General features: G+C 43.6%; 3 protein-coding genes and 1 pseudogene across 3 annotated transcripts; all 4 read left to right on the forward strand.

The window, feature by feature from the left end:
- The first annotated feature begins 8,556 nt into the window (after positions 1-8,556).
- Positions 8,557-11,155, forward strand: LOC116974950 (annotated as a pseudogene).
- Positions 11,156-34,826: 23,671 nt separating this feature from the next.
- LOC116974959 (gamma-crystallin S-1-like) lies at positions 34,827-36,814 on the forward strand. Its single transcript, XM_033023580.1, has 3 exons — positions 34,827-34,861; positions 34,956-35,198; positions 36,473-36,814. The coding sequence occupies exons 1-3, from the start codon at positions 34,853-34,855 to the stop codon at positions 36,746-36,748; spliced, it is 528 nt and encodes a 175-aa protein (XP_032879471.1). The 5' UTR covers positions 34,827-34,852; the 3' UTR covers positions 36,749-36,814.
- An 11,752-nt stretch (positions 36,815-48,566) lies between these two features.
- Positions 48,567-50,549, forward strand: LOC116974966 (gamma-crystallin S-1-like). The gene is made up of 3 exons (XM_033023589.1): positions 48,567-48,593; positions 48,688-48,930; positions 50,208-50,549. Exons 1-3 carry the CDS (start codon positions 48,585-48,587, stop codon positions 50,481-50,483), a joined length of 528 nt encoding a protein of 175 aa, XP_032879480.1. The 5' UTR covers positions 48,567-48,584; the 3' UTR covers positions 50,484-50,549.
- Positions 50,550-65,081: 14,532 nt separating this feature from the next.
- Positions 65,082-67,059, forward strand: LOC116974965 (gamma-crystallin S-1-like). The gene is made up of 3 exons (XM_033023588.1): positions 65,082-65,108; positions 65,203-65,445; positions 66,718-67,059. The coding sequence occupies exons 1-3, from the start codon at positions 65,100-65,102 to the stop codon at positions 66,991-66,993; spliced, it is 528 nt and encodes a 175-aa protein (XP_032879479.1). The 5' UTR covers positions 65,082-65,099; the 3' UTR covers positions 66,994-67,059.
- Positions 67,060-72,089: the final 5,030 nt, after the last annotated feature.

The raw sequence follows: 72,089 nt of genomic DNA on the forward strand, positions 1-72,089 counted from the left end.
AATCAAACAGTGGTCACTGGTCCCAAAAGGCTGATCCACAAACACCTCATTCACTTGCCCCTCACCATTCAACCACTGTCACACATTTATTACTTAAAGTAAAAAAATCCTCAGAGCCACAGAAATCAAGCAAAGCCGAATGCTACTGCCAAACAAACACTATTCAGCCGGTTGTAAACTGGCTAACTTTTTAAAAGAAGAATTTTACTCACTTCCTTATTCCTTTAGATTCCTCTCTTCCGTGCCCTGCCCAGTTGCTCATCCAACTAAAGATATTCTTGGAAACAGTCTCCACTTAATGCAGTGGTTTCAGAGCTGTGGTAAGATGGGTTCAATCCTGACCTCTGGCGCTTTCTTTGGGGAGTTTCCATGATCTCCTTGTGTGCATGTGGGTTTCCACCATTGTAGGGGTTTCGTACTCCACTTCGGGCCCAACTGCTCTAGTTATTATCTCCCTTGTCGGAGGGTCAAACGGCCACCACTCCACTCGAGCGGTTTCCAAGAGAGAGAATACAACAAAAGGGATTCCCCTAGTTTCTAGACCTCGGAATTATGGTGGGATATGATAAAAGGTTGAATTGACCAGAGTGTGCTGATGAGAGAAAACAGAAACCAAGATGGACTCAAAGCAAGTCTAAAATTTACAGGCTTTATTAAACAATGAGAAATCGAATCTCAACAACACTATATAATACGTGGCTAAACTTATGCGTTAAACTAAGACTATGGAAGGAAAACTATCGGGCACGTCGTAAGAATTAATTTACACCATTTTACTTGCAAGTACACTCCCCCTTTCCCCTTCTTCTCACAACCTCTATCCCATTTCGGGAACTTCAACAGGTCACTGGGATACTTACAGCTAGGTTGATGCAGGCTCACGAGCCGTCCAGCAGAGCAGAAAGAGCGAGTTCTGGCTTGACTCCGGCTTTTTATACCTGAGTTTCCTTTGAAACCTCCAGGTGGTCCTCTGGATAAAAGGGTTCTTTTGATGATTCCCAGTTTCGATCTGGCATGAACAATAGGCTTCCGATGATAAGGAGTTTGCTGATGTCATGATCCCTCAGCCTGATCGTTATCCCATCGCCTGGATGGGCTCCCATTGTCCCGATGGATGGGTCATCCACGATGGTGATTGTGCTTGCTGCTGGCCTGTTTACCACCGTCTGCTGAGGCTCGGTACCTTCCTTTGTGTATCCAAGATAATCTCGTTATCTCCGTCTTAGCCTTTCCTGTCCACACCATTCGCATAGTTGTGTGATGCCCAAGTCCATAGGCCAGACAGGTTTGAAACTTGAAACTGATTCTTTCTTTGTGAATTGTTTTTTTTTCCGTTGCAGCCAGCAAGTCTGTCTTTTTTAAATGTCCATGTCCTTATCCGAGTTCTTCCATCATTTTGGAGGATTTGCCCCAATAACTTACATGCCCCTACGATACGTCCAGGCTTGCACGGACTGTATTGATTGACAAAGTTAGTGGGCAATCCTCCAGCCTCAAGAGCTGTAAACACTCCTGGTGAGAGGGTGAAATTATGTACCCCGAAAGCCCCCTTAATCGCTAAACTAGGCCCTCGAAGCACATTAAATTACACTATACACCTTTTACTTTACATCAATCCCACAAACCATACAGTACCCTCACGACCATTCCCTGAAAATGCAGGGATTACAACATATGTACAAAAACTATTGCACTAGAGTACAGACATTTTACAGTGATGGGGTGTCGTTACGGTGACGTCGGGCGGCTCAATTTACCAGCTGTTGTAATTTGGCCATCCTCCTCCGCCTTTTAAATTTGCAATTAATGCATAGCAAATACACCACAATTATCATCTGGCAGATGATCAGAACATGGGACACGATGCGGACCCATGCTGGAACTATGATCCAGGACTCCAGGTCCCACCAATTTGGAGACTTGATCTCTTCGATCTCCCTGGCGATATCCAGAGTCTTTTGTTCCAGGGAGAAGAAGTGTTTGTGCGACAACTCGACCGCCACCAGCAACTCTTTTAATTTTTCATTCACTGGGGGAATATCATATCCAAAATGGGCAACATAGTTAAATAAGTCAGTTACATTTTCTCGTACCGAGAGGTGAACCGAAGAAGGTTCCGGGATGGGTAATATTCGCTGCTGTGCCACATGGACTTCTGCCCTGGGTTTAAAGCAGAAGCTGCTGTGTGGTATCGGGCACCACAGCTGTGATCCGTGCTGATACCGCTGGGCACTTGTGGTGACACAGTACGTCCCACTGCCTATATACGCCACCTGTGGAGGGACATGGTCTGCCGCCATCGCCTCCATGGTACAGTTTATAGGCTGTGCCCCAACAGTCCTGAACCCACACTGAGGCCTAGCCTCAGCGCCCATGTGCTGGGGACACAGGATTACCTGTGCTCCCCGGCTCCGACAACCCAAAAGGTCAATGCCTGTCACAACTTGCTCCCTCACTATGACATAGGGCGGGACCTTCCCGTAGCGAATATGCACCCCCCCACGAACAACTCCCACGTTCTCCACGCGGTACAGAGGAGCTGGTCGTGCCGAGGTTCCCATCACCGGGATTCTTACGACCACTCCCGTTATGGTGTGATTGGACTTTCCGCAATCCACCGGTACCGGGTAGGCCTCGGAGGCCACACGAAGCTGACAAAGACTCAAAGTGCTGTTATAAGGGTGTAGCGCTGCTAGGTGCTGGTTGCTTATCCAGGAGGGGACCCGACCTTGCCTCAGGTCTTCCAGGTTGCTCCTCCCCTCCCCCAACAACCACGCACCATACAGCCCACACACCTCATTCTGTGCAGCCTGATCGGATGCATTCCGGTCCTCTTTAATCAAAGCGTTTATCGTTTTTGCATGTGTCTCCAATTGTGCTATGATTTCTTTTAGATGTAGAGTCATTGCCACCTCTTCGTGCAGTCCCGATCCTACCACCGCATTTTCCTCCCCCAGAACCTTTCGTAACTGGCCCTTCAACTGATTGATCTGCAGGGCCAGTTCTACGTTGTTCATGCTATTAATAATAGACGTCCCCGTGTTAAATGCTGTAAACCCGTCGTTAACCACCCCTCGTCTTTGCCTGCCGGACCCCATAGTGAAATCCCCTCCCCCGCGGTACATCTCTTCTATGTCTATGTCCCCAAAATCCAGGTTGTGTCATTTCTGGAACATGTCTTTTAGCAGGGCCTGATATAATAATTCCTTCTCGCAGGGGCACCATGCGGGTAACCGCACTTCAGTCAAATTTAATACTACTGAGGCCACAGCGTAATGCACTCCCTGGTACAGCACCTTTTTGGTTGGGACAAGTGCTAACCCATTCTCCGGCCCTTTGGTGGTGGTTGGACAGTTGTGAGGGTCGATCGGTTGGGCTGTGGGTAGGGGCTTCTTCACCTGAACCAGCAGTTTGGTGGCTTTCACCTTCATTCCAGTCCTGGGGGCTACACATGCCTGCCCACTGCGGTCCCAATCTATCCTGTTCCCGGGGTTCTGCCACCACTTGACGAAAATGATTGATGCCCCTACCGGACACACCTTGGCAGACCCCCATAGACATAAATAAAGCCCCTGGTCATAGGCCCACCATTTGTCCCAACATACAGTGATCCCTCCCGGTGACCCCGTGATGGTCCGGTAGGTATCATTGTCCAGTCTTTCCCAGTCCAAGGATCGATCCCTCATGTCCGAGCTCAGCTTCCTGAGCCACCACCATCTCCCCAAAGGAACGTCCCCCTTACAGGTTAAACACACCCGCCTGCCCTCAGTCACCCTAACCCGGTCGGTAGCCATCTGTATCTCGGCACAGGGTATGGATTCTTCCCCGTAGGCGAAGCTCCTGTGGCTGGAGAACCTGGTCGAGTTCGACCCCAGCCACCCAGGCCATCTCCCCTCATGGGAGTATCCGGCCTGGCTATCCGCTACCAGGTTTCCTTGCCCAGTAGACACGAGGGGTGCTCCGCCCCCTGAGCACCCATATACGATGGACTCCTCCATGTCCCCGCGACGCGCCACGCACATCCGGAGACACATCATTGCCATCATCCATACGGCGGGGCTACCCATCTGGAAAACAAAGCAACACACCTCCTTGGATCCACAAAGCTATCCGCCTAAAATGGCATTCGGGGCTTTGTCTTTGTCTGTTGTGGTCTACTTTTCCACAGCACATCCATTCGATCCCGTACTGTCTGTCCCTGTACTCCCCTGTAGCTATACAAAACCCTATATCTAATTACGCTAACTACATCTACTTACACACAAACCAATGCTATATACAACGCCACCCGTCTCCGGGTGGCCAACTCATAACTGGTCCCCGTCACGCTGGGGCCACCCCTCTGGTGGGCCCACCCGTGCAGGCCAGAACTCCTCCTGTTGAGGGACCTGACTGCCCCTCACCTCCCTTTGCACTACGGGGTTTCGAGATACCCCTACGTTCCCTGTGGAGACTGGGCTCCCTCCAGCTGCACTCCGTAGTGCCCTGTTTCGGCCACTCTCCTTCCCGGCCCTCCTGTGGCCGGTCCTAGCTCTAGGTTTAATCAGGGATGGGGACCACCTTACTGGGGGTTTAGTGACCCTGTTACTGCTACGTCTGACCGGGGGTTCCCACACCAGAGGTGATACCTCCATCTCCTCTGCTTCTGCTAGTTCTGCCTCTCTTAGGCAGTCTACGGTACCTGCCTGCGGAGGGCTGGAGTCAGCCTCCTTCTCCGCTGCTTCCAGTCATCGCCCTGGAACACAGCCGGCTACTTCAGGCTGACTACCTGTGGGCTCGCCTGGCTCCCCTACGGTTTCCACATCAACCCGGGTCTGTTCTTGATCCTGTTCCCTGACATGTACCCCTTTCTTACTTTTCCCTGCCCTTGTGGGGTCGAACAATTTACACTGGTTGATGTGGAACCATTTGACTCTACGGGGAAGCTGAATGGCATACACCATGGGACTGGCCTTGTCCACTATGTTGTATGGGCCAGCATACAAGGGTTAGAACACCCCTACCCTAGCATATCTCCTGACCATTACCTGGTCTCCCACTGCCCACTCGCAATGCCTGCGAGGCTCCAGCAGTAGCTTGTTTCTTTGGTGCTGGGCCCCCATGTTTCTGGCTGCCTGCCAGTGAACCTGCCTAAGTTGTTCAAATAGCCTCTTAGCGAACTTGCCCCGGTTCACTTCCCTGAGCTGTCACTCTGTTAGGGCTGGGACCATAACGTGCATGCGCGTTCTCATGACCCGGCCCGTCATAAGCTCATGGGGAGAGTACCCCGTACTCCTGGACTGGCTGGCCCGAATCCCCATAAGGACCAGGAGTAAAACCTCCACCCACCGGTTGGGTGAGTCCCCTGTTTCCTTCCTTATCCTTTCCTTTATTGTCCGGTTCAACCGCTCTACCGGACCCAAGGACTGGGGGTGGTAGGCCACATGCCACTTGGCCTTGATGCCCAGTATTCTAAGGGTGGACTGCATGACCTGTCCCGTGAAATGGCTCCCCTGATCTGACTCCACGAACTGTGGGAGTCCCCACCTCGTGAACACCTCCCTACCCAGGATTTTTGCCGTGCTGTTCTGCAAGGGAAGGCCTCTACCCATTTATCTCCCTTGAATAACATGCCTTCCTTTACTGACATGTCTTCACCCCCATACGGTCCCTCTATCTTCTCCTGCCTGCAAATGGCTGCTGAGGCAGCCTTTAAAATGTGGTCTTGTGCCTGGACCATGGTCAGGTCCGGGGCCAAAACCACTCCCGCACTCTCCTTTTCTCGAGGCTGCTCCCTGGCTGCAGCTACCTGTCCTTCCTCATAGGGGTCCCATGCTTTCCCACTCCTGGCTCCTTCTCTGGCCTAGCGATCCGCCCTCTGATTTCCCTCGCCCCATGGCCTATAGGGCACCCCACTAGATAGAGGGGATGTACGGGGATTGTCCATGTGGACAATGCTACTGGAAGCACCTGTGTCCAGCAGATAACTCCCGACCACATCCTGGACCTCCATCTTGACCCAGGGTCTCCCACATGGATCATTCGTTTTTCGCGTCCTCAATTTCTGTCCCTTTTCTCGTCCTCAATTTCCGTCCCTTTTCGCGTCCTGAAATTTCGTCATTTTTCGCGTCTTGAATTGTTGTCACTTGTAGTATCCTGAATTTTCGTCACTTATCAATTCCTGAATTTTCTGTCCCTTATTGCATCTGAAATTTCATCGCGTTTCGCATCTTGAAACTTCGTCGCTTTTCGCGTCCAGAATTTTAGTCGCCTTTAGCGTCCTGAATTTTCGTCCTTTTTCATGTCCTAAATTTGTGTCACTTTTCGCATCCTGAATTCTCGTCGCTTTTTGCATCTTAGAATTTCATCGCCTTTCTCGTCCTGAACTTTCGTCGCTTTTGGCATCATGAAATTTCATCCCTTTTCATTGTTTGAATTTTTGTCGCTTTTCGCATCCTGAATTTCCGTCACCTTTCACGTCCATGATTTTTCATCACTTTTCATGTCCTAAATTTCCGTCGCTTTACAAGTCCTGGATTTTCGTCGCCTTTCGCATCCTCAAATTTCGGTGGTTTTTCCGTCTTGAATTGTCGTTGGTTTTCGTGTACTGAAATTTCGTCACTTATCACGTCCTAAATTTTCTGTCCCATTTTGCGTCCTAAATTTTCGTCTTTTCGCATCTTGAATTTTCGTTCCTTTTCACGTTCTGAAGTGTTGTCGCTTTTCGCAACCTTAATTTTCATCACTTTTCGCGTCTTAATTTTCATCGGAGTTTGCGTCCAGAATTTTCGTCGCTTTTCAAGTCTTGAATTTCCCTTGCTTTTCGCGTTCTGAATTTTGGTCCCGTATTTCATCCTGAATTTGCGTCGCTCTTCCCGTCCTGAATTATTGTCGCTTTTCGGGTCCTGAAATGTTGTCGCTTTTCGCATCCTGAATTTTTGTCGCTTTATGTGTCTTGAAATTTAATCGCCTCTCGCGACCTGAATTTTCGTCATTTACGCATCCTGAAATTTTATTGCTTTTTGCGTTTGGATTTTCAGCGTTTTTCGCGTCCTGGATTGTGATCGCATTTCATGTCCTGAATTTTTGTTGATTTTTGCGTCCGGTATTGTCGTCAGTTTTCACGTCCTGAAATTTCGTCACATCGCTTCCTGAATTTTTGCGTCTGAATTTTTGTCGCTTTTTGTGTCTTGAAACTTCGTCGCTTTTTGCATCTAGAATTTGCGTCGGCTTTCGCGTCCTGAAATTTCGTCGATTTTTGCACCCGCAATTATCATCGCTTTTGCGTCTTGTATTTTCATCGCTTTTCGCGTCCTGAATTTTCGTCCCTTTTCGCCCTGAATTTCCGTCCCTTTTTGTGTCCTGAATTATCGTCCCTTTTCGCGTCCTCAATTTCCGTCCCTTTTCGCGTCCTGAAATTTAGTCATTTTTCGCCTTGAATTGTTGTCACTTGTAGCATCCTGAATTTTTGTCACATCGATTCCTGAATTTTCTGTCCCTTTTAGCATCTGAATTTTCATCGCGTTTCACATCTTGAATCTTCGTCGCTTTTCGCGTCCAGAATTTTCGTCGCCTTTAGCGTCCTGAATTTTCGTCCCTTTTCGCGTCCTAAATTTATGTCACTTTTCGTGTCCTAAATTTTCGTCGCTTTTTGCGTCCTGGATTGTCGTCGCCTTTCTTGTCCTGAACTCTCGTCGCTTTTGGCATCATGAAATTTCATCGCTTTTCATTGTTTGAATTTTTGTCGCTTTTCGCGTCCTGAATTTTCGTCGCCTTTCGAGTCCATGATTTTTCGTTGCTTTTCACGTCCTGAATTTCTGTCGCTTTACAGGTCCTGGATTTTCATCGCCTTTCGCGTCTTCAAATTTTAGTGGTTTTTCCGTCTTGAATTGTCGTTAAGTGTCCTGAAATTTCGTCACTTATCGTGTCCTCAATTTTCTGTCCCATTTTGCGTCCTAAATTTTTGTCTTTTCGCGTCTTGAATTTTCGTTGCTTTTCACGTCCTGAAATAATGTCGCTTTTCGCATCCTTCATTTTCGTCACTTTTCGTGTCTTAATTTTCGTCGCTTTTCACGTCTTGAATTTCCCTCGCTTTTCGCGTTCTGAATTTTCGTCCCTTATCGCTTTCCTGAATTTGCGTCGCTCTTCCCGTCCTGAATTATTGTCCTTTTCGTATCCTGAATTTACGTCACTTTTCGCGTCTTAATTTTCGTCGATTTTTGCGTCCGGAATTTTCGTCGCTTTTCACGTCTTGAATTTTCGTCGCTTTTCACGTTCTGAATTTTCATCCCGTATTGCATCCTGAATTTGCGTCGCTCTTCCCGTCCTGAATTATTGTCGCTTTTCGGGTCCGGAAATTTCGTCGCTTTTTGCGGCCTGGATTTTCAGCGCTTTTCGCACCCTGGATTGTCATCGCATTTCATGTCCTGAATTTTCGTCGGTTTTTGCACCGGAATTGTCGTCAGTTTTCACGTCCTGAAGTTTCGTCGATTTTTGCGTCCGGAATTGTCGCTACATTTCACGTCCTGGATTGTCGTCGCTGGTGAACGTTGAGACGTGGAGCCTGAAGCTGGTGCCATGACCCCTTTGAAGCCGGTGGTAGAAGTGGTGAACCTGGGGAGGATTTCTTACGGGAATGCACTGCAAGCTCAGCGGAGGTACATCCGGCGCCACATCGTCTCCCTGTCGCTGCTGAACCAGCGGTGAATGCGCTGCTCCTGTGGGAGCACCCTCCTGTCTACACTGTCGGCATAAGGATGGTGCAGTACCCGGAGCAGGAAGAGGAGAGGTTGAAGGGGCTGGGGGTCGAGTTCCACCGGGCGGACCGAGGAGGGCTGATCACCTTCCACGGCCCCGGGCAGCTGGTGTGCTACCCCATCCTCAACCTGGCCGACATCAGGAAGAGCGTGTGCTGGTACTTGGCGGAGCTGGAGGCCACCACCGTCCGGCTCTGCCGCACGTTCGGGATTCAAGCAGACACCTCGCCAAACACTGGCGTCTGGGTGGCAAGCAACAAAATCTGTACCATCGGTGAGTGCCACTTCAGTTCAGTCTCATTTAGTTTATTGTCACGTGTACCGAGGTACTGTGAAAAACTTTAAAATAGACACAAAATGCTGGAGTAACTCAGCGGGACACGCTAGAGGCAGGAATTATGTCCCGATGTTGGGGGAGTCCAGAACCAGGGGCCACAGTTTAAGAATAAGTGGTAAGCCATTTAGAACCGAGATTTCACACAGAGAGTTGTGAGTCTGTGGAATTCTCTGCCTCAGAGGGCGGTGGAGGCCGATTCTCTGGATACTTTCAAGAGAGAGCTCGATAGGGCTCTTAAAGATAGCGGAGTCAGGGGATATGGGGAGAAGGCAGGAACGGGGTACTGATTGGGATGATCAGCCATGATCACATTGAATGGTGGCTGGCTTGAAGGGCCGTATGGCCTTCTCTTGCACCCAATGTCTATTGTCTAGTGTTGAGACCCTTCTTCAGACTTTATCGTTATGTCCTGAAATGAAACAATTAAATTCTTATGCCCCCTGTCCCACTTAGGAAACCGGAACGGAAACCTCTGGTGACCCAAGGTTTCTGAGAGGTTCCCGGAAGTTCCCGGAGGGTTTGGTCACTAATAGTCGAAAGTGGTTTCCGCATAGTCGAGGCTTCTTCTATGTTCCTGCGATTATTTTCACAAAATCAAAACCGGCATCGACTTAAAATAGGTTGCCGTTTGGTCGAAGCCCGAGGAGTGGGGTTGCTTTTTACATACAGGCAGTCTAAGGCAATCTCCTTCGCTGACCGGCCATATTGATTGGCTCATTGCAGTTTTCAGCTTAGTTTACAGGACCTAGAAGATCCGCAGGAAGGTAAAATGCCTGCTAACTTTATTAAACTTCTTAAAACTGTCTCCACTACTTCTCCCCCCCCTTCTCTCCACCCCTTCTCTCTCCCCCTTCCCTCTCCCCTTCTCTGTCCCCTTCTCTTTCCCTCTCCCCTTCTTTCCCCTTCTTTTTCTCCTCCACTTCCCGTGCTCTGTGGCAGCCGTTTACCTCCCTCTTCATTGCGCAGACAGCGCTCCTCCACTGTCCCTGGCCCTCACCTTCGCGATGTGTTTGTGTGTGTGTGTGTGTGTGTGTGTGTGTGTGTGTGTGTGTGTGTGTGTGTGTGTGTGTGTGTGTGTGTGTGCGTGCGTGCGTGCGTGCGTGCGTGCGTGCGTGCGTGCGTGCGTGTGTGTGTGTGTGTGGTCGGTAGCAAAGATCCTGTAGGATCTTTGGTCAGTAGATGCAGCTCACGCTTCGGTCGAGGCTTTCCAGGCGATTGACCAAAACCTCTGGCGCCTCATGGAAACCTTGGGTGGGGCGCAACGTCACCAGTACTCTGCAAAATCAATAATAAACAACAGCTTATCCATAAAAAAGTTCAGTATATAAAATAAACGGACAAATAACCAAACAATAATAATGCAAAGTAATCTATAATGTCAAAAAGTCTATGTAGTTCGGAGCTTATTTGGAGGTCGTTTAATAGCCTGATTGTTGTAGGGAAGAAGCTGTCCCTGAAGATAGACACAAAATGCTGGAGTAACTCAGCGACATACAGTAGGCAGCATCTTTAGAGAGAAGGAATGGGTGACGTTTCTAACATTTCTAACGTCACCCATTCCTTCTCCCCACAGATGCTGCCTGTCCCACTGAGTTATTTCAACATTTTGTAGCTATTTTCCATTTAAACCAGCATCTGCTGTTCTTTCCTACACATTTAAGCTGCTCCTCAACCTGGATGTTATAGTGTTCAGGCTCTTAAACCTTCAGTGAACATTGTTCCAGCTGTTTTAATTGCTACATTGCCCACTCCACTGCCATTCCTCCCCTTATTGTGTCTGTCTGTCTGTCGCAACAGGAATCCACTGCGGCAGATAAATCACCTCTCACGGGTTAGCGCTGAACTGCAACACTGATCTGCACTGGTTCTCTCACATCACGCCCTGTGGCCTCAAGGGCAAAGGGGTGATGTCCCTGACTTAAGTACTGGGCAGAGAAGTGACCGTCTCTGAGGCCGTGGAACCCTTCCTTGAAACATTTGCCGCACGGTTCAACTGCACGCTGAGGCGTTAGGAACTCTCCATCCCCAACGATCACTCAGCCAACTGGTCGACTGAAGAGGTTTTCAGATGTCGGATGTTTGCAAGGCAGTAGGGCAGGGTAGAGCAGTAGAGTAGGGCAGGCAGCATGTCTGGAGAAAAGGAATAGGTGACGTTTTGGGTCTAGACCCTTCTTTAGACTGAGAGTTAAGGGGAAAGGGAAACAAGAGGTATGCGAAGGTACAGAACAAATCAGAGCCGGAAAACGATAGGACCAGGAAAGGTGGAGCCCACAATGGTCTATTGCTGGTTATGGAAGAGATATGAACAGGGAAATTAGCAGAACAACAAAATGGGGGAGGAACAGAGAAAGGGAAAGCAAGGGTTACTTGAGGTTATTGGAGTCAATGTTTATACTGCTGGTTAAGCTGCCCAAGCAAAATATGAGATGCTGTTCTTCCAATTTGGTTGTTTGTAACTATAAAACACCAGTATGTACCTAGTTATCCAGTTGGTAGCTCAGTCTAGCTAGCTACCAAGCTGTCCAGTATGTAGATTACTCTAGATAACTACCTAGCTATCCAGTATGTAGCCATCTAGCTAGCTACCTAGTTATAGAGTATGCAGCCATCTAGCTGGCTCAATTGTGATCATGTTTTGTCTTTCTGCTAACTGGTTAGCACGCAACTAAAGCGTACCGCGGTACCGTGAGAACAAATTAATGAGGGGTAAAGAATTATATGGGATGATTTATGTGGATTGGTGTAACAACACACCAGTTGTTATTGTAAAGCTTCAGTTGTTGTTGCTCATATTGTATTGTTCCTTAACAGGTGCTCTCCCCTAATTCACCATTTAAAGGTGCCCTCCCCTAATTCACATTTAATGCGGCTTTTTCACGGGGCGACTTGACGCAAGATGTAACCAGAGTGAAGTGGTCGTGGTCTAGCACGATATCACACGATATAACGGGGGGGTAGATAAAGAGTTCCCACGGTACTCGGCATTTCTATTATTTGTGCGAGTGACTTGTCCGTCTCCCGAGCTTTCCCGTTAAATCTTGAATGAACATTGTGAAGTGTTGTTAAATCATCACGTGGCACAAATTATGTCACTTTTTTTTCACACACTATAAATATCCTCCCTTGGTTGAATTGGCTCATTTGGAGACATGTTTTACTGTGTATGTGGGAGACACAGATGGACTGAGCACAGTACCTCGGTCTTACTGTGTGTGGGAGAGGGGGAGAAAGAGACGTACACTCACAGAGGCAGAGTCTCTCAGCCTGTGTAAGAGGGAGGTAGGGAGAGAGGGAGAGAGGCACACACAAGGTGGATGTGAAATCTCACCTGCCTGTTTCAGTGACAGACACCCGCCGCCAGTAAATGAAGACACCCCCATCTGTCTCCCCCTCCTCTCCCTCGACTCCCCCACCTTTCCCTCCCAACTCCAGTCCCGTCCCGACCCCCTGGGAAACTGAATAGAGCAACAATCAACTGCTGCCTGTGCGCTGATATGACAATAAAGGCTACTTTACTTTACTTTACTTTACTGAGTTAAAGAGTTCCCACGGTAGACTGTAAAACTGGGACCCTGGTTCTGGACTCCCCCAACATCGGGAACATTCTTCCTGTATCTAGCCTGTCCAATCCCGTAGATACTGATTAGACCGGTATCTATTTATTTACTTTATTAATGATTTCAATTAAATATTGGGAACATCAGGCCGCAAACGTTATTTCTTGAGTGTTAGCACTGGCCACTACATTCATATAATGTTGCAATGCTCAACCACAAGTGTACAAGTGGGACTAGTGTAGATGGGACATATTGGTCGGTGTGGGCAAGTTGGGTCGAAGGGCCTGTTTCTACGCTGTATGATTCTATGCAGGGAATAAACTTTTGTTTGCGTGCTATACAATCATATCAGATAATGCTATACATGAATATAACCAAGCCACGTACAGTCTGAAGAAGGACCTCGACCCGAAACGTCACCCGTTCCTTCTCTTTGGAGATGCTGCATGTCCCGTTGAGTTACTCCAGCATTTTGAACCGTCGAGTTACTCCAGCATTCTCTTTAAACCGGCATCTGCTGTTCCTTCCGACACATGCACAAGAACACCAGGTAGAGCGAAGAGGAAAATACCAGTTCCGAATATATGTTTTCAGGACAGTTCCAGGGGGAAAAAGTCCAATGTCCCCATTGAGGTAGGTTGGTAGGTCGGGTCAGTGCCCAAACGAATGGAAGGAAGAACCGTTCTGAAGCCGGATAAGAATAGGTGGTCGGCGCGGACTCGGTGGGCCGAAGGGCCTGTTTCCGCGCTATATCTCTAAAATCTGAAGTTAGGTAATGTCTAAAGGAACTGCAGATGCTGGTTAATACGCACAAAAGGACACAAAATGTTGGTGTAACTCAGCAGGTAAGTCAGATCTGGGAAGAAAAACATAAAAAGCTGGAGTAAGTCAGCGGGTCAGGCAGCATCTCTGGAGAAAAAGAATAGGTGGCGATTCGAATCGGAACCCTTCTTCAGACAGCCTAATCGGAATTGAGTCTGAAGATGTGTCTCGTCCCGAAACATCAGCTATTTTTCTCCAGAGATGCTGCTTGAATCGCTGAGTTACTCCAGCTTTTTGTGTCTGTCTTCGGTTTAAACCAGCATGTGCAGTTCACTCCTTACACGGGTCTCTGGAGAACATTGATTGGTAGCGTTCCGGACCCTGCTTCGGAAAGGCATCGATCGCTAGTCGGCGAGGACTCCGAGCTGTATCTCTCAAAGAAGTACATGTGAAAAATTCCTCACGGACCATAAAAATGCGGGACCTTTCAGTAAAGTCCCTTTTAAAGTCCCTTTTAAAGATCATAGTTATTTTCTTGAATCTCATTAACATAACTCATGAATAAGTTGATGTCCATATGCGGATGCAAATCTTTATTTTTTAAATTCAATCCCACAGAAGACAATTTTTACTCACCTTCTGTCCCCTCTGTCCAGCTTCCGGGTTCACCGTTCGCAGGAGTTCCCACGGTACCCGCAAGAGTTATTACGGATATCGCATGGATATCGCACTGGCCACTACGTCCATATAATGTTGCAATGCTCAACCACAAGTGTACAAGTCACTCTTGGAGAAATTCAAACTTGCTTGAATTTTCTCCCGAGTCACCAAGTTACACGATTACCTGCCGTTAGCGCCACGGTGGTCCACGGTGGTCCACGAATGCCGTACTGTTATCGCACGAGGTTCCCACGATGTTAAACTCTGGTTAACTCTTGCGTCGTCGCCCCGTGAAAAAGCCGCTTAAAGGTGCCCTCCCCTAATTCACCATTTAAAGGTGCCCTCCCCTAATTCACCATTTAAAGGTGCCCTCCCCTAATTCACCATTTAAAGGTGCCCTCTCCTAATTCACCATTTAAAGGTGCCCTCCCCTAATTCACCATTTAAAGATGCCCTCTCCTAATTCACCATTGAAAGGTGCCCTCCCCTAATTCACCATTTAAAGGTGCCTCCCCTAAATCCTCCTCCCATTTACATGCCTTCTCTATATCCAACTTTACAGGTGCTGCCCTAAACCCCCCCTATTTCTAGCCATCTAGATAGCTATCCAGTATGTAGCTCAGTCCAGCTACCTAGTTATCCAGTATGTAGCCGCAGTCTAGCTAGCTACCTAGCTATCCAGTATGTTGCTAAGTCCAGCTATCTGTCTAGCTATCTATCTAGAAGGTGCTGTAAGGCAGCAACTTCATCGCAGCACCATTATGCTGCTGAAAAAGGTTGAAACTCTTTTACAGACCTTTTCAGATCTGAAAGGCCCGGATCTAAAATGTGATGAGGCTAAAGAAGGATCCCAACCCAAAACGTGACCTATTCACATTATCCAGGAATGTTGCCTGATCCGCTGAGTTACTCCAGCAATTTTTGTGTTTCTCCGAAGCAACATCTGTGCTAGGTGCACTGGAAACAATCTTACAGGTGGTGGCTTTGTTTAACAACTCCATTCTATGGCCATGGTTGAATGTTGTACTTTGGAGGCTAGTTACATGGCACAGGGAACATCTGAAGCCTCCCAGACACGATAATGGATATGGAGCTGATCACTTCACAACACCAGCATCGCATCCTCTAATGTGTGGGAAGGAACTGCAAATGCTGGTTTACACCAAAGAAAGACACACAATGTTGGAGTAACTCAGCGAGTCAGGCAGCATCTCTGGAGAGAAGGAATGGGAGACGTTTTGGGTCAATACCTTCAGGCTGAGAGTCAGAGGAGGGAAGCTGGAGATATGGAAGCATAAGGTGTGAATTTATGCGGATGCAAATCTTTATTTTTTAAATTCAATCCCACAGAAGACAATTTTTACTCACCTTCTGTCCCCTCTGTCCAGCTTCCGGGTTCACCGTTCGCAGGAGTTCCCACGGTACCCGCAAGTATTAGTATTTTAGTATTTATTTCAAGAGGGCTTGTATACAAAAACAGGAAATGTAATGCTGAGGCTCTTTCAGGTGCTGGCCTGGCTGCATTTTGAATATTGTGAGCAAATTTGGGCACCATCTCAGAGGAAGGATGTGCTGGCTCTGGAGAGGGTCTAGAGGAGGTTTAAAAGAATGATCCAAGGAATGAGTGGGTTAACCCATGATGAGCGTTTGTTGGCACTGGGCCTGTACTTGCTGGAGTTTAGAAGAATGAGGGGGGACCTCATTGAAACATAGAATAATGAAAGGCTTGGATAGAGTAGATGCGGAAAGGATGTTTCCACTAGTGGGAGAACCTTGTACTCTTAGCCTCAGAATTAAAGGATGCTTTTTTAGGAAGGAGACGAGGAGACATGCCTTTAGTCAAAGGGTGGTGAGTCTGTGGAATTCTTTGCCACAGAAGGCTGTGGAGGCCAAGTCAGTGGATATTTTTAAGGCAGAGATAGAGAGATTCTTGATTAGTACGGGTGTTAGTGATTATGGGATGAAGGTAGGAGAATGGAGTTAGGAAGGAGAGAAGCCGGCGACCTGTCAGCAGCGTGTTCGTTTTTTACAACTTTACAACAAATTTTTTTAGTATGTTTTAGTGTTTTTAATGTTTCTTTGTGTGTCTTGTGTGGGGGCTGGTGTGGGAGGGTAATGGGGAAACCGCTTTGGTCACCTCCTCCACGGAGAGGCGACTTTTTCCATGTCACCTCCCCCGTGGCCTAACAGCATGGATCGGCGCGGCCTTTCCCGGAGACATGCCCTGGGTTTCAGCGGCGGGCGCAGCGTGGACTCTCGGCGTGGAGCGGGCGAGCCCTCGCTGGGGCTCGCCGGACGGGAGCGCTCCGTTTCGCTGGCCCGCGGCAGCCGGCAACCTGAAGCCCCGGTCTGCAGAGCTCAAGTTGGCGCGGCGTCCGCAGCCCGGGTTCCCGCGTGGGGGACCAGAGGGGGGAAGAAATAGCTCCGAATGCCGGTCCGCGGCCTACTTCTACCGCGGGCATGGCATGGACTTACCATCACCCCGGGAGGGGAGCTCCGACCGCCGGCCCTGTGGTCTGCGGTGCTTCTGGCTGCGGCGCGGCGGGGACTTTAAATCTTCGACCGCCGGCCTGCGGCCTACACCAACCTAAAGCCGCGGTCTCTGGTGGGGAAGAGCCGACTCTGGACTTACCTGGACTTTTACCTGCCTGCACATCTGGACGCCTGCAGCAACGGCTGCGGAGGGTTGAGGTCCCGACCACGGGGGAAAATGGTGGAGGACTGGCCAAATGTTGTGCCTTCCACCACAGTGATGAATGCTGGGGTGGATGCTTGTGTTAAATTTTTATTGTGTATTGTATGTTCTTTATCATTTTACCGGTGCTGGCAAATTCATTTCACTTGCACTTTATGTGCAAGGTGACGAATAAAACCGTATTGTATTGTATTGTATTGTAGATCAGCCATGCTTGAATGGTGGAGTAGACTTGATTGGTCGAATGGCCTAATTCTGCTCCTATAACATGACATTCTGAAAACGACAGATCAATGCCAATGATGATCAAGGAAATGTGGAATGGTTCAGTGTAGGCTGGGGGGAAGTGAACAACGAAGCATACAATCAGTAAAATTAATCAGCACAGTGACACTAGTCAGAAAACTGGGGTGGGAGAGAGATGAAGAGAGAGGGAATGCAAGGGTTACGTGAAATTAGATAGATCAAAACATACCGCTGGGGTTGGAGGATGTGCAAGTGCACCTCTGCCTTACCTGAAACTACTGTAGGGTGTATGAAGTAGTGAAGACAACAAGGGATATGGGGAGAAGGCAGGCATGGGTTATTGATTGGGGACGATCAGCCATGATCACAATGAATGACGATGCTGGCTCTCTCCCTTCCTCTCTCTTTTCCTTTCTCTCATTTGCTCCATCACTTCTTTCTCTCCCTCCCTCCCACCCTTCTCTCCTTCTCTCCCACACACACATCACGCACAGACAACTAACACAGTTAGGGTGGGTAGTAGCCCAAAGGGTAGGATGGGGCTGAAGCCCAAAATTTAATGCCTGGACTGGTTTTTCACCAATGGTTTTTGGTTTTCTGGATCTATTGAATTAAATTACTTTTTTCTTTTCATTTCACAGTCACTAAAACAAGTGATATTGTAACTATGTACTTTTCAGTGGTGATCTACACATTTTGTTTGTTACTTGTAGGCTTACATGTATGCAATGTTATATTAAAATGTAGCTTAGATTTGTTTGGTCCATTAACTCGCATGCACTTTTTAAGCGCACATTTTGATTACTTTCCATTCTAACATAGAGATATAAAGTCTATAATAGACTTTAATTATATTTCTATGAATCTACAGACCTTGGCTGGGAACCTGGGGCTCACCAAAATTGTTCCCAATTGGGGCCCGCACCTCCTAAGGCCGGCCCTGTTCAAAGCTTTGTGATTTCATGTCGCCGATTCAAATCCCGGCTTCTCACTGCATTGATTGACTCGGAATGAGAAAATGATCAATAATGCATTAATGGTGACATTGCATTAAAATGCAGTAACAAATTTATTTGAATGACAAAAATAACAGTATCCCCTCTAACCCAGGGGGAACTTAAACAGAACTTAATACGGTATTAGCAAACAGCCCCGAGTCGGCAATCGTCCGATGGTGAAAATGGCGAAAAACCAACTAATTTGACCACCCGGCGGCTGCGAGAATATGGTCGATGGGGACGTCCATCGCCCTTGCCGCCGACGTTCTGCTGCCCTAGTGGAATGAGGTGTAAAAACATCACTGTTAATACCTACATCAACCAAGACTTGTTTCAACCACCTCGAGATAGTCTGCACTGACACTCTTGTGTGGCTTCTTGTGACTGATAAACAACCCTGTTTCCATATTTAGTAAGGCCCTCGTGGCCTCAATGTATTGCAGCAAATGTGTCTTTACACATAGACATGGATCCGTGGGATATGCTGAAAAACAATCTTGAATCCTGTCACACCTGGCCTGCTCTGTTTGAGTAGGTAATAAATGTAGAACGTAACATTATCTGCAGCCACATCCATCCTGTCTAGCTGTAGCTTTTGCAATGTCTGCACTCGTTATGCTGATACCAGTGCCATGAGCATGACCACCTTCATGGTGACTTTGGCCAGTCAGAGATGTGACAGGGGTCCACTGACGAAGTAGCTTGAGGACCACGCTTACATCCTAGATTGCCATGTACCTGGGTTTAGGAGGTCTGGAGTTAAAAATTCCTTTCATGAATGGAGAGGGTGAGACCCAATAGGATGTTCTTCGGACCACATCAATAAATATGAGGACAATGCACTTCTAGCTGAATTGATCTAGCTCAACCCCTCATCGTAGTAGAGTGTTGACAGGAACTCTAGAACATGCGAGATACCCGCCGTACAATATTCAATATTATTTTGTACACAGAAAATGTCCCATTTTTTCACATAAGAAATATAGTTATTTTGAGTACTCGTCCTCCAGGCTGCAGTGAGCATGTCCACAGTTCGCCCAGACAGTCCTCGCCCCAGATATGGCCTTCTTAAAACCTGCAAATTACCAAATCAATACAGTCACATAACGGATGCCATCAACAGTTACCGGGTGCACCAGTACATCCCTTCATTTGGGAACCTCCATCAGGGCTTGTGTCATCAACTCCAATATCGAAGGGAACCATGGCTGAGTAGGCCAGTCGGGTATCACCAGCACCCCTGAGGCGGCATCCTGCTTGATTTTATGCAGACACCGACTTATGAGACAGAATGGTGGAAATGCATATAAAAACATACCACCCCAATGTAGCGAGAAAGCGTCAATCGATACTGCCCCAGGATCTGGTTACCATGACATATTTCGGTGGCTGGTGGTTGAGTCTGGATGCGAACAAGTCGATATCTGGCCTTCCGTATTTGACAACTATATCATTGAATACATCCTGATTCAATATCCATTCTGTGTTGTCATGGAATTTTCGCGACCTGGTGTCTGCTACTATATTGAATCTACCTGGTAGATAAATAGCTGAAAGCCAAATATTGTTGTCAATACACCAAGTCCAGATTTGATTAGCCAATTTGTCACAAGACACCGACTTGATTCCACCCATGTGATTAACATACGCCACTGCCGTAGTCTTGTCAATTTGAAGCTGAACATGCAGATTAGTTATGTTAGAACAATAAGCCTTGAGCCCATAAAAAGCTCCCAAAAGCTCTAAGTAGTTAATTCCCCATGTCTGCAGAAGCAATGACTCTTCCACATTCCACATTCTACTGGAGACATGCTGAATCCACCACTGAAAATCAGTAACAGCATGTGCTGTTAACTGCATGGGCCTATTATAATGGCCCAAATGCATCCTGAGTGCCTGTTCCTTTGCCCTCTATAATTGCTGGTAGTGCAATGGCCCATACTGAACTGCCGGAAAAGCTGCCACTAATTTTCCGGGCAGGCTGGCCACCTGTCTAATTGAAGGTCGTTCCTCCTTCAACAGCTTAATGCAACCATCAATTAGCTTCACCCTTTTTTCCCTGGGCAGAGTCACTACCATGTGAATTGAATTAATTGTGAAACCCAAAGAGTCAATTGTTGTAAGTGGCGTTAATTTGGATTTCTCTGGATGAATGAGAAATCCCAATCTTTCAAAAGTGAATTTAACAACTGCCACAGATGCCTCAGCTAATTCACTTGTTCATCCTATAATTAGGATATCATCCAGATAAGCCATAACCACATGACCCTGGGCTCTAAGTAGCCCCAGTACTGGTTTTAACAATTTAGTGAATATTCTAGGAGCTGAAGTTAAATCATTAGGCAGTGCCTTGAATTGCCATTACTGATTCATCCACGTAAATTTCAAATACTTCCTATCCTCCAAATGAACAGACACTGAGTAATACACATCTTTCAGATCTATAGTTGCCATATAACATCCTCTGGAAATCAGTTGTTCGGCAGTAACAAATTTTTCCATTTTGAAGTGTCTATACTGTACAAAAGGATTAAGAATTGTCATCCAAAATAATTCTACATCCTCCGTCCTTTTTTGGTTGCAAAAAAATATTTGACACAAATTGATGGACTTGATAAACCGACCTCTCAATTATTCCTTTATTACACAACTTTTCAAGTTCAGCCTGAACCTCCATTACTTCTGTTTGTGAAAAATGGAGTGTTCTACTAGGAACATGCTGGAGGGGCAAATCACCATTTGGATTGAACTCAATTCGAAACCCTTGAATAATACTCAGTATAAACGGGTCTGAGGTAATTTGCTTCCAATTCTCATAGAACAGATGTAATCTGCTCCCAACCTTCGGCTGTGTTGTATTTAATATGTTCCCATGAGAACCAGGCCCAGCTACATCCTTGGTAACCGGTGTGACCTGCTGTCCCTGGTTCCTGGCGGGAAGCCCCACGTTAGTCCGTGTTCCCACTGCAGAGGACCAACTGTGCATCTGCGTCGACGGCCGGCTTGTTCCTGGTGTAGACCCGGAATCTGTATTTCGTCTGTAGGGATACCTTCTCTTCACAGACTTGCTGACCATCGGCATTTTGATTAACCCCGCCGTTTTTGCTTCGTCATCCAACTCCTTCACACGTTTTGCGAGGTCTTCTCCTAAGAGTAAGTTGGGTGGCTGCACATTGCTGGGCTTGCAAAGCGCTGCAAACTTAGGGTTGATGGTGGGCCGATGGCACACTTCCTGAGACAATTGATCTCGAAATGGGCGCTACACAGCAACCCTAGTGCCTCTTGATGAGTGTCCGTCACTTGCCCTCCATCCTTTGTTCTAGCAGCTTCAGGATTCTCTGCAACTTTACTTCCTGGGCACCCATGTCCACGCCCATCTGACCCCATATGACCTGGTTCACTGCCGGTACCTTTAGCAGTATGCAGTTCCTCGGGGTCTCATGCTTCTTGGCGGTTTCGTCCATCGTAAGCTCCTGGAGCTGATGCGATACCAAATAATTGATCGTGGAGGCCAACTCTTCTCCCAGTGGCTCTCCTGACTCTGACGGGACAGCGAATCGTACTGCCAGAGGTGGAACTTCTGGCAGCTGCCGTTCTTCGCTTGGATCGACCTCACCGTCAGAGTCGGGGTCAGAACTCTGCTGACCCACTGCACGCGCCTCATCAATGAGGGTGCTATCAAGCAGCACTTTACTAGGTGCTGCTGGCCCGGCCTCTCCAGCCTGGTGCTGACACCACTCCTCCTCCTGGAGTGTGCCCTCCTGGAGCAAACTGTGTAACAGATGCTCCATTTGGGATATCCAGCCCTGGAGCGGAATCCTCCCGACCAGACTCCCCTGATTCCGTGGGCCTGACAGAGTTGTGCATTGCCTTATGCCCGACTGGCGCTGGCTCCGCGCTTTGTAGCAACAAGTCAGCAGTCGCCCCGCTCCCAGCCGGTGACTGTGCAGGGGTACAAGGCAGCCATTCACAGACCGCACTCCCGCAGCTGTCCATCGATTTGCCGGCTCGCCTCTTCCCCTTGCCCGTCTTGTCCATGGTGCTTCCTAAAGACAAAACACAGCACCACAGCAAACGGACCCGAATTCCAGCTACGTTTTCCCACTTACCTGGAGTTTAAAATACTTACCACTGGAGGAGTCACAGCCTCCATGCGCCAATGTGGCTGATGTAATGATGCGCATGTGCACTTGCGGAACTTCTTCACGGAATCACTCACGTGACTCCGAAGTAAAACAGATTTTAGGGGGTGTAAGAGAGCAGATAGCTGGACAATGGGTGAGGAAAGTTACATTGATGATATTTCCCTGCCTCAATGCATCACTGTTCTCCTCGCCATATTAAACTATTGGAATTGTTTCCATTAGATTTAATCGTCAAAATATTCACAGGTTTGAATGAGGTGCAAGGATAGTTATTCTGTAATGTATTTGTGCTGGAATCGGACTTAAAATAAAACTCGGAGCACACAAGTAGTTAACATGCTGGTTGTATTATTATCGCCATCTTGAGTCCGTCGCACATGCATGCAATCACGCAAGTCATTCAAATATGCAAATCATATTCTCAAACACAACACTCCTCCCCCTTTAACTTGGAGGCAGGTAAGACCATTTGATCTTCATTGTATATGGTATTTTACACAAAGTCCATTCTAACTAACACTTCTAACATTTCCTCTGAAGTGTTTATAACATCCCATTATGACGTTTACGCATGTTCAATTAACACGTTTCATCAACTCACTAAATGCATACAGAACTCTATTTACTCTGTACATTTCTTCGATTATGCAAATAAAACCTGATGTTTAAATCATCATACCCAGTATACTTTATCCGGCAGTAATAATCATGCATAAAGTAAACCGTTTATCTCAACTTGGCACATGATTATTAAATTCTCCTTAAAGGTGGTGTGGCAACCAAAATACAGTAAATGACACATTGCTTTGTGCCAACTATATGTGTTTTCACTTATAAAGAATAAAATCATCAGATCTTTTAGGTGTTCTTTTAGTTCTATTAGACATGCGTATATCTGTCTGTGTTGGATTTGGCATGTGATCTGATATATCAGGCTCTGGTTGTGATGTTGTGTTATCACTGTTGACTAAAGGTGCGTCACTCTCTGAAGTTCTTTCAGAATCTACACCTGCGGTTGGAGTAGACAGAACTATCAGTGACTCCTCGCTTGGTTGAACTACTTCTCTTTGCTGGAAGTTGGTGTGCTCGTCACCTTTTGGCAAGTATGCTGTCATTTGATCTACATGACGACGCACAACTCTTCCCTCCCTCAACTTTACATTGTACAGGACTTCACGGATGACTTCTGCTATCATTCCCAAAGCCAAGTAGGACCTGATGTAAAGTTCTTGACCATGACATGATCATTCAGCTCACAGACTCGTTCCTTGCTTCCTCGATCTGCTGCCTGTTTCATTGAAGCTTGCTTACTTTGGACAGATTGGCTTATATCGGGTCGCAGACTGTCAAGTTTAGTGCGCATCTTTCGTCTGAACATCAGTTCACTGGGTGACTTTCCAGTCGTTCCTTGAGGTGTGACTCAGTACGTCAGCAAGAACTTCTGGAGTGTTAGTTCCAGATCTGATCCTTTTCCTTTCTCCACACCTGCTTTCACCGTCTGTATACCTCTTTCGGCTAATCCATTGCTGGACGGGTGTTTGGGTGATGTTTGAATGTGGCAGATGTTGTTGCTGCTGAGGAACGTGGCAAATTCCTCAGACAAAACTGCGTACCATTGTCTGTGACTACCATTTCCAGTAACCCATTAGATGCAAACAACCGTCTCAGGGTAATCACTGTTGGTGCTGCTGTTGCGTGTTTCACCCGAATGGCTTCAATCCACTTGCTGTGAGCATCGACCACAATCAGCAAATTCTCCTCGTCGAGGCTGGCACAGTCACAGTGAATCCTACTCCATGGTCTCTCAGGAAACTCCCATGGATGGATCTGGGCTGCAACAGGACTATGTCGACTCTGCTGACGCTTGGGCAACTTCTCACTTGTTGTTCCAACTCTTTGTTGATTCCTGGCCACCAGACATATGATCTTGCCAATGCCTTCATTTTCACGATGCCAGGGTGCGTACTATGCAGCTCTTCAAGGATTCTAGTCCTCAACTCCAGATTATCTGGGACGACCACTCGTGGTCCCCACAGGATTATGTCATCCTCAACTGACAGCTCTTCTTTCTTGCTGGCAAAGGGCTTTACTTCTTCTGGAAGATTCCTTGCACTTGGCCATCCTTCCATGATGTGGTTCTTCACCTTGAAAAGAACTCTGTCCTTCTTGATTGCTCTCTTCACTTCCTGTGCATCAACAGGGCATGTGTCCAGATTGGTGAGCAAGTTGATGCGTGCCTCTGGTGCTTCATCAAGCTCCGCGAGCTCAGGGTGATTCTATGAAGAGTCCTCTTCGTGGATCGGCAAGCGCGACAACGCATCTGCATTCTGGTGTATCTTGCCTTCTTGATGGACTATCTTGTAACTGTAGGCAGACAGGATCATATGCCATCTTGCTACACGAGCAGAGGCCATTTTGCTGGCAGGCTTGTGTTCTCCAAAGAGTTCCATCAGAGGCTTGTGATCAGTCAAAATGGTGAAAGAGCTCCCATGTAACTGCTTGTGGAACTTGTTCAGTCCGAAGATCATGGATAAACCCTCCTTCTCATATTGTGCGTAGTTCACTTCGCTGGGCTTGAGAGTGCGTGAGGTAAATGCTATTGGACGTTCATGTCCCTCTGAATCCACATGGCTTATCACAGCACCTAAGCCATATGGGCTTGCATCCGTTTGGAGCAAGATTGCTTTGGCTGGATCGTAATGCATCAGCACACTATCACTCTGCAGGAGACGCTTGGATCTCTGGAATGCCTGCTCTTGTTCCTTTCCCCATGTGAACTTGGGATCAGGCTTGCTGCTTCTCCTCCCACTCTTTGAATCTGCTGATCTGTACTCATCCTTCAGTATCCGGGTCCACGGTTCAATCTCATGTGACAGGTTGGGTATAAACTTCCTGTAATACCCAAGAAAGCCTAGGTATTCCTGGAGTTGGCTTTGGTTCACAGGCCACTTTGCTTCCCTCACCGCATCAACTTTGTCTTGAAGAGGACGAAGACCATTCTTGTTCAGTCGATGTCTGAGATAGTCGACTGACTCTTGCATCAGTGCACACTTCTCTTTCTTCAGACGTAACCCACTGGTCTCAAGTCTTCACAGGACCGCTTCCACGTTCCTGAGGTGCTCTTCGCCAGTCCTTCCGCTGACGATGATATCATCAAGATATGGCTTGCACATAGGAATATCCGTTAGCAGGCTCTCTATTGTACTCTGGAACATGGCTGGTGCGCTGGATATCCCAAAGAGTAATCTGGTATACTTGAAGAGACCTTTGTGCGTATTGATTGTGGTGAACTTCCGAGCTTCAGGGCCTAACTCTATCTGATGATAGGCATGGGGGAGGTCTAGTTTAGAGAACTTGGCTCCTCTTTCTAGTTTCTGCAGGAGATCCTCCAAAGTTGGAAGTGGATACTGTTCCGCTTTCAGCAACTTATTTGCTGTGAGCTTGTAATTGCCGCAGACTCTCATTCTTCCATCCGGTTTCATAACAGCTATGATCGAGCATGCGAAATCTATCTCTTCGCATATTCTCCAGTTCCTTAAAATTACACCAATCACTTAACTGCTGAAACTTTGCTAGGAACTGAGGGATTGTTTCATTTGTGTGCCTTGCTTCCCAAACCAGGAAGGAACAATGCTCTTTTCTTCTCTTCTGAAGTGATATCATTTGAAGTGAACCAAGTCTCTCTGTTACTACTCAGTTACACAATGTGCCAGCCTCCTACACAATGTCCTCAAACCTTAACAAAATCACAGAGGAATTATCGATCACCAATCGAGGCTGGACACTAATTAGCCCAAATAATCCCAACTTTTCTCTCGTATACTAATCGATGTTAGGTCTAGGCTGCTTACTCTGAATCTTGGAGTCGATCTAATAGAAGGCTTTGTTTCATCTCCAACTGCATTCAATTGGGTAACACAGATACTTCAAACATGGTTAGCAAATGCCACATTTAACCATATAACCATATAACAATTACAGCACGGAAACAGGCCATCTCGACCCTTCTAGTCCGTGCCGAACACATAATCTCCCCTAGTCCCATATACCTGCACTCAGACCATAACCCTCCATTCCTTTCCCATCCATATAACTATCCAATTTACCATATCTCACGCCATATACATGCATGCACAACATATATCCTCTAATTTTATATTCATCATTGATCCATACCACTGAATTCGTAAAGTCCAGATCTTGCTGCGATGAATTTACCAGTCAACTTGACTGTAGACCAAACTCTCAGAACTCCGGTGCATCGGTGACTACTCGGGCTGGCCTCACGGGCTGGCTTTGCTGCCTGATGCTACTGCTGGCACCATCTCACATTCAGGCTAGGCGACGTTACGGCTGGGCGACACGGTAGATCTACGGCTAGGCTAGTTGACCGCATCAGGGCTGCACCGCTTAACGATGTGTCATTCTAACGTTATCACCGGCGCTGGTCTGCTCTTGAAAACTTGGCTTCTCGTCGTTGGTGGCGGTTGCTGGACTTGGCCATGGGCTGCACGGCACTGGAAACTCAATAATTCTCTGCTAATTGTTTAAGAAGGAACTGCAGATGCTGGAAAATCTAAGGTAGACAAAAATGCTGGTTTGAAGAAGGGTTTCGGCCCAAAACGTTGTCTATTTCCTTCGCTCCATAATTCTCTGCTAATTCACTGGCAGGGTCGCGTGGGGTTACATAGTTCGGTTGGCTTAGCATGTTAAAGGCAAGCGAACACTGTTGATGTTCTGCTGTCTAGGCTAATTCAATGAGCTGCGCTGCACCACTACAGTACTGCTTGTTCAATGGCGATCGTGTGTTCCAGTCCTAATTTTGCAGCAAATTTTTCAAATACATAACTCATCTTTAACTTCATGTCCGATCGTGAGAAAACCGCAAATCGACTGCAATATTGTTCCTGTTAGTGAGATCCCATCCTCGTCGCCAAATTGTTATGTATTTGTGCTGGAATCGGACTCAAAATAAAACTCGGAACACACAAGTAGTTAACATGCTGGTTGTATTGTTATCGCCATCTTGAGTCCGTCGCACATGCGTACAATCGCGCAAGTCATTCAAATATGCAAATCATATTCTCATACACAACATATTGGAAGAAGAACATAGGGAAGAGATAAGAATTTTGCCTTCCATCACCGTGAGGAGGTGTTGGGGATTCACTGTGATGTATGTTTGTGTAAACTGTGTTAAGTGTGTGTCTTGGTCATGACTGCAGGAATGAAATTTCGTTCAAACCTTGTCTGTTTGAATGACAAGAAAAGGCATTTTATTCTATTCTATTCTATTCACATCTTCTTTCAGGATGAAATAGCTTTCTCTGTGAAATCTTTCTCTTTTTCCATGATACCAAGGGCAAGGATACGAGACGAATAAGTGGAGCAAATGCATCTGTTTTCAGAACACCTTTTACATTATTACACGTTGAAATATCTAATATACCAAAGCCTGGAGATTAATTGAGAAGAAATGTCATATTTTGAGCATCACGACACTCAGCAACACCAAAGAAGAATGCTTTAGCAGGAAGGAATTGTGGGGTTTCTGGAGAATGGGTTATGATCTTTGGGGGAAGAGGCCATTGAGCAGTCAGAAGCCAGGCTCATGCCTCCTCAATAAATATGATTGGTAATTGTAGAAAAACAATAACTGCTGAATTATTAGTATGGGTGCATTAAACCTTCATCAGGATAAACAAATCCTAAACCATGAGGAACCTGTTCATTCAATTTATGCATTTCCTATGTGTTCCTATGTCTATCATCAGGCGACCTGTTCTGAGTCTTATCCCTATCTACCCAGATTGACATGTTGTGAATATCCACACACAATGCTGGAGTAACCCAGTGGGATGGGCAGCATCTCTGGGTAGAAGGAATGGGTGATGTCTCGGGTCGAGACCCTTCTTCACCCTACTGGACCCGAAATGTCAGCCATTCCTTCTCTCCGGAGATGCTGCCAGTCCCACTGAGTTACTCCAGCATTTTGTGTCTACCTTTGGGGTAAACCAGCATCTGCAGTTCCTTCCTATGCATCTTTTGAAGCTTCTCTCTATGCTGCTCCCACTTTTATTTCTAAAATTATAAGAGGCCCAACCAATCATCCTCTCTCAAAAATGGAAAATAAAATTGGATATTGTGATAATTACAATTCATCCCAGCATTCTGACATTATCACTGAATGCGACAGACAGAATTAACCTCACAGGGAAAGTATTATGTTCAAACAAAGAACTGCAGATGCTGGCTAACACATAAAGACATAAAGTGCTGGAGTAACTCAGCGGGTTTTGATTCAAAACCCTTCTTCAGACAGTTTTTTGTACATTCTTTCTTGTACATCACTTATCGACCAACTGACCAAATGGTGCCAGCACAACAACCTGGTTCTCAATATCAGCAAAACCAAGGAACTGATTGTGGACTTTGGAAGAGGAGGGTTGAGGGCCCATAATCCTGTTTACATCAATGGGACGATGGTGGAGAGAGTCAAAAACTTCATATTCCTGGGGGTGCATATTTCCGACGATCTATCCTGGACCCAGCGAACTAATGCCATTATAAAGAAAACACATTAGTGCCTCTACTTCCTGAGAAGGTTACGGAGATTCGGTACATTAATGAGGATTCTCTTGAACTTCTACAGGTGCACGGTAGAGAGCATGCTGACTGGTTGCATCATGGCCTGGTTCGGCAACTTGAACGTCGAGGAGCGGAAAAGACTGCATAAAGTTGTGAACACTGCCTAGTTCATCACCGACTCTGACCTCCCCACCATCGAAGGGATTTATCAGAGTCGCTGCCTCAAAAAGGCAGCCAACATCATCAGAGATGTTGGCCACACACTCATCTCACCACTGCCATTGGGAAAAAGGTACAGGACATGAAACATAGAAACATAGAAATTAAGTGCAGGAGTAGGCCATTCGGCCCTTCGAGCCTGCACCGCCATTCAATATGATCATGGCTGATCATCCAACTCAGTATCCCGTACCTGCCTTCTCTCCATACCCTCTGATCCCCTTAGCCACAAGGGCCACATCTAACTCCCTCTTAAATATAGCCAATGAACTGGCCTCGACTACCCTCTGTGGCAGGGAGTTCCAGAGATTCACCACTCTCTGTGTGAAAAAAGTTCTTCTCATCTCGGTTTTAAAGGATTTCCCCCTTATCCTTAAGCTGTGACCCCTTGTCCTGGACTTCCCCAACATCGGGAGCAATCTTCCTGCATCTAGCCTGTCCAACCCCTTAAGAATTTTGTACGTTTCTATAAGATCCCCTCTCAATCTCCTAAATTCTAGAGAGTATAAACCAAGTCTATCCAGTCTTTCTTCATAAGACAGTCCTGACATCCCAAGAATCAGTCTGGTGAACCTTCTCTGCACTCCCTCTATGGCAATAATGTCCTTCCCCAGATTTGGAGACCAAAACTGTACGCAATACTCCAGGTGTGGTCTCACCAAGACCCTGTACAACTGCAGTAGAACCTCCCTGCTCCTATACTCAAATCCTTTTGCTATGAAAGCTAACATACCATTCGCTTTCTTCACTGCCTGCTGCACCTGCATGCCCACTTTCAATGACTGGTGTACCATGACACCCAGGTCTCGCTGCATCTCCCCTTTTCCTAGTCGGCCACCATTTAGATAATAGTCTGCTTTCCTGTTTTTGCCACCAAAATGGATAACCTCACATTTATCCACATATGAGAACTGTAACGTCCAGGTTCAGGAACAGCTTCTTCCCTCCAAACATCAGGCTATTAAACACTAAAACCTCATAAGCTATGAACTACAATAGACTATTATTATTATTATTATTATTATTATTATTATTATTATTATTATTATTATTATTATTATTATTATTATTATTATTATTATTATTAATATTATTGCACTGTTATTGTTGGGTTTTTCCTGAGTTTTTGTCACATTATTTATTTATTTAAAAAAAAATTATTATTATTTTATTTCTTTTAATTAGAAGTACAATAAGTTACAGTAGTACACGCCACATAAATCTTATTACATTTGTTATGCCCCTTCATTTTTTGAGCTTTAAGAAAAATAGCAATAAAGGAAGTAAGGAAAGTGAGAAAGAGTCGTGATAGTGCGAGAAAATGTTTTTTAAAAAAAAGCCCATTAGAAAGAGTTAGAGAAGAAAGTTAAGAAATAGACCCTAGAAAAGAAAGAAAGAAAGAGAAACAATTGCTCTATTATAAAAAACCACGCAAAAAGGGATATACCAACTTCATATTTTTCATCCCACGTTACCAGATCCTGGCACCATTTATTTTTTAAATTACTGTTGCACCTTATACTTGTAGTAAGTCAATAAATGCAGACCACGTCTTTTGGAAGTGATCTGCTTTGCCTGCGAGGAGGAGTCTCATATCTTCCAGGTGTAGTGTTTAGAACATATTTGAAATCCATATATTTACTGTTGGTATAGGAGCGTTTTTCCAGAATTTGAGTATAAGCATTTTTACATTATTTATTATGATTACATATTCTTTTGTGCTACAGCAAGTAATAATGTCATTGTTTCATCTGGGACACATGACAATAAAACACTCTTGACTCTTGATCTCATATTCAAACAAAGTACTGGGAGATTCTCCAGTTGCTGTCCCACAAAGTTTGCGGCAAAAAGGGAAGTATTGACAGTGGGAAGGACAATATCCCACCGACATCATTTGTTAAAACAAATCTGTGATTCCTCAAGTTTCTTAGTTTAGTATCATAGAGACATACAGCTCTTGGGCCCACCTGCATGGCGACCAAGATGCCCCATTTAAGCTAGTCCCCTTTGCCTGCATTTGGCCCAAATCCTTCAAAAGAATGGCAATGAAGTTGTTTTTTTTCTGGTTGGCTGCCAGTGACTAGCGGTGTTCCACACAGGTCGGTGCTGGGGTCACTGCTTTTCACGTTGTGTATCAATGATTTGGATGAGGGGATTGAAGGCTTTGTGGCTAAGTTTGCAGATGATAGGGATGATAGGTGGAGGGGCAGGTAGCGTAGAAAATACAGGGACTGCAGAAGGACTTAGACAGGTTGGGAGAGTGTGGAGTCGTGCATTTTGGGAGTAGGTATAAAGGCATAGACTATTTTTTAAATGGGGAAAGAATTCAGGTCAGAAGTGCAAAGGGACTTGGGAGTGCTGGTGCAGGATTTGCAAGTTGAATCTGTAGTAAGGAAGGCAAATGCAATGCTAGCATGAATTTCAGGAGAGCTAGAATACAAAACAGGGATGTGATGCTGAGGCTTTACAAGGCACCTTTAAAATAGAATAGATAGAATAGATAGAATTTATTGCCACACAACCAGGGTCGGTGGAATTTGGAGTATTGCGAGTAGTTTTGGGCTTCATGTCTGAGGAAGGATGTGCTGGCTCTGGAGAGGGTCCAGAGGAGGTTTACAAAAATGATCCCAGGAACGAGTGGGTTAACACATGATGAGTGTTTGACGGCACTGGGCCTGTACTCGCTGGAGTTTAGGAGGATGAGGGGTGTCCTCATTGAAACTTACCAAATATTAAAAGGCGATTTCTGAGTTTGGGCCTGAGGAATGTCCTCAGCCAGAAATCCATCTCATCAATATTATTTTTTTAGAGATACAACATGGAAACCGGCCCTTTGGTCCACCGAGTCTGCGCCGGCACTAGCACTATCCATTACTACACTAGGGACAATTTACAATTTCACCAAAGCCAATTAACCTACAAACCTGTACGTATTGTGCGGGAGGAAACAGGAGCACCCGGAGAAAATCCACGGGGTACATAGGAAGAACGTACAATCTCCGTACAGACAACACACATGGTCTGGACTGAACCCCGGTGTCTGGTGCTATAAGTCAGCAGGTTTACCGCTGTGACCCTGTGTCACACATTTGTTCACATTCAAGATGGCTGAGACATTCAACATATTTTATCATTTTTACTTCACCCACTCCACCTGCCCCCCCCTCCCCCCCCCCAACCCTCACCCCTGCATTCTCCAAGATATTCTTCAGACGGAAAGTCGGGGTTGGGGGCGGTGGGGGGTGGGGTGGGGGGGAGAGATGGAGGTGAGAAAAGACCAGGACTAATAAGGGCCGGCCACAATGAGCTCAGCGCAGGGTGGTGCCTGGTGGGCCCAGTGTTGGCTGGGGAAGGTGTGATCTCAAGAGGGAAACAATGTGGAGAGCTGAGTTAAATGAATAGTGGGCGGAAAGGAGGCAAGGGAGGAAGAGGAGGGGTTGGAGGTACGTTACTTAAAATGAGAGAATTCAATGTTCAATGTTTGTAAACGACCTCAGGGAAATATGAGAAGCTGTTCCTCCAATTTACATGTGGCCTCACTCTGGCAATGGGGGAGGCCCAGAATAGAGAGGTCAGTGTGGGAATGGGAAGGGGAGTTGAAATGGTGGATGACGAGAGATTCCATAGACCTCATGTGTTAGATACAGTGTGAATCTCCTTCTGCACAGACATTTCACACACTCCCAAAGCACGGGTTAGACACAGAGTGATTCAGAGTGACGCTCCCTCTAACCCTGACTCAGCAAGTTGCCCAAGCACGTTATTACACCAGTGTACAGCTATTTACCTTCAGCATCCCCTAGCAAAAAAAAAACTAATTCATTGTCCAGCTCAGACACTTGTCAGCGTTTTTTAATAGGAGCCAGAAGTGAAGAGAGTACAACATGTCTAATTTGGATGTTGCAGTCGTATGTCCAGTACAAATACCTTTCTAAATTGCAAAGAATTACAACGTGAAGGTTTATTACCTAGAGTCCTCTCGCTGGATCACAACACTACAGGACCATCTGCACATTTAATCTTCATGTACAACTCTTGTGAAGTGTTCTAATCCCTAGTGAATGAGCACGTACAGCTTGTAGGCTTGCCTCTGTCAGATGGTTACAGGTGCCACTGCCACTGCTGTGTTCACTTTAGTTTAGAGATACAGAGTGGAAACAGGCCCTTTAGCCCAACCAGTCCATGACGACCAGCGATCACCCGTTCACACTGGTTCTCTCCTATACACTTCTACAGGTGCACAGTCGAGAGCATGCTGACCAGTTGCATCGTGGCTTGGTTCAGCAATTTGAGCGCCCTGGAGAGGAAAAGACTACAAAAAGTAGTAAACACTGCCCAGTCCATCATCGGCTCTGATCTTCCTTCCATCGAGGGGATTTATCGCAGTCGCTGCCTCAAAAAGGCTGGCAGTATCATCAAAGACCCACACCATCCTGGCCACACACTCATCTCCCTGCTACCTTCAGGTAGAAGGTACAGGAGCCTGAAGACTGCAACAACCAGGTTCAGGAATAGCTACTTCCCCTCAGCCATCAGGCTATTAAACCTGGCTCAGACAAAACTCTGATTATTACCAACCACTTTCTGTTATTTGCACTATCAGTTTATTTATTCATGTGTGTATATATTTATATCATGGTATGTGGACACATTTATCTGTTTTGTAGTAAATGCCTACTATTTTCTGTGTGCTTAAGCAAAGCAAGAATTTCATTGTCCTATACAGGGACACATGACAATAAACTCACTTGAACTTGAACTACACCAGGGACAATTTACAGAAGCCAATTCATCTACAAAGCTGCACATCTTTGGAACGTGAGAGGAAGCAGGAGCACCTGGAGAAAACCCATGCGCTCACAGGGAGAACGTGCAAACTCCGTATAGACAGCATCTGTGGTCAGGATCGAACCTGGGTCTCTGATCTGTAAGGCAGTAACTGTACCACTGTGCTGCCCTGTGATAGGATAAAGATAAGCATTAAAGATGAAATTAACCCCAGGGCCCACATCCTCTTTGGGATTTAAAACAAAAGACACACAAAAACGAACAGTAACATATTATCCCAACTTCCATATTCAGTTCCGACTAATGAAGGCCAGAGTACCAGAAACTGTCTTTATCACCCTATCTACCTGTGATGCCACTTTCAAGGAACTATGTAGATGTACTCCAAGATCCCTCTGCTCTACAACACTCCCCAGGGCTCTACCATTCACTGTGTCGGTCCTGCCAATGTTAGACTTCCCAAAATGCAACACCTTCGACTTATCTGCATTAAACTCCACCAGCCATTCCTCAGCCCATTTGCCCAGCTGCTCAGGATAGTGCTGTAATTTCCTGATAACCATCTGCACTCTCGAGGATACCACCTAAATTGTCCCTAGTGGGTGTGTAGGATAGTGTTAGTGTGCGGGGATCGATGGTCGGTGCAGACTCAATGGGCCGAAGAGCATATTTCCACGCTGTAACTACACAAAACCAAATCCAATCTTACTATTATACACAACTTGTCACGTGTAAATTAATAAATAAAATAATCGGCTACAGTTATGTTTGACGTAATGTAGAATTGAGCATTCTACCACATTATGATTCATCAAATCGTATGAAACAGACCTGCAGGATTCGGAGCTGTGAATGCTCCAGAACTCTTTTGTTCAGATTACAAATAAAGTGACATGAAAACACAATTGGAAGAATCAATGACACATCAGGTGCCTTTCGAATGCTTCTCTTCCATCACTGTGCGCAGTGTGCGGTTATTTTTCCGCTGATTTTCAGTAGTGATTCATTGTCATGACAAAAGAATAACCCATTGCTGTCTTTATTATGCACACAGTATAAATACCAAGTGACATGAGGCTGTGAAACATTCAGTCAGTTTCTAACCTCACTGGACTCAAAATGGGAAAGGCAAGGAGAGCTCAGTGTTTTTGCATTCTATTACATTGCAAATCTCCTGGGATGAACTGTTAACTTACAGACATTTATTTTTCTCTCCCCACAGGTCATTTTCTACGAGGACAGGAACTTCCAGGGTCGGCACCATGAGTGCAGCACCGACTGTGCCGACCTGTCCCCTTACTTCAGCCGCTGTAACTCCATCCGTGTGGAGAGTGACTGGTGGGTGGCGTACGAGAAACCCAACTACATGGGGTACCAGTATGTCCTGAACAGGGGGGAGTATCCTGACTACCAGCGCTGGATGGGATTCAACGACAACATCAGGTCCTGTCGCAGCTACCCACATGTGAGTGATAATTTGACGTGCTATATTCCATACACATCAGTACCAGGTGCTGATCATTGTGTTTGTAGATTGAGTTCCTCAATAGCAATCCTTCAGCTGCCATTTCTTTCATGATTGGGTTAACAAATGTTGAGTATTTGAAGGCACTGGACCTGTATTTGCTGGTGTTTAGAAGGATGAGGGAAAACCTCATTGAAATTTACATTGGATAGAGTGGATGTGGAGAGGATGTTTCCACTAGTGGGAGAGTCTAGGACTAGAGGTCAAAGCCTCAGAATTAAAGGGATTAGTGAATCTGTGACATTAATTGCCACAGTAGGCTGTGGAAGCAAAGTCAATGGATATTTTGAAAGCGGAGATTGTCAGATGCTTGATTAGTAAGGGCTTCACGGGATATGGGGTGAAGGCAGGAAAATGGGGTTGAGAGGGAGAGATACTGTAGATCAGCCATGGGTGAATACCAGAGTAGAGTTGATGGGCTAAATGGCCTAATTCTGCTTCTATCACTTATGAACATATGAACATGAATTTCTCAGTGTGTTTGGTCCATCAAACTGTGCTTATTTATGTAACGGTTGTAACGTGAAACTGACTGATACTTCACACAAAGAGAGTTTTAAATCCCAATATGATCTATAGCTTGTTTGGAGAGATAATAAAGTGTGTGCCTTATGCTGGCTACATTAGATTATTGCACGAGTCACAATGATTATTGGTGGAAACATTAATTAGATATTGCTGATAAATTTGTTATAAATTAATATGTTAATTCTTATTTTATAAATTTACAGGATATACTATACTGCATTAACTAATCCTGCAAGGGCAGCTCTTAATCAGACATTTACCTCAAATATATTTGTGAATTTTTTGTCTTTTCTCTTTTTATTGTTTCACATATTTCACTCTTTAAAAATAAGATTACGTGGCAGTGAACACTGGCTACAAGCCTAAAATTCAATTAATAATTTTAACTGATAAATAGTTTCATCTTTAATCTCATTGTTGGTTATATTCCTACATTACACTTCACACTTTACCTCCACATACTAAATGAATATTCAAAATATCATTACAAATAACATTATATAGCAGCATTTCATTATTGCCAAACCTGACATTGTCACTCTGTCCAGCAGATTATCTCACTTTATCTCGTTTTTTAGACTTCAACTAGTCTCTGGAATATTCCCGTCCTTATTAGGCTGTTTTCTCATCTTGGACCAAATGTGCGTTTGTGTTTCACCCCAATTACAATCATATTTATTTTACAGCAACGAGGTGGAAACTACAGGATGAAGATTTACGAGAGGCCTGACTTTGGAGGACAGACGATGGAATTCATGGACGACTGTCCCTCCGTCTACGATCGTTTCCGTAACCGTGACATTCACTCCTGCCAAGTGATGGATGGTTACTGGATCTTCTATGAACAGCCCAACTACAAAGGCCGACAGTACTTCATGAGACCCGGGGAGTACAGGAAATACAATGACTGGGGCGGATACAACTCCACCATCGGGTCTTTCAGGCGCATGAGGGACTTCTAATCTGTTATTGCATGGCACAAATTTATCTTGTTAAAATATTTATCGCCACAATAAAACATCTCTACTTCACTACTGTTTACATCCGCAAATTTATTGAAAGTCTAAAGATAGATGGTCTCTCATAATGTCACCATGTGTTGTTTAGTTTAGTTTAGTTTAGTTTAGTTTAGTTTAGAGATACAGCGCAGAAACAGGCCCGTCAGCCCACCGAGTCCGCACCAGCCAGCGATCCTTGCACATTAACACTATCCTACGTACATTAGGGACAATTTACATTTGTACCAAGCCAATTAACTTACAAACCTGTATGTCTTTGGAGTGTGAGAAGAAACCAAACATCTCGAAGAAAACCCACGCAGGGCACGGGGAGAACGTACAAACTCCATACAGACAGCACCTGTAATTGGGATCGAACCCGGGACTCTGGCACTGTAAAGCAGTAAATCTACCGCTACGCCCCCGTGCCACACTTCTTCATTGTTCTTCATTGTTCTCACCAAAATGAATAATCAAAGGTACAAAAATATGTTTGGGCTATTTAGAGGGATCACATCAGAGCCAGAGCTGATCTTGCCACAGTTGATGGCACATGGACATTGACTCTGATTGTTTAATTCCTTAACAAAAAGAACCAGAATTTATGCTGCACTTTAAATTTGTCTAAATAGTTGCAACATAGCTCACAAATTAAATCTGGTACTAAACCACATGATAATATATTGTAGAAACAAGGAACTGTAGATGCTGGTCACTGCACAAAAGGACCAAAACATCATCTCTCCATGTTCTCCAGAGCCTGCACCGCTGAATTACTCCAGAACTTAGTGTATTATGATTATATATTAGGTCAGTTGACCAAACCTTGGGTAAAAGTTTTATAAAACAGTTTAAGAGAATTGGAGATCAAGGAAGAAAATCTCAAATCTAAGATGGAGACTGGCAAAAGCACAAATGCCAATGCCGGCATGGCAAAAATCTAGTATGCTAAAGATAGCAATGTTACAAAAATTTGAGATTTAAAAAATCAAGTCTGCAATTTATCCCATCAGATAAAGCATAAAAAGAAGTTTAATTTGACACCTAATTCACTTTTATATCATCAGTATTAAAAACAGTTATGGCCATTTTCATACTCGGAAATTAGCATCTTGTTCCCTATTGCTTTTCCATTGACTTAACACAAAAGCTGTGATCAAGGACAGTCAAATGGCCATAACTTTATTAAAAATTAAGAGAACTGAAAGAAATGTTCAGTTATTGTAGATTGAAGCATTCTGAAACAAATATTAAACAATCTTACTTGGATGGCCTGAAATTAAAGCATATAATTAGTTAGTTACCCAATTGTAGCTAACTCCAAAATTCAATTACTAGATCTAAACATCTATCCATTTCTTAAGAAAAGATTTACATTTTTAAATAGCCTAAGTGTCCAAAGAACATTCACACAAGAATTCACAATAAAACATGATTTTTTAATCTCATTGTCATTAATTTATAGGCCAAATAGAAGGAATTTAGTGTTTAATTGCTGTAAATTAATGGCCATTTAAATCAGCTTGCGAGTGGGATTTTGTGAACGCGCTGGTTTGGAACCTTGCGATTGCGGTGGATTTGAAGCCCATATCGGCATGAAAATTACTGCTGGTTCGGATGGGCCCCCAAGTCACTTTCTCGCAACTTAAAATTTTGAATAAAGGGATCTTAAGAAGCACTTTTTAATGTAAAAATAAACAGCCAACTTGCCTTGTCCCCTACGCCCTGTTGTCGGCGTTCGCGGCTTTAGAGGATGATTTTTAATCTACTATAGCAATTAAATAATCCAATTTAGTTTAAAAATAACTGCAGCGAACGAATGTCACGGCGATTTTTCGTCAGCAACTAAGCAGGCTGAACAACCTCGATTTCAATAGCCGAGAGAAAACGGCGTTTTAAACCCGCCCCCCCTCTCAAAGGCGCCAAAGTCGCGCACACGGGCAGTAACAGAACTGCAGCACCACTGAAGGTAAGTTTTGCAACATACCTACTAAAGACACCGGTATTGGAGATGGTCAAATATCCTTGATGTATAGTGGAAAAAATCAGTTACATGGATCAGGAGAACAAAGGAATGCATTGTAAAGCAAGGACAGGTTTGTTATTGTTGGGCCAAGCTGTGTGGAAGCTATTCTATGTCAGTGAGTGCCAAAGTCAATGGTTGAACAGGACCTGGTACATTTGGATACATTGGAATTCCTAAAGAAAGTCAAGTATTCAAGGCTGGTTCTTTCTGCAAACCTCGAACCAGAATCCTTGAAAACCTGAAGGAATTTGAAATCGTGAATTTAACGAATGCGATTTACAAATTAACATATCAGCTGTAAGAAGGAGCAATTGATAATTTAAGTCGTGGTAAAATAACCCATATTGTGTAACAAATAAATGAACCCTGGTCACGTCCGATATTTTAATTCTCCGAGAAAAGAAGAAAAGAAGTATAGAAAAGCATAGAAAAGAATATAGGCAAATTATTTAAGGGTGTATTAATGTCACTTTTGTATTGTGGGATATTACTCTATGAAAATGTGAAAAGTAGGAGAAAATATCTTAACAACTATTTCTCAGTGAACATTGTTAGAATATGTTTTAAGCAAAATTCCTGATATTACTCTGAATATCAAGCACATATTACAATACACAAATAAGGACCACTGGGCTGTGAAGTGTCATTGCACACCAAGGTATTTACAATATAACAGGAAGATTTTATAACAGGAAAGTATCCTCTAACCTTCTTGTCGAGTACTTACAATAAAATGTGATCTTTAGTAATTGATTTATCAGATAATTTCAGTAAAAATGGACAAAACATTGTTCGTGTCGGAAGGAACTGCAGATGCTGCTTTAAACCAATGATAGACACAAAGAGCTGGAGTAACTCAGTGTGTCAGACAGCATCTCTGAAGAAAAGGAATAGGTGAGGTTTTGGGTCGAGATCTTTCTTAAGACTGATTGTTCATTGCTATGAGGTTGTAATACAGGCCAGTAATAAAGAATTTGCAGATTAAAACAAATTAATTTGCAGATTAAAAATTGATTTGTGTCAGCCTTACAGTTATTGGAGCAATCTTGACTTGGCCTTTGCAAGCATCAAGCAAAATAACCATATAACCATATAACAATTACAGCACGGAAACAGGCCATCTCGGCCCTTCTAGTCCGTGCCGAACACTTATTCTCCCCTAGTCCCATCTACCTGCACTCTGACCATAACCCTCCATTCCTTTCCTGTCCATATACCTATCCAATTTATTTTTAAATGATAAAATCGAGCCTGCCTCCACCACTTCCACTGGAAGCTCATCCAACACCGCTACCAATCTCTGAGTAAAGACGTTCCCCCTCACGTTACCCCTAAACTTCTGTCCCTTAATTCTCAAATCATGTCCTCTTGTTTGAATCTTCCCTATTCTCAATGGAAAAAGCTTATCCACGTCAATTCTGTCTATCCCTCTCATCATTTTAAAGTCCTCTATGAGTATAGAAGTTGGGATTTGAGTATAGAAGTTGGGATGTAATGTTAAAATTGTACAAGGCATTGGTGAGGCCAATTCTGGAGTATGGTGTACAATTTTGGTCGCCTAATTATAGGAAGGATGTCAACAAAATAGAGAGAGTACAGAGGAGATTTACTAGAATGTTGCCTGGGTTTCAGCAACTAAGTTACAGAGAAAGGTTGAACAAGTTAGGGCTTTATTCTTTGGAGCGCAGAAGGTTAAGGGGGGACTTGATAGAGGTTTTTAAAATGATGAGAGGGATAGACAGAGTTGACGTGGAAAAGCTTTTCCCACTGAGAGTAGGGAAGATTCAAACATGGGGACATGACTTGAGAATTAAGAGACTGAAGTTTAGGGGTAACATGAGGGGGAACTTCTTTACTCAGAGAGTGGTAGCTGTGTGGAATGAGCTTCCAGTGAAGGTGGTGGAGGCAGGTTCGTTTTTATCATTTAAAAATAAATTGGATAGTTATATGGATGGGAAAGGAATGGAGGGTTATGGTCTGAGCGCAGGTAGTTGGGACTAGGGGAGATTATGTGTTCGGCACGGACTAGAAGGGTCGAGATGGCCTGTTTCCGTGCTGTAATTGTTATATGGTTATAAGTCCCCCCTTAACCTTCTGCGTTCCAAAGAATAAAGACCTAACTTGTTCAACATTTCTCTGTAACTTAGTTGCTGAAACCCAGGCAACATTCTAGTAAATCTCCTCTGTACTCTCTCTATTTTATTGACATCTTTCCTATAATTTTGCGACCAAAATTGTACACCATACTCCAGAATTGGGCTCACCAATACAATTTTAACATTACATCCCAACTTCTATACTCAATGCTCTGATTTATAAAGGCCAGCATATCAAAAGCTTTCTTTACCACCCTATCTACATGAAATTTCACCTTCAGGGAACTATGCACAGTTATTCCTAGATCCCTCTGTTCAACTGCATTCCTCAATTCCATTTACCCTGTACCATTTACCATGTACGTCCTATTTTGATTTGTCCTGCCAAGATGTAGCACCTCACACTTCTCAGCAATAAACTCCATCTGTCATCATTCAGCTCACTCTTCCAAATGGCCTAAATCTGCCTGTAGACTTTGAAAATCTACTTCATTATCCACACCACCTATTTTAGTATCATCTGCATACATACTAACCCAATTTACCACACCATCATCCAGATCATTGATGTATATGACAAACAACAGTGGACCCAACACAGATCCCTGTGGCACCCCACTAGTCACCGGCCTCCAACCTGACAAACAGCCATCCACCATTACTCTCAGACATCTCCCATTCAGCCACTGGTGAATCCATCTTGCTACTCCACTATTAATACCCAACAATTGAACCTTCTTAACCAACCTTCCATGTGGAACCTTGTCAAAGGCCTTACTGAAGTACATATAGACACAACATCCACCGCTTTACCCTCAACAATTTCCCTAGTAACCTCTTCAAAAAATTCAAGAAGATTAGTCAAACATCCAGGCACAAATCCATGTTGATTGTTCCTAATCAGACCCTGTTTATCCAGATGCTTAAATATATTATCACAAAGTATCCTTTCCATTAATTTGCCCACCACTGACGTCAATCTAACAGGTCTATAATTGCTAGGTTTACTCTTAGAACCTTTTTTAAACAATGGCACAACATGCGCAGTATGCCAATCCTCCGGCACCATTCCCATTTCTAATGACATTTGAAATATTTCTGTCATAACCCCTGCTATTTCTACACTAACTTCCCTCAATATCCTAGGGAATATCCTGTCAGGACCTGGAGACTTATCCACTTTTATATTTTTCAAAAGTGTCAATATGCCAATCGAACAATGGATAAATGCAGGATAAAGCTTGCATTCTGCTGCCCTTCTCATAGAGCACCAGAGGCAACTCCAACTAATTTGAAGAAACAAGGAACTGCGGATGCTGGTTTACAAAAAAAGGCACAATGTGCTAGAATAACTCTGCAGGTCAGGCAGCGCCTCTGGGGAACATGGATAGGTGATGTTTTGGGTCAGGTCCCTTCTGTAGACTGATTGTGGGGGAATTTGGAAGAAAGGTGAGGCAGGACAAAGCATGGTGTGGAAGAAATTAATTTAGAGGGAAGTTAATGGAAAATGAAAAGTGGATACTTCGCAGATTTGCTTCGAGATATTATTGCATGATATCATGGAGAGATGGCTGCAGTAAACTGCTCACCAATTCTCTGACTTCACAGCAGAATTAGTTGATAGTTATACTGTGCAGTAAACAACTTTTGTTAGATACTACTCTACGAAAATATTCCATCAACTAAATGGGTACCAATTATTTCATTAGCCATAACATACTTCCCACTTACGTTAATCTTATTCAACAACAGATGGTTAATACAAGTCAACCACAATACAAGGGCATCTTGACATTATTCTATCTCACCTTTCAGGAAGCCCACACCACCATCCCTTCTCCGATCCAATCATAAGTCTCCATTTACAGTAACATGTCTATGCCACAAGTGGTAGGGGGCGTGGGGGATCTACTGTAACTCCTCACAGAAAGTTAAACAAGCTTTTTTATCTCCTCTACTATTTCATGTTTACATTTACCACCACCCTTTAACACATTCCCAGGCAACAGGTAATATGTCTAATCTTACTTTGCTGATTCCCATGAACTTCTTCTGCATCTGGTCAAGCGAGAGCTTCCAATTGTCACATCCAAAACACCCTATCGTTACCTTGTTCAATTCCAATCAAAATTAAATAAGGAAGGATATTATTTTTTTTCTTCCACACCTGGTGAATAATAGGTGGATACAGTTGAGGGGGGTTTAGGTAACCTGATGATTGGGATTATGCTGTAAGCCTCCCAATAGCCAGCATACGATAGAGGCGCAGATATGAAAACAGATTATGAAAGGCAATAGGATCGACTAGACTTAGTGGGACCCTTCGGGTCCCAGCATCACACGGGAGGGCTAGTCCCCAACACAATATTCCACCTCTCCACCAATTCCAATATTGCTGGCCAGTGGGGGGGGATTCTGTGGCGCTTGTATGTGTGTTGTGGGCCGAAGGGACTGGTTTCCAGAGGGCTATTATGGACATTGTGGGCTGAATGGAATCTTGGGCTAGCAGTCACTCAGGCTTGGCAGCTCAGTCACTCAGGCCTGGCAGCTCAATCACTCAGGCCTGGCAGCTCAGTCACTCAGGCCTGGTGGGCTGGCAGCTCAGTAGCTCAGGTCTGGCGGGCTGGCAGCTGAGAAACTGCCAGAAATTCTGCCAAAAACAGGTGACAGTCTCTGTGAGAGAGAAGGGGGAGTGGGTGGACAATCAATTTTAGACATTTTCATCTTTTTTTACAGATCACAGCAATGAAGGAGGAAAGTCGATCTTTGCGTGGATCTCTGGAGCGCTAGTATGGGTGTTGTGCACTGAAGGGACTGGTTTCCAGAAGCCAGTATGGATATTGTGGACTAAATGGATTCATGGATTCAGTTCAGTGAGTCATGGCTGGTGGGCTGGCAGTTCACTAAGTCATGGCTGGTGGGCTGGCAGTTCACTTACTCATGGCTGGTGGGTTGACAGTGCAGTCACTCATGGCTGGTGTGGTGGCAGTTCACTCAGTCATCCCTCCTCCCTCCACCCCCCCTCCCCCCCCCCCACCCACTCTGCTCCTTGCCATTCCCCTCCCCCCCCCCACTCAGTCAGTCCATCTCCCCTCAACCTCCCCCCATGCATTCTTAGTAGCTCTCCAACAGGGTAGCCATTCCTGCCTATTAGGTTCCCATTGTGATGAAGAACACGCAGGCATTGCAAGTGGAAAAATGATTTATTACAGTTTAAAATGTGAATGACTTTTAAAATATAACAACAAATTAAATGTTAAAGATGAGATATATTATGTCCTTTCTTGTTGTGTTTCTTGGTGTGTTCTGCTGCTCACTGCCTCGTGATGACTGTTTGCTGTTGATTAAAAAAAAGACAATTTTAATATAGAGAGATTGAGCAGTCAAATTTTAACAAAGGAAATCTGAGAATTTACCTCAAAAGTCATAATTCAGTGCAGGCCTGCAAATCCAATCTCACAGCACTTGAAGCGTAGTGCAGGCCACAAATCCAACCTCACAACACTCCAAGCAGAGTGCAGGCCACAAATCCAACCTCACAACACTCCAAGCAGAGTGCAGGCAACAAGTCCAACCTCACAACACTCCAAGCAGAATGAACAGTTGCAAAATGCACACATTTTAATAACCACACAGTTGCCATAGCCACACAGTTGCAATAGTCACACAGTTGCAATAGCCAGACAGCTGCAATAGGCACACAGCTGCAATAGCCACACATTTCAATAGCCACACATTTCAATTGCCACGCATTTCAATAGCTAAACATTTCAATAGCCACACATTTCAATAGCCACATATTTCAATGGCCACACATTTCAATGGCCACACATTTCAATGGCCACACATTTCAATGGCCACACATTTCAATTGCCACACATTTCAATGGCCACACATTTCAATAGCCACACAATAGCCACACATTTCAAAAGGCACACATTTCAAAAGGCGCAGTTGCAAAAGGCGCAGTTGCGAAAAGCGCAGTTGCAAAAGGCACACTTTAAAATAGGCACACAGTTAAATAGCAACACAGTTGCAATAGGCACACAGTTTCAATAGCCGCACAGTTTCAATAGCCACATTTCAATAACCACACATTTCAACAACTACACATTTCTATAGCCATACAGTTGCAAAAGGCACACCGTTTCAATAGCCACGGTTTCAATAGCCACATAGTTTCAATAACCACACAGTTTCAATAGCCGCATAGTTTCAATAGCTACACAGTTTCAATAGCCACACAGTTTCAATAGCCACACAGTTTCAATGGCCACACAGTTTCAATAGCCACCCAGTTTCAATAGCCACACATTTCAATAGCCACACATTTCAATGGCCACACATTTCAATAACCACACATTTCAATAGCTACACATTTCAGTAGCCACACAGTTGCAAAAGGCACACCGTTTCAATAGCCACGGTTTCAATAGCCACATAGTGTCAATAACCACACAGTTTCAATAGCCGCATAGTTTCAATAGCTACACAGTTTCAATAGCCACACAGTTTCAATAGCCACACAGTTTCAATAGCCACACAGTTTCAATAGCCACACAGTTTCAATAGCCACACATTTCAATAGCCACACATTTCAATGGCCACACATTTCAATAACCTCACATTTCAATAGGTACAGTTGCAAAAGGCACAGTTGCAAAATGCAGTAGCAAAAGGCACAGTTGCAAAAGGCACAGTTGCAAAAGGCACAGTTGCAAAAGGCACAGTTACAAAAGGCACATATTTTAATAGTCACACAGTTGCAATAGCCACACAGTTTCTATAGCCACAGTTGCAATAGCCACACAATTGCAATAGACACACAATTTCATTAGCCACACATTTCAATAGCCACACAATTTCAATAGCCACGCATTTCAATTGCCGCACATTTAAATAGCCGCACATTTCAATTGCCGCACATTTCAATGGCCACACATTTCAATAACCACACATTTCAATAGCTACACATTTCAGTAGCCACACAGTTGCAAAAGGCACACCGTTTCAATAGCCACATAGTTTCAATAGCCACACAGTTTCAATAGCCGCACAGTTTCAATAGCTACACAGTTTCAATAGCCACACAGTTTCAATAGCCACACAGTTTCAATAGCTACACAGTTTCAATAGCCACACAGTTTCAATAGCTACACATCTCAATAGCCACACATTTCAATAGGTACATATTTCAATAGCCACACATTTCAATAGGTGCAGTTGCAAAAGGCACAGTTGCAAAAGGCAGTAGCAAAAGGCACAGTTGCAAATGGCACAGTAGTAAAAGGCACAGTTGCAAAAGGCACAGTTGCAAAAGGCACATATTTTAATAGTTACACAGTTGCAATCGCCACACAAATTCATTAGCCACACATTTCAATAGTCGCACATTTCAATAGCCGCACATTTCAATAGCCGCACATTTCAATAGCCGCACATTTCAATAGCAGCACATTTCAATAGCCGCACAGTTGCAAAAGGCACACAGGTGCAAAAAGGCACACAGTTTCAATAGCCACACGGTTAACATAGCCACACGGTTGCAATAGCCACACGGTTGCAATGGCCACACAGTTGCAATGGCCACACCGTTGCAATGGCCACACAGTTGCAATGGCCACACAGTTGCAATAGCCGCACAGTTTCAATAGCCGCACAGTTTCAATAGCCACAGTGTTTCATTAGCCACACTGTTTCAATAGCCACACAGTTTCAATAGCCACACAGTTTCAATAGCCACACAGTTTCAATAGCCACAGAGTTTCAATAGCCACACATTTCAATAGCCACACATTTCAATAGCCACACATCTCAACAGCCACACATTTCAATAGCCACAGTTCCAAAAAGCACAGTTGCAAAAGCCACAGTTTAAAAACACATAATGGGCACTCACAGGTCAGTAGACACTAAGTGTTCTGTAGATTCACAGCTCAGATTGAGAGTCGTGACCTCTCACTCACCACGTTCAGACTTCCGGGTTTCATAGCTCCTCCCCCAACCGCCCGGAAGGGGCGTGGCCTTTATGGCAGTGATTGACAGGAGGGAGAATCTCAACATTTTTTAGACACTAATAACTCTTTTATTTTTCATCGAAGGGAAAATCCTCTGCACCTGATGAGCGGAGGGGGACCCTGGCTAAGATGGCCAAAAATCACAGCCATAAGTGGTAGCGTTTTTTCTAAAATCAATATCCAACACAAACAGGAAGTGGTCAAGATTAGACTTTTAATTATATAGATATCGTGGGTGAGTAACTTCTCCAATATTGATGAGGACTTCTTCAATGCAAGAGGCTTAGAATGAGGCAGAATGTTTTTGCTGTATCCAAGAGGGCTTTTTTGCTGTATCCAAACAATATGTGAATAATCTTGGGGTGGGACCATACTGAACCTTGAATAATGAAATGACCCAGAGTAGATTACTGGCAATTCGGTGGGTGAACATTTTGGGAATTATGGAGGAAGGAACTGCAGATGCTGATTTAAACCGAAAATGTAAGACACAAAAAGCTGGAGTAACTCTGCGGGACAGGCAGCATCTCTGGAGAGAAGGAATGGGTGACGTTTCGGATCTGAGTCTGAAGAAGGGTCTCGTCCTGAAACGTCGCCTATTCCTTTTCTCCAGAGATGCTGTCTGACCCGCGGAATTACTGCAGCATTTTGTTTCTACCTATTACTTGCCAGGCTTTGTCCTGACCCCACCCCTTTTCCAGGTTTCTCCATCCCCACAACAATCTGTCTGAGGAAAGATCCCAACCCAAAATTGCGCCTATCCATGTCTTCCAGAGATGGTGCCTGACCCACTAAGTTACTCCAGCACTTTGTGTCCAGCACATTTCCAGCATCTGCAGACCGTGTAACTTTCATTGTATCAATGTCCGCTATCCACATAATCCAACAACTCCTGAATAATCCCGAAAATTGTACAATGCAACGTGACTGGGATGCGTAGAATGATTCCTGCTGGCGTTATTGTCTATTGAAGAAAGTGTTCTAAAGCTGCAGATTCTCGTTGTTTTCCCAGAATGAAGGTGGAGAACTGGGCAATTTCTGAACCAATATTGCTTTTCTCATTGTTGTCAATTGGAAGTACAGGTTTGCAGGTTAATTTGCTTGGTATAAGTGTAAATTGTAAATTGTCCCTAGTGGGTGTGTAGGATAGTGTTAGTGTGCAGGGATCGATAGTCGGTGCGGACACAATGGGCCGAAGAGCCTATTTCCACGCTGTATCTCTAACCTACACAAAACCAAATCTAATCTTACTATTACACACAACTTGTCACGTGTAAATTAATAAATAAAATACTCGTCTACAGTTATGTTTGACATAATGTAGAATTGAGCATTTTACCACAATATGATTCATCAAATCGTATGAAACAGACCTGCAGGATTCGGAGCTGTGAATGCTCCAGAACTCTTTTGTTCAGATTACAAATAAAGTGACATGAAAACACAATTGGAAGAATCAATGACACATCAGGTGCCTTTCGAATGCTTCTCTTCCATCACTGTGCGCAGTGTGCGGTTATTTTTCCGCTGATTTTCAGTAGTAATTCATTATCATGACAAAAGATTCGCCCATTGCTGTCATTATTATGCACACTGTATAAATACCAAGCGACATGAGGCAGTGAAACATTCAGTCAGTTGCTAACCTCACTGGACTTAAAATGGGAAAGGCAAGGAGAGCTCAGTGTTTTTGCATTCTATTACATTGCAAATCTCCTGGGATGAACTGTTAACTTACAGACATTTATTTTTCTCTCCCCACAGGTCATTTTCTACGAGGACAGGAACTTCCAGGGTCGGCACTATGAGTGCAGCACCGACTGTGCCGACCTGTCCCCTTACTTCAGCCGCTGTAACTCCATCCGTGTGGAGAGTGACTGGTGGGTGGCGTACGAGAAACCCAACTACATGGGGTACCAGTATGTCCTGAACAGGGGGGAGTATCCTGACTACCAGCGCTGGATGGGATTCAACGACAACATCAGGTCATGTCGCAGCTACCCACATGTGAGTGATAATTTGACGTGCTATATTCCATACACATCAGTACCAGGTGTTGATCATTGTGTTTATAGATTGAGTTCCTCAATAGCAATCCTTCAGCTGCCATTTCTTTCATGATTGGGTTAACATATGTTGAGTGTTTGAAGGCACTGGACCTGTATTTGCTGGCGTTTAGAACGACGAGGGAAAACCTCATTGAAATTTACATTGGATAGAGTGGATGTGGAGAGGATGTTTCCACTAGTGGGAGAGTCTAGGACTAGAGGTCAAAGCCTCAGAATTAAAGGGATTAGTGAATCTGTGACATTAATTGCCACAGTAGGCTGTGGAAGCCAAGTCAATGGATATTTTGAAAGCGGAGATTGTCAGATGCTTGATTAGTAAGGGCTTCACGGGATATGGGGTGAAGGCAGGAAAATGGGGTTGAGAGGGAGAGATACTATAGATCAGCCATGGGTGAATACCAGAGTAGAGTTGATGGGCTAAATGGCCTAATTCTGCTTCTATCACTTATGAACATATGAACATGAATTTTTCAGTGTGTTTGGTCCATTAAACTGTGCTTATTTATGTAACGGTTGTAATGTGAAACTGACTGATACTTCACACAAAGAGAGTTTTAAATCCCAATATGATCTATAGCTTGTTTGGAGAGATAATAAAGTGTGTGCCTTCTGCTGGCTACATTAGATTATTGCACGAGTCACAATGATTATTGGTGGAAACATTAATTAGATATTGCTGATAAATTTGTTATAAATTAATATATTAATTCTTATTTTATAAATTTATAGGATATACTATACTGCATTAACTAATCCTGCAATGGCAGCTCTTAATCAGACATTTACCTCAAATATATTTGTGAATTTTTGATGTATTTTCTCTTTTTATTGTTTCACATATTTCACTCTTTGAAAAATAAGATTACGTGGCAGTGAAAACTGGAAACAAACCTAAAATTCAATTAATAATTTTAACTGATAAATAGTTTCATCTTTAATCTCATTGTTGGTTATACTCCTACATTACACTTCCCACTTTACCTCCACATACTAAATGAATGTTCAAAATATAACTACAAATAACATTGTAGATCAGCATTTCATTATTGCCAAACCTGACATTGTCACCCTGTCCAGCAGATCATCTCACTTTATCTCGTTTTTTAGACTTCAACTAGTCTCTGGAATATTCCCGTCCTTATTAGGCTGTTTTCTCATCTTGGACCAAATGTGCGTTTGTGTTTCACCCCAATTACAATCATATTTATTTTCCAGCAACGAGGTGGAAACTACAGGATGAAGATTTACGAGAGGCCTGACTTTGGAGGACAGACGATGGAATTCATGGACGACTGTCCCTCCGTCTACGATCGTTTCCGTAACCGTGACATTCACTCCTGCCACGTGATGGATGGTCACTGGATCTTCTATGAACAACCCAACTACAAAGGCCGACAGTACTTCATGAGACCCGGGGAGTACAGGAAATACAATGACTGGGGCGGATACAACTCCACCATCGGGTCTTTCAGGCGCATGAGGGACTTCTAATCTGCTATTGCATGGCACAAATTTATCTTGTTAAAATATTTATCGCCACAATAAAACATCTCTACTTCACTACTGTTTACTTCCACAAATTTATTGAAAGTCTAAAGATAGATGGTCTCTCATAATGTCATCATGTGTTGTTTAGTTTAGTTTAGTTTAGTTTAGAGATACAGCGCAGAAACAGGCCCGTCAGCCCACCGAGTCCGCACCAACCAGTGATCCTTGCACATTAACACTATCCTACGCACATTAGGGAAATTTACATTTGTACCAAGCCAATTAACTTACAAACCTGTATGTCTTTGGAGTGTGAGAAGAAACCAAACATCTCGGAGAAAAGGTACACAAAATTGCTGGGGAAACTCAGCGGGTGCAGCAGCATCTATGGAGCGAAGGAAATAGGCGACGTTTCGGGCCGAAACCCTTCTTCAGACTGATGGGGGGTGGGGGGGGGGGAGAAGGAAGGAAAAGGGGAGGAGGAGGAGCCCGAGGGCGGGCGGATGGGAGGGTGGTAGGAGACAGCTAGAGGGTTGAGGAAGGGGAGGAGATAGCAAGGACTAGCAAAATTGGGAGAATTCAATGTTAATGTCTTCCGGACGCAAGGTCCCCAGACGGAATATGAGGTGCTGTTCCTCCAATTTCCGCTGTTGCTCACTCTGGCAATGGAGGAGACCCAGGACAGAGAGGTCGGATTGGGAATGGGAGGGGGAGTTGAAGTGCTGAGCCACCGGGAGGTCAGGTTGGTTATTGCGGACTGTGCGGAGGTGTTCGGCGAAACGATCGCCCAACCTCCGCATAGTCTCGCCGATGTATAGCAGCTGACATCTAGAGCAGCGGATGCAGTAGATGAGGTTGGAGGAGATACAGGTGAACCTTTGTCGCACCTGGAACGACTGCTTGGGTCCTTGAATGGAGTCGAGGGGGGAGGTGAAGGGACAGGTGTTGCATTTCTTGTGGTTGCAACGGAAAGTGCCCGGGGAGGGGGTGGTGCGGGAGGGAAGGGAAGAATTGACGAGGGAGTTGCGGAGGGAGCGGTCTTTGCGGAAGGCAGACATGGGGGGAGATGGGAAGATGTGGCGAGTGGTGGGGTCACGTTGGAGGTGGCGGAAATGGCGGAGGATTATGTGTTGTATTTGCCGGCTGGTGGGGTGAAAGGTGAGGACCAGAGGGACTCTGCCCTTGTTGCGAGTATGGGGATGGGGAGAGAGAGCAGTGTTACGGGGTATGGATGAGACCCTGGTGTGAGCTTCATTTATGGTGGCGGAGGGGAATCCCCGTTCCCTGAAGAACGAGGACATTTCCGATGCCCTGGTATGGAATGTCTCATCCTGGGAACAGATGCGGCGTAGGCGGAGGAATTGGGAGTAGGGGATGGAGTCTTTACAGGGGGCAGGGTGGGAAGACGTGTAGTCCAGATAGCCATGTTAGTCAGTGGGTTTGTAATGTATGTCGGTCAGGAGTTTGTCCCCTGCGATGGAGATGGTGAGGTCAAGGAATGGTAGGGAAGTGTCGGAAATCGTCCAGGTGTATTGTAGTGCCGGATGGAAGTTGGTGGTGAAGTGGATGAAGTCAGTCAGTTGTGTGTAGGTGCAGGAGGTGGCCCCAAAGCAGTCATCAATGTAACGGAGGTAGAGGTCGGGGATGGGGCCCTGGTACGTCTCGAACAAGGATTGTTCAACGTACCCGACAAAGAGGCAGGCGTAGCTGGGGCCCATGCGTGTGCCCATAGCTACGCCTTGTGTTTGGAGGAAATGGGAGGAGTCAAATGTAAAGTTGTTGAGGGTGTGGACCAACTCCGCTAAGCGGAGGAGAGTGTCAGTGGCTGGGTATAGGTTGCTCCTCTGGTCGAGGAAGAACCGGAGGGCTCCGAGGCCATCCTGGTGGGGGATGGAGGTGTAGAGTGACCGGACATCCATGGTGAAGATGAGGGGGTGAGGGCCCAGAGAGTGGAATGCGTGGAGGCGGCGGAGAGTGTCTGAGGTGTCTAGAACATAGGTGGGGAGGGATTTGACCAAGGGGGATAGGATGGAGTCAAGGTATGTGGAGATGAGTTCGGTGGGGCATGAACACGCAGAGACAATGGGTCTGCCGGGAGAGCCGGGTTTGTGGATTTTGGGGAGAAGGTAAAAACGAACCGTGCGGGGCTGGGGAACGATGAGGTTGGAAGCTTGGTCGGGCAGGGCGTGGGAATTGATGAAGTCGGTGATGGTGCTAGAAATGGTGGCCTGGTGCTCGTCAGTGGGGTCATGGTCCAAGGGTAAGTAGGAGGAGGTGTCCGAGAATTGGCGCGTGGCAGAGAAAACCCACGCAGGGCACGGGGAGAACGTACAAACTCCATACAGACAGCACCTGTAATCGGGATCGAACCCGGGACTCTGGCACTGTAAAGCAGTAAATCTACCGCTACGCCCCCGTGCCACACTTCTTCATTGTTCTTCATTATTCTCACCAAAATGAATAATCAAAGGTACAAAAATATGTTTGGGCTATTTAGAGGGATCACATCAGAGCCAGAGCTGATCTTGCCACAGTTGATGGCACATGGACATTGACTCTGATTGTTTAATTCCTTAACAAAAAGAACCAGAATTTATGCTGCACTTTAAATTTGTTTAAATAGTTGTAACATAGCTCACAAATAAAATCTGGTACTAAACCACATGATAATATATTGTAGAAACATGGAACTGTAGATGCTGGTCACTGCACAAAAGGACCAAAACATCATCTCTCCATGTTCTCCAGAGTCTGCACCGCTGAATTACTCCAGAACTTAGTGTATTATGATTATATATTAGGTCAGTTGACCAAACCTTGGGTAAAAGTTTTATAAAACAGTTTAAGAGAATAGCGAGAATTGGAATCAAGGAAGAAAATCTCAAATCTAAGATGGAGACTGGCAAAAGCACAAATGCCAATGCCGGCATGGCAAAAATCTAGTATGCTAAAGATAGCAATGTTACAAAAATTTGAGATTTAAAAAATCAAGTCTGCAATTTATCCCATCAGATAAAGGATAAAAAGAAATTTAATTTGACACCTAATTCACTTTTATATCATCAGTATTAAAAAAAGTTATGGCCATTTTCATACTCGGAAATTAGCATCTTGTTCCCTATTGCTTTTCCATTGACTTAACATAAAAGTTGTGATTAAGGACAGTCAAATGGCCATAACTTTATTAAAAATTAAGAGAACTGAAAGAAATGTTCAGTTATTATAGATTGAAGCATTCTGAAACAGATATTAAACAATCTTACTTGGATGGCCTGAAATTAAAGCATATAATTAGTTAGTTACCCAATTGTAGCTAACTCCAAAATTCAATTACTAGATCTAAACATCTATCCATTTCTTAAGAAAAGATTTACATTTTAAAATAGCCTAAGTGTCCAAAGAACATTCACACAAGAATTCACAATAAAACATGGTTTTTTAATCTCATTGTCATTAATTTATAGGACACATAGAAGGAATTTAGTGTTTAATTGCTGTAAATTAATGGCCATTTAAATCAGCTTGTGAGTGGGATTTTGTGGAACGCGCTGGTTTGGAAGCTTGCGATTGCGGTGGATTTGAAGCCCATATCGGCATGAAAAACACTGTCGGTTCGGATGGGCCCCCAAGTCACCTTCTCGCAACTTAAAATTTTGAATAAAGGGATCTTAAGAAGCACTTTTTAATGTAAAAATAAACAGCCTACTTTGCCTTGTCCCCTACGTGAGATCCGTCCCGTTGTCGGTGTTCGCGGCTTTAGAGGATGATTTTTAATCTACTATAGCAATTAAATAATCCAATTTAGTTTAAAAATAACTGCATCGAACGAATGTTGCAGCGATTTTTCGTCAGCAACTAAGCAGGCTGAACAACATCGATTTCAATAGCCCAGAGAAAACGGCGTTTTAAACCTGCCCCCCTCTCAAAGGCGCCAAAGTCGCGCACACGGGCAGTAACAGAACTGCAGCGCCGCTGAAGGTAAGTTTTGCAACATACCTACTAAAGTATTGGAGATGGTCAAATATCCTTGATGTATAGTGGAAAAAATCAGTTACATGGATCAGGAGGACAAAGGAATGCATTGTAAAGCAAGGACAGGTTTGTTATTGTTGGGCCAAGCTGTGTGGAAGCTATTCTATGTCAGTGAGTGCCAAAGTCAATGGTTGAACAGGACCTGGTACATTTGGATACATTGGAATTCCTAAAGAAAGTCAAGTATTCAAGGCTGGTTCTTTCTGCAAACCTCGAACCAGAATCCTTGAAAACCTGAAGGAATTTGAAATCATGAATGTGATTTACAAATTAACGTATCAGCTGTAAGAAGGAGCAATTGATAATTTAAGTCATGGTAAAATAACCCATATTGTGTAATAAATAAATGAACCCTGGTCACGTCCTTCGATATTTTAATTCTCCGAGAAAAGAAGAAAAGAAGTATAGAAAAGCATAGAAAAGAATATAGGCAAATTATTTAAGGGTGTATTAATGTCACTTTTGTATTGTGGGATATTACTCTATGAAAATGTGAAAAGTAGGAGAAAATATCTTAACAACTATTTCTCAGTGAACATTGTTAGAATAAGTTTTAAGCAAAATTCCTGATATTACTCTGAATATTAAGCACGTATTACAATACACAAATAAGGACCACTGGGCTGTGAAGTGTCATTGCACACCAAGGTATTTACAATATAACAGGAAGATTTTATAACAGGAAAGTATCCTCTGACCTTCTTGTCGAGTACTTACAATAAAATGTGATCTTTAGTAATTGATTTATCAGATAATTTCAGTAAAAATGGACAAAACATTGTTCGTGTCGGAAGGAACTGCAGATGCTGCTTTAAACCAAAAATAGACACAAAGAGCTGGAGTAACTCAGTGGGTCAGACAGCATCTCTGAAGAAAAGGAATAGGTGAGGTTTTGGGTCGAGATCTTTCTTAAGACTGATTGTTCATTGCTATGAGGTTGTAATACAGGCCAGTAATAAAGAATTTGCAGATTAAAACAAATTAATTTGCTGATTAAAAATTGATTTGTGTCAGCCTTACAGTTATTGGAGCAATCTTGACTTGGCCTTTGCAAGCATCAAGCAAAATAACCATATAACCATATAACAATTACAGCATGGAAACAGGCCATCTCGGCCCTTCTAGTCCGTGTCGAACACTTATTCTCCCCTAGCCCCATCTACCTGCACTCAGACCATAACCCTCCATTCCTTTCCTGTCCATATACCTATCCAATTTATTTTTAAATGATAAAATCGAGCCTGCCTCCACCACTTCCACTGGAAGCTCATTCCACACAGCTACCACTCTCTGAGTAAAGAGGTTCCCCCTCACGTTACCCCTAAACTTCTGTCCCTTAATTCTCAAATCATGTCCTCTTGTTTGAAACTTCCCTACTCTCAATGGAAAAAGCTTATCCACGTCAATTCTGTCTATCCCTTTCATCATTTTAAAGACCTCTATCAAGTCCCCCCTTAACCTTCTGCACTCCAAAGAATAAAGACCTAACTTGTTCAACCGTTCTCTGTAACTTAGTTGCTGAAACCCAGGCAACATTCTAGTAAATCTCCTCTGTACTCTCTCTATTTTGTTGACATCTTTCCTATAATTTTGCGACCAAAATTGTACACCATACTCCAGAATTGGCCTCACCAATACAATTTTAACATTACATCCCAACTTCTATACTCAATGCTCTGATTTATAAAGGCCAGCACACCAAAAGCTTTCTTTACCACCCTATCTACATGAGATTTCACCTTCAGGGAACTATGCACAGTTATTCCTAGATCCCTCTGTTCAACTGCATTCCTCAATTCCATTTACCATGTACCATTTACCATGTACGTCCTATTTTGATTTGTCCTGCCAAGATGTAGCACCTCACACTTCTCAGCATTAAACTCCATCTGCCATCATTCAGCTCACTCTTCCAAATGGCCTAAATCTGCCTGTAGACTTTGAAAATCTACTTCATTATCCACACCACCTATTTTAGTATCATCTGCATACTTACTAACCCAATTTACCACACCATCATCCAGATCATTGATGTATATGACAAACAACAGTGGACCCAACACAGATCCCTGAGGCACCCCACTTTCCCTGAGGCACCCCACTAGTCACCGGCCTCCAACCTGACAAACAGCCATCCACCATTACTCTCAGGCATCTCCCATTCAGCCACTGGTGAATCCATCTTGCTACTCCACTATTAATACCCAACAATTGAACCTTCTTAACAAACCTTCCATGTGGAACCTTGTCAAAGGCCTTACTGAAGTACATATAGACACAACATCCACCGCTTTACCCTCATCAATTTCCCTAGTAACCTCTTCAAAAAATTCAAGAAGATTAGTCAAACATGACCTTCCAGGCACAAATCCATGTTGATTGTTCCTAATCAGACCCTGTTTATCCAGATGCTTAAATATATTATCACAAAGTATCCTTTCCATTAATTTGCCCACCACTGACGTCAATCTAACAGGTCTATAATTGCTAGGTTTACTCTTAGAACCTTTTTTAAACAATGGCACAACATGCGCAGTATGCCAATCCTCCGGCACCATTCCCGTTTCTAATGACATTTGAAATATTTCTGTCATAACCCCTGCTATTTCTACACTAACTTCCCTCAATATCCTAGGGAATATCCTGTCAAGACCTGGAGACTTATCCACTTTTATATTTTTCAAAAGTGTCAATATGCCAATCGAACAATGGATAAATGCAGGATAAAGCTTGCATTCTGCTGCCGTTCTCATAGAGCACCAGAGGCAACTCCAACTAATTTGAAGAAACAAGGAACTGCAGATGCTGGTTAACAAAAAAAGGCACAATGTGCTAGAATAACTCTGCAGGTCAGGCAGCGCCTCTGGAGAACATTGATAGGTGATGTTTTGGGTCAGGTCCCTTCTGTAGACTGATTGTGGGGGAATCTGGAAGAAAGGTGAGGCAGGACAAAGCATGGTGTGGAAGAAATTAATTTAGAGGGAAGTTAATGGAAAATGAAAAGTGGAGACTTCGCAGATTTGCTTCGAGATATTATTGCATGATATCATGGAGAGATGGCTGCAGTAAACTGCTCACCAATTCTCTGACTTCACAGCAGAATTAGTTGATAGTTATACTGTGCAGTAAACAACTTTTGTTAGATACTACTCTACGAAAATATTCCATCAACTAAATGGGTACCAATTATTTCATTAGCCATAACATACTTCCCACTTACGTTAATCTTATTCAACAACAGATGGTTAATACAAGTCAACCACAATACAAGGGCATCTTGACATTATTCTATCTCACCTTTCAGGAAGCCCATGCCACCAGCCCTTCTCCGATCCAATCATAAGTCTCCATTTACAGTAACATGTCTATGCCACAAGTGGTAGGGGGCGTGGGTGATCTACTGTAACTCCTCACAGAAAGTTAAACAAGCTTTGTTATCTCCTCTACTATTTCATGTTTACATTTACCACCACCCTTTAACACATTCCCAGGCAAGAGGTAATCTTACTTTGCCGATTCCCATTAACTTCTTCTGCACCTGGTCAAGTGAGAGCTTCCAATTGTCACATCCAAAGCACCGTATCGTTACCTTGTTCAATTCCAATCAAAATTAAATAAGGAAGGATATTATTTTTTTTCTTCCACACCTGGTGAATAATAGGTGGATACAGTTGAGGGGGGTTTAGGTAACCTGATGATTGGGATTATGCTGTAAGCCTCCCAATAGCCAGCATACGATAGAGGCGCAGATATGAAAACAGATTATGAAAGGCAATAGGATCGACTAGACTTAGTGGGACCCTTCGGGTCCCAGCATCACACGGGAGGGCTGGTCCCCCAACACAATATTACACCTCTCCACCAATTCCAATCTTGCTGGCCAGTGGGGGGGGGGGGGGGGGGGGGGGCATTCTGTGGTGCTTGTATGTGTGTTGCGGGCCAAAGGGACTAGTTTCCAGAGGGTTATTATGGACATTGTGGGCTGAATGGATTCTTGGGCTAGCAGTCACTCAGGCTTGGCAGCTCAGTCACTCAGGCCTGGCAGCTCAGTTACTCAGGCCTGGCAGCTCAGTCACTCAGGCCTGGTGGGCTGGCAGCTCAGTAACTCAGGTCTGGCCGGCTGGCAGCTGAGAAACTGCCAGAAATTCTGCCAAAAACAGGTGACAGTCTCTGTGAGAGAGAAGGGGGAGCGGGTGGACAATCAATTTTAGACATTTTCATCTTTTTTTACAGATCACAGCAATGAAGGAGGAAAGTCAATCTTTGCGTGGATCTCTGGAGCGCTAGTATGGGTGTTGTGCACTGAAGGGACTGGTTTCCAGAGGCCAGTATGGATATTATGGACTAAATGGATTCATGGACTTGCAGTTCAGTGAGCCATGGCTGGTGGGCTGGCAGTTCACTAAGTCATGGCTGGTGGGCTGGCAATTCACTTACTCATGGCTGGTGGGTTGGCAGTGCAGTCACTCATGGCTGGTGTGGTGGCAGTTCACTCAGTCATCCCTCCTCCCTTCACCCCCCCCCCCCCCACTCTGCTCCTTGCCATTCCCCTCCCCCCCACTCATTCAGTCCATCTCCCCTCAACCTCCCCCCATGCATTCTTAGTAGCTCTCCAACAGGGCAGCCATTCCTGCCTATTAGGTTCCCATTGTGATGAAGAGCACGCAGGCATTGCAAGTGGAAAAATGATTTATTAAAGTTTAAAATGTGAATGACTTTTAAAATATAACAACAAATTAAATGTTAAAGATGAGATATATTATGTTCTTTCTTGTTGTGTTTCTTGGTGTATTCTGCTGCTCACTGCCTCGTGATGGCTGTTTGCTGTTGATTTAAAAAAAAGACAATTTTAATATAGACAGATTGAGCAGTCAAATTTTAACAAAGGAAATCTGAGAATTTACCTCAAAAGTCATCATTCAGTGCAGGCCTGCAAATCCAATCTCACAGCACTTGACCGGAGTGCAGGCCACAAATCCAACCTCACAACACTCCAAGCAGAGTGCAGGCAGCGAGTCCAACCTCACAGCACTCCAAGCAGAGTGCAGGCAGCAAGTCCAATCTCACAGCACTTCAAGCAGAGTGCAGGCAACAGGTCCAACCTCACAACACTACAAGCAGTGCAGGCAACAGGTCCAACCTCACAACACTACAAGCAGAATGCACAGTTGCAAAATGCACACATTTTAATAGCCACACAGTTGCCATAGCCACACAGTTGCAATAGTCACACAGTTGCAATAGCCACACAGCTGCAATAGGCACACAGCTGCAATAGCCACACATTTCAATAGCCAAACATTTCAATAGCCACACATTTCAATAGCCACGCTTTTCAATATCCAAACATTTCAATAGCCACATATTTCAATACCCACACATTTCAATAGTCACACAATAGCCACACATTTCAAAAGGCACACATTTCAAAAGGCACAGTTGCAAAAGGCGCAGTTGCAAAAGGCGCAGTTGCAAAAGGCACACTTTAAAATAGGCACACAGTTAAATAGCAACACAGTTGCAATAGTCACACAGTTTCAATATCCGCACAATTTCAATAGCCGCACAGTTTCAATAGCCACATAGTTTCTATAGCCACACATTTCAACAGCCACACATTTCAATAGCCGCACATTTCAATAGCCGCACATTTCAATAGCCACACATTTCAATGGCCACATTTCAATAACCACACATTTCAACAGCTACACATTTCAATAGCCACACAGTTGCAAAAGGCACACCGTTTCAATAACCACAGTTTCAATAGCCACATAGTTTCAATCGCCACACAGTTTCAATAGCCGCATAGTTTCAATAGCTACACAGTTTCAATAGCCACACAGTTTCAATAACCACACAGTTTCAATAGCCACACAGTTTCAATAGCCACACATTTCAATAGCCACACATTTCAATGGCCACACATTTCAATAACCACACATTTCAATAGCTACACATTTCAGTAGCCACACAGTTGCAAAAAGCACACCGTTTCAATAGCCACATGGTTGCAATAGCCACACAGTTTCAATAGCTGCACAGTTTCAATAGCCACACCGTTTCAATAGCCACACAGTTTCAATAGCTACACATTTCATTAGCCACACATGGCAATAGGTACACATTTCAATAGCCACACATTTCAATAGGTACAGTTGCAAAAGGCAGTAGCAAAAGGCACAGTTGCAAAAGGCACATATTGTAATAGTCACACAGTTGCAATAGCCACACAGTTTCTATAGCCACAGTTTCAATAGCCATACAGTTGCAATAGCCACACAATTGCAATAGACACACAATTTCAATAGCCACACATTTCAATAGCCGCACATTTCAATAGCCGCACATTTCAATTGCCACGCATTTCAATTGCCGCACATTTAAATAGTCGCACATTTCAATTGCCGCACATTTCAATGGCCACACATTTCAATAACCACACATTTCAATAGCTACACATTTCAGTAGCCACACAGTTGCAAAAGGCACACCGTTTCAATAGCCACAGTTTCAATAGCCACACAGTTTCAATAGCCGCACAGTTTCAATAGCCACACAGTTTCAATAGCCACACAGTTTCAATAGCCACACAGTTTCAATAGCCACACAGTTTCAATAGCCACACAGTTTCAATATCCACACAGTTTCAATAGCTACACATCTCAATAGCCACACATTTCAATAGGTACACATTTCAATAGCCACACATTTCAATAGGCACAGTTGCAAAAGGCACAGTTGCAAAAGGCACACAGTTTCAATAGCCACACGGTTGAAATAGCCACAAGGTTGCAATAGCCACACAATTTCATTAGCCGCACATTTCAATAGCCGCACATTTCAATAGCCGCACATTTCAATAGCCGCACATTTCAATAGCAGCACATTTCAATAGCCGCACAGTTGCAAAAGGCACACAGGTGCAAAAGGCACACAGTTTCAATAGCCACACGGTTGAAATAGCCACACGGTTGCAATAGCCACACGGTTGCAATAGCCACACGGTTGCAATAGCCACACGGTTGCAATGGCCACACAGTTGTAATAGCCGCACAGTTTCAATAGCCGCACAGTTTCAATAACCGCACAGTTTCAATAGCCGCACAATTTCAATAGCCGCACAGTTTCAATAGCCACACATTTCAATAGCCACACATTTCAATGGCCACACATTTCAATAACCACACATTTCAATAGCTACACATTTCAGTAGCCACACAGTTGCAAACGGCACACCGTTTCAATAGCCACATAGTTGCAATAGCCACACAGTTTCAATAGCTGCACAGTTTCAATAGCCACACCGTTTCAATAGCCACACAGTTTCAATAGCTACACATTTCATTAGCCACACATGGCAATAGGTACACATTTCAATAGCCACACATTTCAATAGGTACAGTTGCAAAAGGCAGTAGCAAAAGGCACAGTTGCAAACGGCACAGTGGTAAAAGGCACAGTTGCAAAAGGCACAGTTGCAAAAGGCACAGTTGCAAAAGCACAGTTGCAAAAGGCACAGTTGCAAAAGGCACATATTTTAATAGTCACACAGTTGCAATAGCCACACAGTTTCTATAGCCACAGTTTCAATAGCCATACAGTTGCAATAGCCATACAGTTGCAATAGCCACACAATTGCAATAGACACACAATTTCAATAGTCACACATTTCAATAGCCGCACATTTCAATAGCCGCACATTTCAATTGCCACGCATTTCAATTGCCGCACATTTAAATAGCCGCACATTTCAATTGCCGCACAATTCAATGGCCACACATTTCAATAACCACACATTTCAATAGCTACACATTTCAGTAGCCACACAGTTGCAAAAGGCACACCGTTTCAATAGCCACAGTTTCAATAGCCACACAGTTTCAGTAGCCGCACAGTTTCAATAGCCACACAGTTTCAATAGCCACACAGTTTCAATAGCCACACAGTTTCAATAGCCACACAGTTTCAATAGCCACACAGTTTCAATAGCCACACAGTTTCAATAGCTACACATCTCAATAGCCACACATTTCAATAGGTACACATTTCAATAGCCACACATTTCAATAGGCACAATTGCAAAAGGCACAGTTGCAAAAGGCACAGTAGTAAAAGGCACAGTTGCAAAAGGCACAGTTGCAAAAGGCACAGTTGCAAAAGGCACATATTTTAATAGTCACACAGTTGCAATTGCCACACAATTTCATTCGCCATACATTTCAATAATCAAACATTTCAATTGCCGCACATTTCAATAGCCGCACATTTCAATAGCCGCACATTTCAATAGCCGCACATTTCAATAGCCGCACATTTCAATAGCCGCACATTTCAATAGCAGCACATTTCAATAGCCGCACAGTTGCAAAAGGCACACAGGTGCAAAAGGCACACAGTTTCAATAGCCACACGGTTGCAATAGCCACACGGTTGCAATAGCCACACGGTTGCAATGGCCACACGGTTGCAATAGCCACACAGTTGCAATGGCCACACGGTTGCAATAGCCACACAGTTGCAATGGCCACACAGTTGCAATGGCCACACAGTCGTAATAGCCGCACAGTCTCAATAGCCGCACAGTTTCAATAGCCACACTGTTTCAATAGCCGCACAGTTTCAATAGCCACACAGTTTCAATAGCCACAGAGTTTCAATAGCCACACATTTCAATAGCCACACATTTCAATAGCCACACATTTGAACAGCCACACATTTCAATAGCCACAGTTGCAAAAGGCACAGTTGCAAAAGCCACAGTTTAAAAACACATAATGGGCACTCACAGGTCAGTAGACACTAAGTGTTCTGTAGATTCACAGCTCAGATTGAGAGTCGTGACCTCTCACTCACCATCTTGCAGCAACAGAGCCACGTTCAGCCTTCCTGGTTTCATAGTTCCTCCCCCAACCGCCCAGAAGGGGCGTGGCCTTCATGGCAGTGATTGACAGGAGGGAGAATCTCAACATTTTTTAGACACTAATAACTCTTTTATTTTTCATTGAAAGGAAAATACTCTGCACCTGATGAGCAGAGGGGGACTCTGACTAAGATGGCCAAAAATCACAGCCATAAGTGGTAGCGTTTTTTCTAAAATCAATATCCAACACAAACAGGAAGTGGTCAAGATTAGACTTTTAATTATATAGATATCGTGGGTGACTAACTTCTCCAATATTGATGAGGACTTCTTCAATGCAAGAGGCTTAGAATGAGGCAGAATGTTTTTGCTGTATGCAAGAGGGCTTTTTGGCTGTATCCAAACAATATGTGAATAATCTTGGGGAGGGACCATACTGAACCTTGAATAATGAAATGACCCAGAGTAGATTACTGGCAATTCAGTGGGTGAACATTTTTGGAATTATGGAGGAAGGAACTGCAGATGCTGATTTAAACCGAAAATGTAAGACACAAAAAGCTGGAGTAACTCTGCGGGACAGGCAGCACCTCTGGAGGGAAGGAATGGGTGACGTTTCGGATCTGAGTCTGAAGAAGGGTCTCGTCCTGAAACGTCGCCTATTCCTTTTCTCCAGATATGCTGTCTGACCCGCGGAGTTACTGCAGCATTTTGTTTCTACCTATTACTTGCCAGGCTTTGTCCTGACCCCACCCCTTTTCCAGGTTTCTCCATCCCCACAACAATCTGTCTGAGGAAAGATCCCAACCCAAAATTGCGCCTATCCATGTCTTCCAGAGATGGTGCCTGACCCACTAAGTTACTCCAGCACTTTGTGTCCAGCACATTTCCAGCATCTGCAGACCGTGTAACTTTCATTGTATCAATGTCCGCTATCCACATAATCCAACAACTCCTGAATAATCCCGAAAATTGTACAATGCAATGTGACTGGGATGCGTAGAAGGATTCCTGCTGGCGTTATTGTCTATTGAAGAAAGTGTTCTAAAGCTGCAGGTTCTGGTTGTTTTCCCAGAATGAAGGTGGAGAATTGGGCAATTTCTGAACCAATATTGCTTTTCTCATTGTTGTCAATTGGAAGTACAGCTTTGTTGGTTAATTTGCTTGGTATAAGTGTAAATTGTAAACTGTCCCTAGTGGGTGTGCAGGATAGTGTTAGTGTGCAGGGATCGATGGTCGGTGCAGACTCAATGGGCCGAAGAGCCTGTTTCCACGCTGTGTCTCTAACCTACACAAAACCAAATCTAATCTTACTATTACACACAACTTGTCACGTGTAAATTAATAAATAAAATACTCGTCTACAGTTATGTTTGACGTAATGTAGAATTGAGCATTTTACCACAATATGATTCATCAAATCGTATGAAACAGACCTGCAGGATTCGGAGCAGTGAATGCTCCAGAACTCTTTTGTTCAGATTACAAATAAAGTGACATGAAAACACAATTGGAAGAATCAATGACACATCAGGTGCCTTTCGAATGCTTCTCTTCCATTACTGTGCGCAGTGTGCGGTTATTTTTCCGCTGATTTTCAGTAGTGATTCATTATCATGACAAAAGATTCGCCCATTGCTGTCATTATTATGCACACAGTATAAATACCAAGCGACATAAGGCAGTGAAACATTCAGTCAGTTGCTAACCTCACTGGACTCAAAATGGGAAAGGCAAGGAGAGCTCAGTGTTTTTGCATTCTATTACATTGCAAATCTCCTGGGATGAACTGTTAACTTACAGACATTTATTTTTCTCTCCCCACAGGTCATTTTCTACGAGGACAGGAACTTCCAGGGTCGGCACCATGAGTGCAGCACCGACTGTGCCGACCTGTCCCCTTACTTCAGCCGCTGTAACTCCATCCGTGTGGACAGTGACTGGTGGGTGGCGTACGAGAAACCCAACTACATGGGGTACCAGTATGTCCTGAACAGGGGGGAGTATCCTGACTACCAGCGCTGGATGGGATTCAACGACAACATCAGGTCCTGTCGCAGCTACCCACATGTGAGTGATAATTTGACGTGCTATATTCCATACACATCAGTACCAGGTGTTGATCATTGTGTTTATAGATTGAGTTCCTCAATAGCAATCCTTCAGCTGCCATTTCTTTCATGATTGGGTTAACATATGTTGAGTGTTTGAAGGCACTGGACCTGTATTTGCTGGCGTTTAGAAGGACGAGGGAAAACCTCATTGAAATTTACATTGGATAGAGTGGATGTGGAGAGGATGTTTCCACTAGTGGGAGAGTCTAGGACTAGAGGTCAAAGCCTCAGAATTAAAGGGATTAGTGAATCTGTGACATTAATTGCCACAGTAGGCTGTGGAAGCCAAGTCAATGGATATTTTGAAAGCGGAGATTGTCAGATGCTTGATTAGTAAGGGCTTCACGGGATATGGGGTGAAGGCAGGAAAATGGGGTTGAGAGGGAGAGATACTGTAGATCAGCCATGGGTGAATACCAGAGTAGATGGGCTAAATGGCCTAATTCTGCTCCTATCACTTATGAACATATGAACATGAATTTCTCAGTGTGTTTGGTCCATCAAACTGTGCTTATTTATGTAACGGTTGTAACGTGAAACTGACTGATACTTCACACAAAGAGAGTTTTAAATCCCAATATGATCTATAGCTTGTTTGGAGAGATAATAAAGTGTGTGCCTTCTGCTGGCTACATTAGATTATTGCACGAGTCACAATGATTATTGGTGGAAACATTAATTAGATATTGCTGATAAATTTGTTATAAATTAATATGTTAATTCTTATTTTATAAATTTACAGGATATACTATTCTGCATTAACTAATCCTGCAAGGGCAGCTCTTAATCAGATATTTACCTCAAATATATTTGTGAATTTTTGATGTCTTTTCTCTGTTTATTGTTTCACATATTTCACTCTTTGAAAAATAAGATTACGTGGCAGTGAAAACTGGAAACAAACCTAAAATTCAATTAATGAGTTTAACTGATAAATAGTTTCATCTTTAATCTCATTGTTGGTTATACTCCTACATTACACTTCCCACTTTACCTCCACATGCTAAATCAATATTCAAAATATCATTACAAATAACATTGTAGATCAGCATTTCATTATTGCCAAACCTGACATTGTCACCCTGTCCAGCAGATTATCTCACTTTATCTCGTTTTTTAGACTTCAACTAGTCTCTGGAATATTCCCGTCCTTATTAGGTTGTTTTCTCATCTTGGACCAAATGTGCGTTTGTGTTTCACCCCAATTACAATCATATTTATTTTCCAGCAACGAGGTGGAAACTACAGGATGAAGATTTACGAGAGGCCTGAATTTGGAGGACAGACGATGGAATTCATGGATGACTGTCCCTCCGTCTACGATCGTTTCCGTAACCGTGACATTCACTCCTGCCAAGTGATGGATGGTCACTGGATCTTCTATGAACAGCCCAACTACAAAGGCCGACAGTACTTCATGAAACCCGGGGAGTACAGGAAATACAATGACTGGGGCGGATACAACTCCACCATTGGGTCTTTCAGGCGCATGAGGGACTTCTAATCTGTTATTGCATGGCACAAATTTATCTTGTTAAAATATTTATCGCCACAATAAAACATCTCTACTTCACTACTGTTTACTTCCACAAATTTATTGAAAGTCTAAAGATAGATGGTCTCTCATAATGTCACCATGTGTTGTTTAGTTTAGTTTAGTTTAGTTTAGTTTAGTTTAGAGATACAGCGCAGAAACAGGCCCGTCAGCCCACCGAGTCCGCACCAGCCAGCGATCCTTGCACATTAACACTATCCTACGCACATTAGGGACAATTTACATTTGTACCAAGCCAATTAACTTACAAACCTGTATGTCTTTGGAGTGTGAGAAGAAACCAAACATCTCGGAGAAAACCCACGCAGGGCACGGGGAGAACGTACAAACTCCATACAGACAGCACCTGTAAATGGGATCGAACCCGGGACTCTGGCACTGTAAAGCAGTAAATCTACCGCTACGCCCCCGTGCCACACTTCTTCATTGTTCTTCATTGTTCTCACTAAAATGAATAATCAAAGGTACAAAAATATGTTTGGGCTATTTAGAGGGATCACATCAGAGCCAGAGCTGATCTTGCCACAGTTGATGGCACATGGACATTGACTCTGATTGTTTAATTCCTTAACAAAAAGAACCAGAATTTATGCTGCACTTTAAATTTGTTTAAATAGTTGCAACATAGCTCACAAATAAAATCTGGTACTAAACCACATGATAATATATTGTAGAAACAAGGAACTGTAGATGCTGGTCACTGCACAAAAGGACCAAAACATCATCTCTCCATGTTCTCCAGAGTCTGCACCGCTGAATTACTCCAGAACTTAGTGTATTATGATTATATATTAGGTCAGTTGACCAAACCTTGGGTAAAAGTTTTATAAAACAGTTTAAGAGAATAGAGAGAATTGGAGATCAAGGAAGAAAATCCCAAATCTAAGATGGAGACTGGCAAAAGCACAAATGCCAATGCCGGCATGGCAAAAATCTAGTATGCTAAAGATAGCTATGTTACAAAAATTTGAGATTTAAAAAATGAAGTCTGCAATTTATCCCATCAGATAAAGCATAAAAAGAAGTTTAATTTGACACTAATTCACTTTTATATCATCAGTATTAAAAACAGTTATGGCCATTTTCATACTTGGAAATTAGCATCTTGTTCCCTATTGCTTTTCCATTGACTTAACACAAAAGTTGTGATTAAGGACAGTCAAATGGCCATAAATTTATTAAAAATTAAGAGAACTGAAAGAAATGTTCAGTTATTATAGATTGAAGCATTCTGAAACAAATATTAAACAATCTTACTTGGATGGCCTGAAATTAAAGCATATAATTAGTTAGTTACCCAATTGTAGCTAACTCCAAAATTCAATTACTAGATCTAAACATCTATCCATTTCTTAAGAAAAGATTTACATTTTTAAATAGCCTAAGTGTCCAAAGAACATTCACACAAGAATTCACAATAAAACATGATTTTTTAATCTCATTGTCATTAATTTATAGGCCAAATAGAAGGAATTTAGTGTTTAATTGCTGTAAATTAATGGCCATTTAAATCAGCTTGCGAGTGGGATTTTGTGAACGCGCTGGTTTGGAACCTTGCGATTGCGGTGGATTTGAAGCCCATATCGGCATGAAAAACACTGCCGGTTCGGATGGGCCCCCAAGTCACTTTCTCGCAACTTAAAATTTTGAATAAAGGGATCTTAAGAAGCACTTTTAAATGTAAAAATAAACAGCCAACTTGCCTTGTCCCCTACATGAGATCCGTCCCGTTGTCGGCGTTCGCGGCTTTAGAGGATGATTTTTAATCTTCTATAGCAATTAAATAATCCAATTTAGTTTAAAAATAACTGCAGCGAACGAATGTCGCAGCGATTTTTCGTCAGCAACTAAGCAGGCTGAACAACCTCGATTTCAATAGCCGAGAGAAAACGTCGTTTTAAACGCGCCCCCCTCTCAAAGGCTCCAAAGTCGCGCACACGGGCAGTAACAGAACTGCAGCGCCGCTGAAGGTAAGTTTTGCAACATAACTACTAAAGACACCGGAGATGGTCAAGTATCCTTGATGTATAGTGGAAAAAATCAGTTACATGGATCAGGAGGACAAAGGAATGCATTGTAAAGCAAGGACAGGTTTGTTATTGTTGGGCCAAGCTGTGTGGAAGCTATTCTATGTCAGTGAGTGCCAAAGTCAATGGTTGAACAGGACCTGGTACATTTGGATACATTGGAATTCCTAAAGAAAGTCAAGTATTCAAGGCTGGTTCTTTCTGCAAACCTCGAACCAGAATCCTTGAAAACCTGAAGGAATTTGAAATCATGAATTTAACGAATGTGATTTACAAATTAACGTATCAGCTGTAAGAAGGAGCAATTGATAATTTAAGTCATGGTAAAATAACCCATATTGTGTAACAAATAAATGAACCAATAAAATTGAATAGTATAATATATAAGAAGAACCCAATTATTTACAATATGATAAGAATTTGGAAACAAATAAAAGTATCCTTGAAATTAAATAATTTATCAGTACTAACCCCACTATTGAACAACCCCGCATTCAAACCTTCTCTCATCGACAACACATATCAACAATGGGATAGACTGGGGATTAGGAAAGTAGGGGATATGTATGAATTGGGTAAACTGTTATCATTTCAACAATTAAAATTAAAATTTAAATTGAAGGATAATCAATATTTTAAATATATACAGGTATGTGACTTTATGAAGAAATATACACATAGATTTCAAACTATATTTTTAGACCCTTTAGAAGAAGCAATTAATATTAAGGCTGATTCACAAAAATTAATATCATACTTTTATAATAATATATTATATAGAGAATCACCCTCAACACAAGCACTAAGGGAAGATTGGGAACATGAGCTAATGATAAAGATCTCGAAGGATAGATGGGAAAAGTATTTGATGAATACACATAACTGTTCTATTAATGCAACACATAATTTAATTCAATTCAAATTATTACATAGACTATATTATTCAAAAACGAGGTTGAATAAATTTTATCCAAACGTCTCTCCCAGATGCGATAAATGTTTGTTTCAAAACGCTAATATAACACATTCATTTGTAGGATGTACAAAGTTGAATAAATTTTGGAGTGATATATTTGATATATTTACAAAGCTCTTCAAGTCAAGAATAGAACCCAAAATGGAATGGATTATATTTGGAATAATAGGAGAAGATACCAATTTAAATAAAGACCAAAATGTTTTTTTTAATTATGGGTTAATAATTGGAAAGAAATTGATACTTAAATTTTGGAAAAATACAACCATACCAACTGTTAAAATGTGGATTAGGAATATGATGGACATAGCACGCCTTGAAGAAATGAGACTCCGACTAATAGATAAATATGACCAATTCTTAAGGAGTTGGTCTCCTTTCATCGACTTTTTGGAATCATGTGATGCAGCGGTACCATAAGGATTGCTGATTTCAGTTCATGACGTGGATAGATCTACATCTCCGAATATATAGATTTGAAAAATTCTCTTTTAAGGGGCCTTCTCTTCTATTTCTACTTTCCACTTTTTATTTTTTCTTTAATTTTTTTTTTTTTTTTTTTTATATCCACACTTCACATTTTTCTACTCTCTACCATCTATTTTTCCACTCTTTCCCCTTTCTATTGTTTTCTTTTTGTTGTCTTGCTTATTTCCTTCTAATAACATAAAACTAGAGGTTGTACATGGAATGGATTACGGTATGACATAGTTGGCACCTAAAATTAGGTGCCACTGTATTGTTTTGTATTGTATTAACTTCTAATAAAATAAACAAAACAAAAAATAAATAAATAAATAAATAAAATGAACCCTGGTCACGTCCTTCGATATTTTAATTCTCCGAGAAAAGAAGAAAAGAAGTATAGAAAAGCATAGAAAAGAATATAGGCAAATTATTTAACGGTGTATTAATGTCACTTTTGTATTGTGGGATATTACTCTATGAAAATGTGAAAAGTAGGAGAAAATATCTTAACAACTATTTCTCAGTGAACATTGTTAGAATATGTCTTAAGCAAAATTCCTGATATTACTCTGAATATCAAGCACATATTACAATACACAAATAAGGACCACTGGGCTGTGAAGTGTCATTGCACACCAAGGTATTTACAATATAACAGGAAGATTTTATAACAGGAAAGTATCCTCTAACCTTCTTGTCGAGTACTTACAATAAAATGTGATCTTTAGTAATTGATTTATCAGATAATTTCAGTAAAAATGGACAAAACATTGTTCGTGTCGGAAGGAACTGCAGATGCTGCTTTAAACCAAAAATAGACACAAAGAGCTGGAGTAACTCAGTGGGTCAGACAGCATCTCTGAAGAAAAGGAATAGGTGAGGTTTTGGGTCGAGATCTTTCTTAAGACTGATTGTTCATTGCTATGAGGTTTTAATACAGGCAAATAATAAAGAATTTGCAGATTAAAACAAATTAATTTGCAGATTAAAAATTGATTTGTGTCAGCCTTACAGTTATTGGAGCAATCTTGACTTGGCCTTTGCAAGCATCAAGCAAAATAACCATATAACCATATAACAATTACAGCACGGAAACAGGCCATCTCGGCCCTTCTAGTCCGTGCTGAACACTTATTCTCCCCTAGTCCCATCTACCTGCACTCTGACCATAACCCTCCATTCCTTTCCTGTCCATATACCTATCCAATTTATTTTTAAATGATAAAATCGAGCCTGCCTCCACCACTTCCACTGGAAGCTCATTCCACACAGCTACCACTATCTGAGTAAAGAAGTTCCCCCTCACGTTACCCCTAAACTTCTGTCCCTTAATTCTCAAATCATGTCCTCTTGTTTGAAACTTCCCTACTCTCAATGGAAAAAGCTTATCCACGTCAAATCTGTCTATCCCTCTCATCATTTTAAAGACCTCTATCAAGTCCCCCCTTAACCTTTTGCGCTCCAAAGAATAAAGACCTAACTTGTTCAACCTTTCTCTGTAACTTAGTTGCTGAAACCCAGGCAACATTCTAGTAAATCTCCTCTGTACTCTCTCTATTTTGTTGACATCTTTC

This window comes from Amblyraja radiata, chromosome 7 (assembly GCF_010909765.2).
Source record: "Amblyraja radiata isolate CabotCenter1 chromosome 7, sAmbRad1.1.pri, whole genome shotgun sequence".
In the NCBI taxonomy this organism is placed as follows: domain Eukaryota; kingdom Metazoa; phylum Chordata; class Chondrichthyes; order Rajiformes; family Rajidae; genus Amblyraja; species Amblyraja radiata.

Coding starts and splice junctions, on each gene's coding strand:
- LOC116974959 (XM_033023580.1), top strand. Junction 35,199..36,472: donor CCTGTCGCAGCTACCCACAT/GTGAGTGATAAT, acceptor TTTATTTTACAG/CAACGAGGTGGAAACTACAG.
- LOC116974966 (XM_033023589.1), top strand. Junction 48,931..50,207: donor CATGTCGCAGCTACCCACAT/GTGAGTGATAAT, acceptor TTTATTTTCCAG/CAACGAGGTGGAAACTACAG.
- LOC116974965 (XM_033023588.1), top strand. Junction 65,446..66,717: donor CCTGTCGCAGCTACCCACAT/GTGAGTGATAAT, acceptor TTTATTTTCCAG/CAACGAGGTGGAAACTACAG.